Source organism: Mobula birostris, chromosome 13 (assembly GCF_030028105.1).
Source record: "Mobula birostris isolate sMobBir1 chromosome 13, sMobBir1.hap1, whole genome shotgun sequence".
NCBI lineage: Eukaryota > Metazoa > Chordata > Chondrichthyes > Myliobatiformes > Myliobatidae > Mobula > Mobula birostris.
Window position 1 is genome coordinate 69,331,034 of NC_092382.1, and position 72,089 is coordinate 69,403,122.

Sequence of the window (72,089 nt, forward strand, 5' to 3'; positions counted from 1 at the left end):
CCTGACTGAATCACTGGAATCTCCGAGTCAGGTGAGTTCTCTCCAGTTGATGCTGTCAATCCTCGGGCTGGTTCACTTGTTGCTGTTCCCTCGTCTTCAGTCGTGGTTTGCTTCCATTTGGGGTTTTTCTTCCAATAAATCTCTCACTGCAGGTCTAACTTTAACATGAAAGGTAATGAAGCACATTAACAATAAAAAGGAGAACCAAACATATCTGCTTCATGTTTCTAAGAACAAAACTCACTGAAATCTAAACGTTGAAGGCAAATATAATCATCTCAGTGAACAATCTTTTATTGTCCCTCACACGTCACAAAACGATATGGGATAAGAAGGAGCCATCAGTCAGTCATGGTAAGACATAAGACACAGGAACAGAATTAGGTGATTCGATCCATCTGGTCTGCCCCATCACTCAACCATAGCTGAGTTTTATTCCAACACCATATTCCTGCCTTCCTCCTGTAACCCTGAAGCTACTTAGCAATCATGAACATATTAATTTCTGTCATAAATATACCCAAATGGCAGCTTCAATCAATCTCTGCGGTAACAAGTTCCACAGATCAGACATATTTTCCCCAAATTTTTTTTCTCATCTGAGTTTTTAAGGGAAGCATCTTTATTCTGAGACTCTACTGTGAGATTACAGACTCTCTATCTAATGGAAACATCCTCTCCATGTCCAGTGTATCCAGGCTTTTCAGCATTCGGTGGGTTTACTTAACCATACATCCCCTCACCACCCCCACCGTCCCTCTGAACTCCATTGAGCACAGGTCCAGAACCATCAAATGCTCCTCATACATAAAGCTGATCATTGCTGAAATGCCGAGGGGTGATTGGTAAGTTCGTGGCCTAAGGTGGAAGGCGCCAATTTTAGAAAACCTAGCATTTTTCAATTATCTGAAACAGAAATACCACAAAAGTTATTAACTCCAAACTTTCTGCCTAATCACTCAAAGAGTTGAACTACACGTGCATGTAACGAGAGCTGTATAACTTTAGGCCTTCTAACTTAGGCCACGAACTTATCAATCGCCCCTCTTACAGCTCCGGCACCTAAAAAAATTGCCACTGCACCCCTGCTCCGGCCGTCCGGCAGAATAGTGCTCCTTTCCCAATGCCTTAACCCAGATTTACACAACCATGAGGAAATCTTACTCACCGCCGCCCGAACGGCACACACCGGCAACTGCGCATGCGTTTAGCGGGAGGTTCTCCGCAGCACCTCCGGTGGCCGGAGGTCTGCTCATCCCACCGGTGGCCGGAGGTCCATGCTGCGCCACCAGTTGCCGGAGGTCCATGTAGCGCCACCGGTGGCCGGAGATCATTCAGACAGACCTCCTCCGGCAGGCACTGCACAAGGAGGGCATTAAAGTGGGGGGAAGCGTTTTCCTGACCAAAGTTGGGATCCCCGGCATACGTGGCGTAAGTGGAAGCAAACCTGTCAAAAAACTCGGGACCGTCCTCGTCTTTCCGAGGTTTACAATTCAATACTCTGATGAGATCCATTGGTTGGGACAAGGCCCTTCTCAGGGTGTCTCCAATGCGTTGGATCTGGTCCGGGCCCTGGGGGAAAGCGGCACTAAAAGCCGCCCAATCTGCATGGCCCCCTTGGGCCTAACGCCATTTCTCCTGTTCCACAGGATTAAGGTCCATGTAACAGAGGCAATAAAGGTCCTGGGGAGCAGCCTGATAGATTCGGATTACGCGTAATAGGTGATCTATGAACCCTTCGGGATCGGTCTTTTTGTCGGGGGCCCCTTGCATTATCATGGCCATTTCCCGAGGCTTCCAAGGAGTGTATACCTCAATAGTTGGTCCCTGATTATGCTGGCCTGCCTGGGGATTAGGCACAGTCCTAAATGGGAACTGTCAGGTCAACGGAGGCCAGTCATTCTCGGACTCATGATCAAAATTAGAGTTGGGGTCTGGATCATCAGGGTCCTGGGGATCTAGGGTGGGACCATGGCCCAACAGTCCGTCAGTTGGGCGAGCCACCGCGTTGCGCTTCGGCTGGGGCTTTGGGACTGGAAGCTGTGTGGTCCGCCAGTGAGTTCGGGTAGCAATATAGTCCGAAAATTGTGGGGTACCTGATCTGCCATCAGTAATAGTCCTGGGAAGTATGGAGGATGCCGGGACGGGGGCCGTCACGGGGGCTGATGTGGGGGTAGGAGAATAGGGGGTGGTTTCGAGACCTGACCTGAAGGATTTGGTAAACCAGGTGGGGGAGGGAGTGGGATTCCTGCAGGGGCTGAAGGAACTGTTACATCCTCATTGTCGGTTTCTTCGACGGTGTCAAATAAAATCAGCAGTCCTGACATATCCAAAGGTGCATCTTTCCCGGTTGATTTAATTTGTTGTTTATCAAATAATTCACATAAGGCCTTTAAAACCACATATGGTCGGACCTGGCCCTGATCATCGGTAATAGGGATGTTTCGTTTTTTGGCATTTTCTTCCCAGGATGTCTGTCTGGAACGCTCATTTAATCTGTCCGCTACTTTTACCCACATTGTAATCAAATCTTTCCATTATTGAGAGCAATTTTGCTTCCAGACTTCAGTCTCTGTTTTTTTGCATTTGTCCAGGTCCCAAGTTCCCCCCAACGGCCAATTTCCACCCCCACCACCAATCTTTTATTTAAGCGCGCACTAAGACGTCTTAGGTTCTTTTCTAGCTCCGGATTTTCCTTACACATCTTTCCGAGTGGCGTGGTAATGTCCCCCTTATTCACAGTCTGACCCATGTTTATCACTTTACTCCCGAATCCACTTCAAGGTCCTGACCTTCGCGTGGGGGATTTCCCCTCTTGACAACCGGTCTAAGGCTGGATGCAGTTTCAGTGAAATATCACCCGTCCCTCCCCGAATCTTTTACTGCAGTACTCGTGTGCGAGGCGACCCCAACTCAGTCACTCGTAGAAAAGCGAGATTTCCACTAGTTCACAAGTGTACCTAAAACGTTGCTACAGCATCCGGATGGACTGCAGGGGAGAGCCACTTCCCCTGTGTTTGGCCAAACGTCTGCTCTGCCCTGTGCTGATCAATTTAATCTACACGCCCCGTCCTCTCCTACGCCAATTAGAATGGTTACCAGCTTCAAAATGTAATAGGATATTGCCACGAACCCGCTGACCAATTTGCTGTAACACACTCAAAGAAAAATGTAATAGGTCACTACCAATGATCCGCTGCCCAATTTATTAGCACCGGCAGGCTTTAATACTCATAATACTTCATCGGGGATTGTAACCCCTCATTGAGGTCCTGGACCTCCAAAACAAATCGTGCGCGTCGGCCCCTGGTCTCGGAGTCCCGGACTCCCTGTTTCTCAGACACTATTTCACTGCGTCTCGGCCCCTGGCCTCGGAGTCCCCGACTCTCCGTTTCTCAGACACTATTTCACTGCGTGTCGGCCCCTGGCCCGGAGTCCCCGACTCCCTGTTTCTCAGATACTATTTCACTGCGTGTCGGCCCCTGGTCTCGGAGTCCCCGACTCTCCGTTTCTCAGACACTATTTCACTGCGTGTCGGCCCCTGGTCTCGGAGTCCCGGGCTCCCCGTTTCTCAGACACTATTTCTCATACAGATTCTCATACAGAAATCCATCAACGTTAAAACCACTTCCCCTCGTGGCCTCTACCGACTGTGGTCCGTGGAGTCCGCTGAGCAGCTCAGCAGGAACCCTGAGGGGAACAAGCAGCCAAAGGAGACCGTGAGAGGACCGGGGGAAAGTCACCCCGTGGGCCCGCCCGTCTCAGCGGCGTCCAGTGGATCGCTAGTTCACTAACACCAGGGCCGCTGGAGGCTCCCGTTGGGACTCCTGGCTGGCTCGCCAAGTTGTCCTTATCAATTCACCATTCACTCAGAGACCACGATCAATTCTTTATTCAACCTGATCCGAGCAGAGGTAACCACCATACGCTTCTACAGCGTCTGGCAGTCAGCTCTGCCCAGCACGAGTACAAGGTTACATTTATATCCAAAAGAAAGGTTTCAGTTAGCAGCTGTTTCCCCTGTCCACGCTTATGACGGTTTAGTGGTCAGCAATTTCATCAGGGTCACAACAGCTTCAGGTGCAGAGGTACAGGTCAGTCAGCGCTTCTGTTCTGAGAGATGAGCATGCAGTTGCAACATCCTAACCGTGCCCGGTTCTGTTGTCTAGTTCCCGCCCCTGCTATATTTTCCAGGTCACATACACCATTTAACCCTTCCTATCCCGTACTCCAACCCCCTTTTCACTTACACAAAGAAGGTTGAAAAGTTTGTCTGGACCGAGCCTTGTCAGGATGCATTTGATCGATTGAAAGTTATTATTTGCGATTAGGCCAATCAATGTAGGGTCGTCAGTGAATTTAATTAGCAGATTGGAGCTGTGGGTGGCTACACAAGTCATGGGTGCACAGAGAGTAAAGGAGGGGCCAAGGAGACAACCCTGTGGGGTATGTGTGCTGAGGGTCAGAGAGACAGAGGTGAGGGAGTCCACTCTTACCACCTGCCGGCGATCTGACAGGAAGTCCAGGATCCAGCTGCACAAGGCAGGGTGAGGGCCGAGGTCTCTGAGCTTCTTGTCGATACTTCACGCCTTCGTATGGCTACTGCTCTGTCCATGACTTCAAGGAACTGCAGAGTACTTTGGAGAGCGGAGAACATCAGAGAAACAAGCCTCCCCTCCATGGACTCTTCCTACACTTCCTGTGTGTCGGAAAAGCAGGCCGGGTACTCAAAGATCCTCACAACCCGGACATTCTTGCTGCAAACCCGCTCTCCCATCGGGGAAGAGATACAAAAGCCTTAAAGCGCGTACCACCAGGCTCAAGGACGGCTTCCTGTCTGCGGTTATAAGCCAAATGAATGATAAAATGGGCTCGACCTCACAATGTAACTCGATGTGACCCTGCACCATATGTCTATCTGCACTGCACTTTCTCTGCAGCCATAATGCTTTGTTACAGTTATTGTTTTGTCGTATATCAGATCAATGTACTGTAGTAATGTATTGATCTGTGTGGATGGTACGTCAGGCAAGAATTTCACTGTAGCTCAGTACGTGATGATAATAAACAAATTCCCATTTTAATTGTGTGGAAATATTAGACAGACTGAGCTTCTGCTCTGGAACCACAGAAGGAAACTGAACTGTTGTAATTTCTGAGGAATGCAGATAAATGGAAAAGGCTTCAATCTCGCTTTACGATCTGCGGTGACTGGGATCAGGTGACCGGTGTGGGTCTCCCATATCAATATCAGAATCAGGTTTAATAGCACCAGCATATATCATGAAATTCATTGTCTCTGCAGCAGCAATAGAACCTAATTCATAACAATAGATTTTAACAATTGTGATTTAAAATAAGAACATACATATTAAATAGTTAAATTATGTAAGTAGTACAACATAAAAATAAACTATTTTAATTGTGTGGAACTATTTGACTGACTGGGTTGTTGCATTGCAAATTCTGGAGTGAAGCTTAACTAAACTACACATTTATGAGAAGCTCAGATAAATAGATAAATGAGCTAAATTCTCACATAAATGGGTCATAGATCCAGAAACATTGGCTGCACTTCAGCAGGTAAAAACAGTGGAATGAAACATGCTGAAAATATTGCAGATAAAAACATATTGCCCACCCACAACGAGAGGACGTGAGAGATCCGGATCTCACTGCCTTGTCTGAATGGGCAGAAGATGAAGCTACACGGACACGTTGAGCAGTGACCGGCAGATGCTGCAGATCTGCGGGGAAATGTGAACAGGAAACGGGATCAGGTGACGGGTGGAGGGTCTCCCACCTGAACAGGTGACTCTGCTCCTCACCCCTCACCCGCTGCCCGACCCATCCGCCACATTTCCCACATTATTGCATAGTTACATATCCCTCCATATCTTCCCTGTCCCTTTCCCTCCACCTCCAGGTCACAGAGTTATGGGGTCGATTCCCATTCCGATCAAACACACTTTTCAGACACAAACTGGAAATGTGCAGGTTTCATTTAAATCAGTCTGTGTTTATAAACACTAATTTCTATTCACATTCCTCCGGCCTCACTGGACAGGAACACTGAAACATCAAGTGAGAAACAGCAGGAGGTGGCCAACAATTATGCAACATCATTGCATCGCCTCTGATCTGGGCCAACAATTATGTGTCGGGTGGCACCTAATTAATTAGCATGTTTATTTCAGCTTTTTTCTTAAAGGTGTGCTGTGTGCCTCCCGGCTACCGCTGCATTCTCCGCGAATCACTATCTATCCGCGGTCTGGGGGTTGGGGTGGTGGGACACTGGGGTGTCGTCTGTTTCCATCAGGCAGGCAGCTCATCTTCTCCTATGTCTGCCCACCTCGATGTCGAAGGTCGAGGTTCGTTGTCTGCTGTGGCTGATGTGGAAGGCTTGCTTGGCTGCTGAGCCTCGCACCTTTTTAGATCATACAGTTCTTTGTAAGCACTCAAATCATCCTGCAAATATCCCCTAAACCGACGTACCCTTTCAAAATTAAAGTCGTACTTTATCATTGCAGCGAAAATCTCACGCAGTTGCTTCACGTTTATTTCACTAATGAATTCGGTTTTGATTGTGATCCTTCCCTCTTCCAATTGCATCAGCTCTTCATCTATCAGTTCTTGGTCATGGGATGCCAAAACCTCTTCAACATCATCTTCGTCAGCTTCCACAAGCCAAACTCATGTTGTCCTTACTTCGTTCACCATGATCAAAACGCTTAATTATGTCTAATTTTACCTAAGTATAACACCCTTACGAGCTCTTTCAGGCTTTTCCAATACCTTAGAACTCATCTCGCTAACGGCTGCTCAATGCAACGTATTTAAGCAATGCCAGCGAGAATGCCGTTCCGAATCCGGAGGGAGAGCGGCCGCTCGGGGCGCACGCTGCCTTTTATGGCTCGCTGATTTTTTCGTGTACTGATTTTTCTGTAACAGTGAAAACACCGTCTGTTAGCGAAAACAGGGAGCTAATGTAGGTCTTTTGTAACAGTGAGGTTTCATAAAGTGAACGTTTGAAAAGTGGGGTACACCTGTACAGGACAGGATGGTTAACAAAAGGAAAAAAAAAACAAAAGTAAATGAAGTACAAACAAACAAGGCAGTAAGTGCAGAAAATGCCAAGAAAAACCAGAAACAATCCAACACATTTCAGAATCCTGCAGCAGTTTAACTCAATGTGTTAACTTACAAAGGTACAATCAAGTGGCAAATATCATTCACCAAAATCTTGCTTTAAAATTCAAACTCATGAATGCCCTCCATCACTTCATAAAGGCACCATAAATTCAAGCCTGATCCAGTTTTATAGTCAAAATCTTACAAATTATTTGGTAATCAATACATTATTACAGATAGGATAATCCATAATAACCATCTGGATATAATATTACAGGATAAACAAGCAGGAACAACTCCCTCAATAAATAAAACCATTCCCAACACACATACTCCTCGACCAGTGGAGCACCTCACCACAGGCATTGTTTGTGTCATCAGATAGACAACCAAAAGATTTTCTCTGTCAATCAGTTTCCAAATGTTGCTACTCTGTCATTCGTTGCCATGCCCCGCTGCTGATTCCCTTCTCCTCGACTTCTTCAGTCTGCAGAAAGTTCAACGGAATCCTCTTCACCCACAGAGTGGTGACTGTTTTGAACTCATCACCACAGGGAGAGTGAGAGATGAACAACAGGGGAGGATTGAAAAGGACTGTTGTGGAACTGAATCACTGGCAGGGTCCAGCCGGCCTGAGTTGACTCTCTACTGTACACTAGCTGTGTTATAAATTCACTAAGTACCATAGACAGAGTTTAAAATAGAACTGATTTATTTGTCTCTTATCCAGAATATTAAACTCCAGTCCCATTAAAGGTGAATAGGCTGCAGAAGAAACTCCTCCCATGCCCAGTGACCAGGGTGCAGAACTGGGTGTGGTGAGCAGCAGCAATAATTGCAGAGTTCAGCACCGACAGTCACTCTCGAAATTGCAATCAGCAACGGTGATGGACAAATATCCAGCATGCAGCTTATTGAAACTTTCTCCCCAGTGTGAACCCGGTAGTGCGTCACAAGCTGTAAGGTTTCACAGCTAATGTAACGATCTCTCTGTAACGTTTCACTGCTGAGGTAATGGTTTCTCTGTAGCAGCAATGTTTAGGTTACAACTAGAGATAACAGGGTTTTGGAGTACAGGGTTATCCAATGACAGAAGTGTTCTTTCTTGTGAGTCTGGAAGAGAGATTTTCATGGTCTTTTGTCAGGGAGAGATGAGAAGACACGAATGGAGAGAGTGGGCCCTTTTATCTTTTTTTGTTTACTTCACTAACCACATAGTCAAAGTAAGAATTATAAAGCTCAATCACTTAATCACATATTGTTTACTGTTTGTTATTTTGGGGTACTGATTTGTAACAGGGAACACATCACACAGCATCCACCAAAACAAGATTTCTTAAGTTTGGCCAGGCTGAGGGACTATCAGCCCCTATATTAAGCAGCTAGCCGAAGCGGGGGTTATATAAGGTTAGATGACTAAGTGAATCGCTTCCCACAGTCAGAGCAGGTGAACGGCCTCTCCCCAGTGTGAACTCAATGATACACATTTGGTTGATTTGGCTAGGAGAATCTCCTCCCAAAGTCTGAGCAGGAGATCGGCCTCTATCCAGTGTGAACTCGCTGATGTCTCTGTAGTTGACATGACCGAGTGAATCCCTTCCCACATACTGAGCAGGTGAACGGCCTCTCCCCAGTGTGAACTCGCTGATGTACCTTCAGATGAGATGACATAGTAAATCCCTTCCCACAGTCTGAGCAGGTGAACGGCCTCTCCCCAGTATGAAATCGCTGATGTATCTTCAGTTGAGATGACAAAATGAATCCCTTCCCACAGTCTGAGCAGGTGAATGGCCATTCCCCTGTGTGGGCTGACTGGTGTGTCACGAGGTGAGATGACCGATTGAATCCCTTGCCACAGACTGAGCAGGTGAACTGCCACTTCCCAGTGTGAACTGACTGGTGTCTCTGTAGGGAGGATAATTCAGTGAATCCTTTCCCACAGACTGAGCAGGTGAATGGCCACGCCCCGGTATGAACTAACTGGTGTCTTAGTAGGTGAGGTGACAAAGTGAATGTCTTCCCACAGACTGAGCAAGTGAACGGCCTCTCTCCAGTGTGAACGTGCTGATGTACCTTCAGTTGAGATGAGGAAGTAAATCCCTTTCCGCAGTCTAAGCAAGTGAATGGCCTCTCTCCAGTGTGAAGTCTCTGATGTACCTTCAATTTAGATGACCGCGTGAATCCCTTTCCACAGTCTGAGCAGGTGAACGGCCGCTCCCTAGTGTGAACTCGCTGATGTACCTTCAGTTTAGATGCTGAAATGAATCCCTTCCCACAGTCTGAGCAGGTGAACGGCCACTCCCCGGTGTGAACTCTCTGGTGTCCCATTAGGTCAGATGACTGAGTGTAACTCTTCCCACAGTCTGAGCAGGTGAACGGCCTCTCCCCTGTATGAACTCGCTGATGTACCTTCAGTTTAGATGACGAAATGAATCCCTTCCCACAGTCTGAGCAGGTGAATGGCCACTCTCTGGTGTGAACTGACTGGTGTCTCAGCAGTTGAAATGACAAACTGAATCCCTTCCCACAGTCTGAGCAGGTGAACGGCCTCTCCCCAGTGTGAACTCGCTGATGTACCTTCAGTTGAGATGACGAACTGAATCCCTTCCCACAGTCTGAGCAGGTGAATGGCCTCTCCCCAGTGTGAACTCGCTGATGTACCTTCAGTTTAGAAGAGTAAGTGAATCCCTTCCCACAGTCCGCGCAGGTGAACAGCCGATCCCCAGTGTGAACTCGTTGGTGAGCCATTAGGTCAGATAACCAAGTGAATCCTTCCCCACAAATTCAGCAGATGACCCGCCTCTGCCCAGTGTGAACTGACTGGTGCATCCACAGGTGGGAAGACCGATTGAATCCCTTCTCACCCACAGAACAGGTGAATGGCCTTGCCCAGTGTGAAATTGCTGATGCACCTTCAGTTGAGATGACCGAGTGAATCCATTCCTGCTGTCTGAGCAGATGAATGGGTTCACCCCTGTGTAAAATGACGGGCGTGCCAGTTGGTCAGATGATCAAGTGAATCCCTCCCCACAGTCTGAGCAGGAAGGATGATCGAATGAATCCCTTGCTCCACTTCTTAAATATCTGGACAGAGACAGCAAAACTGGCGTGTTGTGTTCAAGATTCCCGTAGACAAATTCCTCGTCGTTTTTAACCTGTAAAAAGATTTACAAAATCCATCAATAGGTGAAGGACAACATTTCAGATGAGATCACTTGAGTTGTCAAGGTGTGATCTGGCATCACACTGTTACAGTGAATTTCAACCCAATTTGGAGAGAGAAATCATCTTCTAACTGGGCACAGTGCTGGTATATGGAATGACCATCAAATTCTCTGATGCTCTTTCTGTCTCTATGAGAATGGGGCATTTCTGCCATCTCCAGTCTGTGACCTGGCTCAGTTTGACTCTCTCCATTGGTATTATTCCCTGTTCCCACTGAGCTGCATGGGTGCCTGGCCCCACAGTAACTGAAACACTCTCACACAAATAGCCTTTGTTGACGTACAGCTGGGATTTTCTTTTATGTTCTGTTAATTTAAAGTGCCACAGTTTTAACACCATGTAAATGACTCCGACTCAGATGTATGGTTGGTCTGCACAGCTGTTAAAAGGAATTAGAGTGAATATTAGTATTATTTTAGGTTCTTGTCACAGTCATAGAAAAGTCCAACACAGAAAGAGACCCTTCGGCCTATCAAGTTTGTGCTGAACTATTTAAACTTTCTACTCACATATCCCTACCATCCAGGTACCTACATAAACCTCTTAAATGATGAAATTGAGCTTGCATTCACCAATTGTACGGGCTGTTCATTCCACATGCGGATGTTCGTCTGTGTGAAGAAGTTTCCCATCATGTTCCCCTTAAAATTTCACCTTTCACACTTAATCCATGGCCTCTGGTTGTAGTCTCATCCAATCTCAGTGGAAAAAGCCAGCTTGCATTTACCCCATCTATAATCCTCATAATTTTGGTACACCTCCATCAAACCTCCCCTCAATCATTTATATTCCAAGGAACAAATATCAGCAACAAACATCTTGTTCTGGATGCTTTTGAGGGGGATGACCTGACAGGGGATGCCCATGGTGACCGGGGTCTCTGGCACTGAGCTTGGCGCTGTTGTGCAGGAGAGAAAGAGGGAGAAGAGAAATGCAGTAGTCGTAGGGGATTCCATAGTCAGGGGAACAGACAGGAGATTCTGTGAGCCTGATAGAGATACCCGCATGGTGCGTTGCCTCCCAGGTGCCAGGGTACGGGATGTCTCGGATTGGGTCCTGAATATTCTGAAGGGGGAGGGTGAGCAGCCAGTAGTCTTGGTACATGTTGGTACCAATGACATAGATAGGACAAAGGAGGAGGTCCTGAAGAGAGATTTCCAGGAGTTAGGAAGGAAGCTGAGAAGCAGGACCTTCAGGGTAGTAATCTCGGGATTGCTACCTGTGCCACGAGCTAGCGAGGGCAAGAATAGTAGGATCAGGCAGATGAATGCGTGGCTGAGAGACTGGTGCAGGGGGCAGGGCTTCAGATTCTTGGATCACTGGGATCTCTTCTGGGGGAAGTATGACCTGTTCAAAAAGGACAGGTTACACCTGAACCCGAAGGGGACCAATATCCTGGTGGGAAAGTTTAACAGAGCTGTCAGGGAGGGTTTAAACTAATTTGGCAGGGGGATGGGAACCGGAATGACAGAGCGGAGGAAGGGGAAAACAGAAATAAATCTAAGATAGTGAGCAGTAAAGATGTCAGGAAAGACAGGCAGGTGATGGAGCAAATTTGTAGCCATTGGGATGAGTTGCAGTGCAATAAAGTTGCAGTGAAATCAAAGCAAAAAGTATCAAATACTGGTCTTAAGGTGTTGTACTTAAATGCACGCAGCATAAGGAACAAGGTGGATGATCTTGTCGTACAGGTACAGATTGGCAGGTATGATATTGTGGCCATCACTGAGACGTGGCTAAAGGATGCATGTCTCTGGGAGCTGAACGTCCAAGGATACACGGTGTATCGGAAGGATAGGAAGGTAGGCAAAGGGGGAGGCGTGGCTTTATTGGTAAGAAATGATATTAAATCATTAGAGAGAGGTGATATAGGATCGGAAGGTGCAGAGTCTTTATGGGTTGAGCTAAGAAATCGCAGGGGTAAAAGGACCCTGATGGCAGTTATTTATAGGCCTCCAAACAGCTGCAGGGATGTGGACTACAAATTACAACTGGAAATAGAAAAGGCTTGTCAGAAGGGCAGTGTTATGATAATTGTGGGGGATTTTAACATGCGAGTGGATTGGGAAAATCAGGTCAGCACTGGATCTCAAGAGAGAGAATTTGTACAATGTCTGCGAGATGGCTTCTTAGAAGAGCTTGTTGTTCAGCCCACTAGGGGATCGGCTGTACTGGATTGGGTATTGTGTAATGAACCGAAGGTGATTAGAGAGATTGAGGTGAAGGAACCCTTAGGAGACAGTGATCATAACATGATTGAGTTCACTGTGAAATTTGAAAAAGAGAAGCCAAAATCTGATGTGTCGGTATTTCAGTGGAGTAAAGGAAATTACAGTGACATGAGAGAGGAACTGGCCAAAGTTGACTGGAAAGGGACACTGGCGGGAAAGACAGCAGAGCAGCAGTGGCTGGAGTTTATGCGAGAAGTGAGGAAGGTGCAAGACAGGTATATTCCAAAAAAGAAGAAATTTTCGACTGGTAAAAGGATGCAACTATGGTTGTCAAGAGAAGTCAAAGCCAAAGTTAAAGCAAAGGAGAGGGCATACAAGGAAGCAAAAATTAGTGGGAAGACAAAGGATTGGGAAGATTTTAAAACCTTACAAAAGGAAACCAAGAAGGTCATTAAGAGGGAAAAGATTAACTATGAAAGGAAGCTAGCAAATAATATCAAAGAGGATATTAAAAGCTTTTTTAAGTATATAAAGAGTAAAAGATAGGTGAGAGTACATATAGGACCGATAGAAAATAATGCTGGAGAAATTGTAATGGGAGATAAGGAGATGGCAGAGGAACTGAACGAGTATTTTGCATCTGTCTTCACTGAGGAAGACATCAGCATTATACCGGACACTCAAGGGTGGCAGGGAAGAGAAGTGTGCGCAGTCTCAATTACGACAGAGAAAGTACTCAGGAAGCTGAATAGTCTAAAGGTAGATAAATCTCCCAGACCAGATGGAATGCACCCTCGTGTTCTGAAGGAAGTAGAAACATAGAAAATAGGTGCAGGAGTAGGCCATTCAGCCCTTCGAGCCTGCACCGCCATTCAGTATGATCATGGCTGATCATCCAACTCAGAACCCTGTACCAGCCTTCCCTCCATAGCCACTGATCCCTTTAGCCACAAGGGCTATATCTAACTCTCTCTTAAATATAGCCAATGAACTGGCCTCAACTCTTTCCTGTGGCAGAGAATTCCACAGATTCACCACTCTCTGTGTGAAGAAGTTTTTCCTAATCTCTGTCCTAAAAGGCTTCCCCTTCATCTTCAAACTGTGACCCCTCGTTCTGGACTTCCCCAACATCGGGAACAATCTTCCTGCATCTCGCCTGTCCAATCCCTTCAGGATTTTATATGCTTCAATCAGATCCCCCCTCAATCTTCTAAATTCCAACGAGTATAAGCCTAGTTCATCCAGTCTTTCTTCATATGAAAGTCCTGCCATCCCAGGAATCAATCTGGTGAACCTTCTCTGTACTCCCTCTATGGCAAGGATGTCTTTCCTCAGATTAGGGGACCAAAACTGCACACAATACTCCAGGTGTGGTCTCACCAAGGCCTTGTACAACTGCAGTAGTACCTCCCTGCTCCTGTACTTGAATCCTCTTGCTATGAATGCCAGCATACCATTTGCCTTTTTCACCGCCTGCTGTACCTGCATGCCCACTTTCAATGACTGGTATATAATGACACCCAGGTCTCGTTGCACCTCCCCTTTTCCTAATCGGCTACCATTCAGATAATAATCTGTCTTCCTGTTTTTGCCACCAAAGTGGATAACTTCACATTTATCCACATTAAATTGCATCTGCCATGAATTTGCCCACTCACCTAACCTATCCAAGTCACCCTGCATCCTCTTAACATCCTCCTCACAGCTAACACCGCGCAGCTTCATGTCATCCGCAAACTTGGAGATGCTGCATTTAATTCCCTCATCCAAGTCATTAATATATATTGTAAACAACTGGGGTCCCAGCACTGAGCCTTGCGGTACCCCACTAGTCACTGCCTGCCATTCTGAAATGGTCCCGTTTATTCTCACTCTTTGCTTCCTGTCTGCCAACCAATTCTCTATCCACATCAATACCTTACCCCCAATACCGTGTGCTTTAAGTTTGCACACTAATCTCCTGTGTGGGACCTTGTCAAAAGCCTTTTGAAAATCCAAATATACCACATCCACTGGTTCTCCCCTATCCACTCTACTAGTTACATCCTCAAAAAATTCTATGAGATTCGTCAGACATGATTTTCCTTTCACAAATCCATGCTGACTTTGTCCGATGATTTCACCGCTTTCCAAATGTGCTGTTATCACATCTTTGATAACTGACTCTAGCAGTTTCCCCATCACTGATGTTAGGCTAACTGGTCTATAATTCCCTGGTTTCTCTCTCCCTCCTTTTTTAAAAAATGGGGTTACATTAGCCACCCTCCAATCCTCAGGAACTAGTCCAGAATCTAAAGCGTTTTGAAAAATTATCACTGATGCATCCACTATTTCTTAGGCTACTTCCTTAAGCACTCTGGGATGCAGAGCATCTGGCCCTGGGGATTTATCTGCCTTTAATCCCTTCAATTTACCTAACACCACTTCCCTACTAACATGTATTTCGCTCAGTTCCTCCATCTCACTGGACCCTCTGTCCCCTACTATTTCTGGAAGATTATTTATGTCCTTCTAAGTGAAGACAGAACCAAAGTAATTATTCAATTGGTCTGCCATGTCCTTGCTCCCCATAATCAATTCACCTGTTTCTGTCTGTAGGGGACCTACATTTGTCTTAACCAATCTTTTTCTTTTCACATATCTATAAAAGCTTTTACAGTGATTTTTTATGTTCCCTGCCAGTTTTCTCTCATAACCTTTTTTCCCCTTCCTAATTAAGCCCTTTGTCCTCCTCTGCTGAACTCTGAATTTCTCCCAGTCCTCAGGTGAGCCACTTTTTCTGGCTAATTTGTATGCTTCTTCTTTGGAATTGATACTATCCCTAATTTCTCTTGTCAGCCACGGGTGCACTACCTTCCTTGATTTATTCTTTTGCCAAACTGGGATGAACAATTGTTGTAGTTCATCCATGCTATCTTTAAATGCTTGCCATTGCATATCCACCGTCAATCCTTTAAGTGTCAGTTGCCAGTCTATCTTAGCTAATTCACGTCTCATACCTTCAAAGTTACCCTTCTTTAGGTTCAGAACCTTTGTTTAGCTGTGGAGATTGCGGAGGCATTAGCGATGATCTTTCAAAAGTCGATAGATTCTGGCATGGCTCCGGAGGACTGAAAGATTGCAATGTCACTCCGCTATTTAAGAAGGGGGCAAGAAAGCAAAAAGGAAATTATAGACCTGCTCGCTTGACATCGGTGGTTGGGAAGTTGTTGGAGTCGATTGTCAAGGATGAGGTTACAGAGTACCTGGAGGCATATGACAAGATAGGCAGAACTCAGCATGGATTCCTTAAAGGAAAATCCTGCCTGACACACCTTTTACAATTTTTTGAGGAAATTACCAGTAGGCTGGACAATGGAGATGCAGTGGATGTTGTATATTTGGATTTTCAGAAGGCCTTTGACAAGGTGCCACACAAGAGTCTACTTAACAAGATAAGAGCCCATGGAATTACCGGAAAGTTACATATGTGGATAGAGCGTTGGCTGATTGGCAGGAAACAGAGAGTGGGAATAAAGGGAACCTATTCTGGTTGGCTGCCGGTAACCAGTGTTGTTCCACAGGGGTCCGTGTTGGGACCGCTTCTTTTTACATTGTACATCAACGATTTGGATTATGAAACAGACGGCTTTGTGGCTAAGTTTGCTGACGATACGAAGATAGGTGGAGGGGCCAGTAGTGCTGAGGAAACGGAGAGTCTGCAGAGAGACTTGGATAGATTGGAAGAATGGGCAGAGAAGTGGCAAATGAAGTACAATGTTGGAAAGTGTATGGTTATGCACTTTGGCAGAAAAAATAAACGGGCAGACTATTATTTAAATGGGGAAAGAATTCAAAGTTCTGAGATGCAACGGGACTTGGGAGTCCTTGTACAGGATTCCCTTAAAGTTAACCTCCAGGTTGAGTCGGTGGTGAAGAAGGTGAATGCAATGTTGGCATTCATTTCTAGAGGAATAGAGTATAGGAGCAAGGATGTGATGTTGAGGCTCTATAAGGCGCTGGTGAGACCTCACTTGGAGTACTGTGGGCAGTTTTGGTCTCCTTATTTAAGAAGGAATGTGCTGACGTTGGAGAGTGTACAGAGAAGATTCACCAGAATGATTCCGGGAATGAGAGGGTTAACATATGAGGAACGTTTGTCCGCTCTTGGACTGTATTCCTAGGAGTTTAGAAGAATGAGGGGAGACCTCATAGAAACATTTTGAATGTTGAAAGGCATGGACAGAGTGGATGTGGCAAAGTTGTTTCCCATGATGGGGGAGTCTAGTACGAGAGGGCATGACTTAAGGATTGAAGGGCGCTCATTCAGAACAGAAATGCAAAGAAATTTTTTTAGTCAGAGGGTGGTGAATCTATGCAATTTGTTGCCACGGGCAGCAGTGGAGGCCAAGTCATTGGGTGTATTTAAGGCAGAGATTGATAGGTATCTGAGTAGCCAGGGCATCAAAGGTTATGGTGAGAAGGTGGGGGAGTAGAACTAAATGGGAGAATGGATCAGCTCATGATAAAATGGAGGAGCAGACTCGATGGGCCGAATGGCCAACTTCTGCTCCTTTGTCTTATGGTCTTATGGACTTATGGAATATAGTCCTGACCCGTTCATTCTTTCCTTATAACCCAATTCCTCCAGACGTGACAACATCCTCGTGAATTTTCTCTGAACTCTTTCCACTTCTTTTACATCTTTCCTGTAGGTTGGTGACTAAAACTGTACACAATACTCCAAATCAGGCCTCACCAATATCTTGTACAATGTTAATATGACATCCATCTCCTGTACTAGAATGGTTGGGGGGTGGGAATCAAATTAAAGAGGCTAGGCGTGAGGAGGTTAGTTCACTACAGGGGGATGGGAACCAGTGCAGAGAGGCAGAGGGGTGTAAAGTGAGGGTAGAAACAAAAAGTACTAAGGAGAAAAGTAAAAGTGGCAGGCCTACAAATCCAGGGCAAGCATTAAAAAGGGCTACTTTTCAGCATAATTGTATAAGGGCTAAGAGAGTTGTAAAAGAGCGCCTGAAGGCTTTGTGTGTCAATGCAAGGAGCATTCGTAATAAGGTGGATGAATTGAAAGTGCAGATTGTTATTAATGATTATGATATAGTTGGGATCACAGAGGCATGGCTCCAGGGTGACCAGGGATGGGAGCTCAACGTTCAGGGATATTCAATATTCAGGAGGGATAGACATGAAGGAAGGGGAGGTGGGGTGGCGTTGCTGGTTAAAGAAGAGATTAACGCAATAGAAAGGAAGGACATAAGCCGGGAAGATGTGGAATCGATATGGGTAGAGCTGCGTAACACTAAAGGGCAGAAGACACTGGTGGGAGTTGTGTACAGGCCACCTAACAGTAGTAGTGAGGTCGGAGATGGTATTAAACAGGAAATTAGAAATGTGTGCAATAAAGGAACAGCAGTTATAATGGGTGACTTCAATCTACATGTAGATTGGGTGAACCAAATTGGTAAAGGTGCTGAGGAAGAGGATTTCTTGGAATGTATGAGGGATGGTTTTTTGAACCAACATGTCGAGGAACCAACTAGAGAGCAGGCTATTCTGGACTGGGTTTTGAGCAATGAGGAAGGGTTAATTAGCAATCTTGTTGTGAGAGGCCCCTTGGGTAAGAGTGACCATAATATGGTGGAATTCTTCATTAAGATGGAGAGTGACATAGTTAATTCAGAAACAAAGGTTCTGAACTTAAAGAGGGGTAACTTTGAAGGTATGAGACGTGAATTAGCTAAGATAGACTGGCAAATGACACTTATAGGATTGACGGTGGATATGCAATGGCAAGCATTTAAAGGTTGCATGGATGAACTGCAACAAATGTTCATCCCAGTTTGGCAAAAGAATAAATCAAGGAAGGTAGTGCACCCATGGCTGACAAGAGAAATTAGGGATAGTATCAATTCCAAAGAAGCAGCATACAAATTAGCCAGAGAAAGTGGCTCACCTGAGGACTGGGAGAAATTCAGAGTTCAGCAGAGGAGGACAAAGGGCTTAATTAGGAAGGGGAAAAAAGATTATAAGAGAAAACTGGCAGGCAACATAAAAACGGACTGTAAAAGCTTTTATGGATATGTAAAAAGGAAAAGACTGGTAAAGACAAATGTAGGTCCCCTGCAGACAGAAACAGGTGAATTGATTATGGGGAGCAAGGACATGGCAGACCAATTGAATAATTACTTTGGTTCTCTCTTCACTAAGGAGGACATAAATAATCTTCCAGAAATAGTAGGGGACAGAGGGTCCAGTGAGATGGAGGAACTGAGCGAAATACATGTTAGTAGGGAAGTGGTGTTAGGTAAATTGAAGAGATTGAAGGCAGATAAATCCCCAGGGCCAGATGGTCTGCATCCCAGGGTGCTTAAGGAAGTAGCCCAAGAAATAGTGGATGCATTAGTGATAATTTTTCAAAACTCGTTAGATTCTGGACTAGTTCCTGAGGATTGGAGGGTGGCTAATGTAACTCCACTTTTTAAAAAAGGAGGGAGAGAGAAACCGGGGAATTATAGACCGGTTAGCCTAACGTCGGTGGTGGGGAAACTGCTGGAGTCAGTTATCAAGGATGTGATAACAGCACATTTGGAAAGCGGTGAAATGATCGGACAAAGTCAGCATGGATTTGTGAAAGGAAAATCATGTCTGACGAATCTCATAGAATTTTTTGAGGATGTAACTAGTAGAGTGGATAGGGGAGAACCAGTGGATGTGGTATATTTGGATTTTCATAAGGCTTTTGACAAGGTCCCACACAGGAGATTAGTGTGCAAACTTAAAGCACATGGTATTGGGGGTAAGGTATTGGTGTGGGTGGAGAGTTGGTTAGCAGACAGGAAGCAAAGAGTGGGAATAAACGGGACCTTTTCAGAATGGCAGGCGGTGACTAGTGGGGTACCGCAAGGCTCAGTGCTGGGACCCCAGTTGTTTACAATATATATTAATGACTTGGATGAGGGAATTAAATGCAGCATCTCCAAGTTTGCAGATGACACGAAGCTGGGTGGCAGTGTTAGCTGTGAGGAGGATGCTGAGAGGATGCAGGGTGACTTGGATAGGTTGGGTGAGTGGGCAAATTCATGGCAGATGCAATTTAATGTGGATAAATGTGAAGTTGTCCACTTTGGTGGCAAAAATAGGAAAACAGATTATTATCTGAATGGTGGCCGATTAGGAAAAGGGGAGGTGCAACGAGATCTGGGTATCATTACACACCAGTCATTGAAAGTGGGCATGCAGGTACAGCAGGCGGTGAAAAAGGCGAATGGTATGCTGGCATTTATAGCAAGAGGATTTGAGTATAGGAGCAGGGAGGTACTACTGCAGTTGTACAAGGCCTTGGTGAGACCACACCTGGAGTATTGTGTGCAGTTTTGGTCCCCTATTCTGAGGAAAGACATCCTTGCCATAGAGGGAGTACAGAGAAGGTTCACCAGATTGATTCCTGGGATGGCAGGACTTTCATATGAAGAAAGACTGGATGAACTGGGCTTGTACTCGTTGGAATTTAGAAGATTGAGGGGGGGATCTGATTGAAGCATATAAGATCCTAAAGGGATTGGACAGGCTAGATGCAGGAAGATTGTTCTCGATGTTGGGGAAGTCCAGAACGAGGGGTCACAGTTTGAGGATAGAGGGGAAGCCTTTTAGGACTGAGATTAGGAAAAACTTCTTCACACAGAGAGTGGTGAATCTGTGGAATTCTCTGCCACAGGAAAGAGTTGAGGCCAGTTCATTGGCTATATTTAAGAGGGAGTTAGATATGGCCCTTGTGGCTACAGGGGTCAGGGGGTATGGAGGGAAGGCTGAGGCGGTGTTCTGAGTTGGATGATCAGCCATGATCATAAATAATGGCGGTGCAGGCTCGAAGGGCCGAATGGCCTACTCCTGCACCTATTTTCTATGTTTCTACTCAGTACTTTGATTTGTGAAGGCCAATGTGCCAAAATCGTTATTTCCATCCTGATTTATCTCTGACGCCACTTTCAGTGAATTATGGACCTGAATTCCCAGATCCCTTTCTTCTGCAGCACTCCTCAGAGCCCTACCAGTCACTGTGTAAGACCTTGTTCCTACCAACATGCAACACTTCACACTTGTCCGCATTAAATTCCTTTTTCCGTTTCGCAACCCATTTTTTCAGCAGGTCCAGATCACACTGCAAGCCATGAGAGTATTTCTTGCTGTCCACTACACCACAAATATTGGTGTCATCCACAAATTTGCTGATCCAGTTAACCATGTTATCATCCAGATATCTGAAATAGATGACAAACAACAACAGATCCAGCACTGATCTCTGTGGCACACCACTAGTCACAGGCCTCCCGTCAGAGAGGCAACCATCTGCTACCACACTCTGGCTTCTCCCAAAGACAGCGTCTCATTCAATTTACTATCTCATCTTGAATGCTGAGTGACTGAACCTTCTTGACCAACCTCCCATATGAGACTTTGTCAAGTGTCTTGCTAAAGTCCATGTAGACAACATCTACTGCCTTGCCTTCATCCACTTTCCTGATAACATCCTCGTGAGGCTCGATAAATTTGGTTAGACATGACCTAGCATGCACAAACCCATGCTACCTATCCTTAATCAGTCCACATCTATCTAAATAATTGTATATCTGGTTCCTGCACATACGTTCCAATAACTTTTCCCCTACTGATGTCAAGCTCACCAATGTATAAATTCTTAGTTTGTTTTCAGAGCCTTTCTTGAACAGTGGAACAACATTGGCTGTCCTCCAATCCTCCGGTACCTCACCTGTCACTGAGGATGATTTAAATATTTGTGCTTGGGCCCTGACAATTTCTGCACTTGTCTTCCGCAGGGTCCCAGGGAACAACTTGTCAGGCCCTGGTGATTTATCCACGGTAATTTTCCTTAAGACAGCAAACACCTCCACCTCTGTAATCTGTACAGGGTCCATGAAGTTGATGCTGCTTTGCCTCACTTCTATAGACCCTGTGACCATCCCCTGAGTAAATGCAGATGCAAAAATACTATTTAAAATTGCCCCCATCTATTTTGTCTCCTCATATAGATTACCATTCTGATCGTCCAGAGTGGGCATGTTTCTGTACTGACCTTCTCCATGTTTCTATGACAGAGAAGCTGGCCAAACTTGATTGGAAGGGAAACTGGTAGGAATGACAGAAACTCCAGCCATTGCTGCTCTGGGAGCAATTCCGGAGCTGAGTGATAGATACATCCCAAAGAACTGGAAGCATTGTAAAGGCAGGAGGACACAACTGTGGCTGAAATGAAAAGCCAAAGCCAACGTAGAAACCAAAGAGAGGGCAAATATTAGAATAAAAAACATTGGGACGCTTTCAGAAACAAACTGAAGACAACGAAAAAGAAATGTCAGATGAGCTCAGGGCATGGAATTATGATATTGTAGTCGCTAATGATTCTTGGTTGCACCCAACAGCCTGATGCATTCAGAGAAACAAAATAGCCAGGGCCTCAATATCTCAGGAAAGCAAAGGTTCCCTGCACCAATTACCTTTCAACTTTTAGTTTGACGGGCACATACAAGCTCTACACCCTCGAAACTTCATTTCTGAAGAACTCCCACTTACCAAGTAATCCTTTGCCAGAAACATCCTGTCCCAGTTCACACTTGTCAGATCCTTTCTGATGCCATCAAAATTGACCTTTCTCCAAGTTAGAATCTCAACTTGTGGTCCAGACCTCTCTTTTTCCATATTTATTTGGAATCTCATGGTATTATGATCACTAGATACAAAGTCTTCCCATACACTAATTTCTGTCACTAGCGCTGGATCATTTCCTGATAGCTTATTGCACACTTCTATGTCGGGAATTCTACTGGTTGAGAGCACATTTGACAAACTCTACCCCATCTAGTCCTTTTACAGTATGGAAGTCCCAGCCAATATATGGAAAGTTAAAATCACTTGGTATATCAATCTTTGTTTCTGGCATAGTCTTTGTAACTTTATTTCTCTCAATCCCTCAGACTGTTGGGGCAACCAAGTCCCAGTAATGGTAACAATATCATAATTCAATGCACTGAGCTCATCTGGCTTCCTGCATTTGATATACACAGCTCAGCACATTCGAAGCACCATGCTCAATCTTTTGATTGCTGACTTTGAAGTTTGACCAACATCTGACTGGTGTCAAGAAAACAACCACTTCCTCGATGTCACAGGAACAAAGAAGCTGGTTGTGGATTACGGAAGGAATGGAGACAGGCTAACCCCTATTGACATCAATGGATCTGGAATTGAGAGGGTGAACAGCTTTAAGTTCCTTGGCATACACATCTTCAAGGATCTCACACGGTCTGTACCGGCTGTGTGGGGAAAAAGGCACAACAGTGCCACTTTCACCTCAGACGATTGAAGGAGTTTGGAATGTGCCCCCAAGTGCGAAGAACTTTCTACAGGGACACAATTGAGAGCATCCTGACTGGCTGCATCACTGCCTGCTATGGGAATTGTACCTCCCTCAATCACAGGACTCTGGTGCGGACCGACTGCAAATCGCCATATAATGTCAACCCCAGCTAATGCTGGTGTTTCTCCTGTTTAAGTGGTGGTGAGGAAGGGACTGATCCCGGGGTCTGTGTAAATCGAGGGCCGATTGCATTGGGAAAGGGCTGGGACCGAGCCGGACAGTTGGGGGCTCCGGGCTCTCCAGCCTTGCATCCCTGGTTTTAGTTTTGTACCTGAGTCAGGTTTGCAGGATCATTTTGTTGTGGGTCCCCAAGCTGGGAGGGTGGATGGGGATGAAGCGGACCTGTCTGTGTGTCGGTGTGGGGCGAATGGTAAGAAGGGTGTGGGGCCACTGTGGGTTATCGGATGCAACATGACCTGGGTGGATGGGCATGGGGTAAATTAAGTTGTCAAAGAGGGTGGATCTGGTCCACTGGGTCAGACAGCTCAGCTCGCCTGGCCCTTCAGGAGGCCACAGTTCTCTTCATCTTAATTACTGACAAAACTTCCTGTTAACATTGACCTTGTCACAGATCCCCAGGGTCTGCAAACAGATGATTGGTAGGAAGCAGAGGGTTATGATGAGAGGCTGTTTCTTGGACTCGAGTCCCATGCTTAGTGTTGTTCCCTGGGGTTACGCCCGTTGCTACTTGTCATCTACGTCAATAATTTGGTTGATAGAGTACAGGGTATGGGTAGAGAGTTTGCAGCAAGTTCAACAATTACTTTTTTCAAAGATGGTCAGTATAAACACTCCCCTCTCTTTCACTCAGAGCTGACCAAAATCTACTTCAGAGGATGCAAGATCTTGAACTGAGTAATCAGTGAGGGAACTGGAGTGGTTTTAAAGGGCTGGGCTGCTGACAGCACATTACCAGACCTGGAGTGATTGCAACTGGGTCTGACAGAGGCATAAATGGTTCATCTGGGCACATTCAGTCTCACTCCAACTATTTCTTACCTTCCTTTGTACAGGTATGCAATGTCTAAAGGACCAGTGTTTGAGTAAATGAGACTCACCAAACTTTCTCCTGACTGAATCACTGGATTCTCCGAGTCAGATGGGTTCTCTCCAGTTGATGCTCTCAATCCTCGGGCTGGTTCACTTGTTGCTGTTCCCTCGTCTTCAGTCGTAGTTTGCTTCCAGTTGGGGTTTTTCTTCCAATAAATCTCTCACTGCAGGTCTAACTTTAACATGAAAGATAATGAAGCACATTAACAATAAAAAGGGAAACCAAAAATTTCTGCTTAATGTTCCCTCACAGCCTAGTATCGGAGAGTGAAGACATTACCAGTGTTATTCGAACCCAAAGGATTGGGTAAAGTTAATATTCAGCCATTTGGGAGTGATCGAACTTTTTGTATCTTCTTTTGGGAAACTGTGGCATGCACGTTCGAGTTAAACCCCTGCAAGGTCGGGAAAGTTTGTGCAGTGACCACCCTCCAGCCAAAAGGTCAGTTTCTTTAAGACACTTTATTTCTTTGTGATTTTGTCTGACAAGGCATCTCTCTGCTGTGGTTGACAGATTTGTCATTTCTTCGAAGGAATTGTTGTTTCGGGGAAGTCTCTCCCTAATGATTGTATAAATCACTTGGACTTTTGAATTTACTGCTTTAAGACTGTGCTTCAATGAGAACTGATTCTAAGTTTGACTGTTTGTTAGATATTGCCGCATAACTGCTAACTTCCAGTTATGTTCGTCGTTTGTTTACTTTTCTATGTTTTTGAGCAGAGGTTAATAAATTTTGTTGTTTGTTTATAAAGCCTGACTCATTTTCATATCTATTGCTGCTGGTTCATAACAATACTGTACATAAAGCTGATTATTCCTGAAATTATTCTTATAAACCTTGTTATCAACAACGGTACTGAACACATTCCCAGGAATAACAAATCGGTACCAGAATAATTTATAGAGAAAAGTTGTGCTTTCTTTACTGTTCTACTATCACAAAACGAGCCATTTCCATTCCCAGATTAAAACAGGTCCATTTCAGGAAATATCAACCATTCCAGGGTGAATGTAATGAAAAGACACTGGAATTTCCAGAAACACACAGCTGGTGAGGAATAGGTGTGGGGAGAGGAACAAACTTTACAATTCAGGTTAATAACGTTTCGTCAGAATGACTTCAAGCATTTTCATTTTTTAGTGCAGATCTCCAGCAATTTCAGATTCTGCTTGATTTCCCCACCGAGTGACAGACAAGTGACAGTGGAGGGGGGGGCGGTGTGGGTGGGATTTCCAAATACAGTTTGAACACCAAACTCAAGGGTCCAGTTCTACTGTTGTAAACACGGAACAGCCCATTTACTCACAGCTTCTCCCTGTGAGGATGGAATGGGAACTCATCCTCTCCTCAGATTAGCAGTCAGTGCTTCCAAAGGAACGCCAGAAACAAGCATCTGATCCCAGAACAGAAATACTCGCTCAGCACCTCATAAGCCCAAGCAGCTCGATTCCCGGGTCCATTTTACCTGGATCAAAAACTGTGATATCCCAGGACCCAACCTCACAGAGTCACACAGCTGAATCTGCCACTCACCGACCCTGAGAGTCTCACACATCGTCCCCACATCTCACACTGGGTAGTGCAATCCGGGATTTCCCCACAACCAATGTCCAGCTGCTCGAAATTTCTGCTTCATTGCAGAAGGACGACCATCCAGCCCCATCTGTAGAAGCACTAACCAAAGTCAAAACCAAAACACCAACAGTTCCATATGCCTGGAATGTAGATCACAGGATTATAGCCCAAGCACCAACTCTCCCAGTACTCTTTGCTGCCAGTAAAATGCTACAGTGTGTCAGCCAGTCACAGTTCACAACTAGCACCTCCACACCAATGCACAACAGAACTGGAACCTGATGACCCTCTGGCATTCCAGCTAACAAAAACTGATTCTGGAAATAACTCAGTGAGGCCAAAAGTGTAAATGAACACTTCACAATGAAGACAAGGTTAGAAGAAAGATTGCTGATATATAACATTGAGGAGGTGGGATACAGGGTTGGCCGAGGTTGCCCAGATGGTTGGTATACATCACTGAAGTGGGGTTAGGAAAGTGGGCAGAGGTTGAACAAGATGGGCAGGAATGAGCAGATGGAACCAGGTGGGAGAAGGGATCAAGGACAATCACTGATGATCCTCCAACAATACACAGATATTGAATTAATCACACATACTACTGTATAAAAGATCCTAAAATGACAAAGTTAGAATAAACAATAAGAATTTTGGCATATGCTCTTTGACCCTCACCAAATTTTTATCAACACACCATAGAAAGTTTCCCACCCGGACTCTTCACACTTTGTATGGTAACTACTCTGCCTGTGACTGCGAGGAACTGCAGGGACCTTTGGATACAGATCAGCACATCACAGAAACCATTCTCCTCCCTGGACTTCCCAGTCCCTCAGTAAAGCAGGCAGTGAAATCAAACATCCCCACAGCCTGGGACGTTCTCCTTTCTCACCCACCCCAGTCGGGGAGAAGACACAACAGCCATAAAGCTCAAGGACAAATGAGAGGAGCCTCAGGAAGCCAGGCGAGTTAGGGGAAGTTAACGGGACTCAGGGGCCAACATCAGATTTCCCCAACACAACATGGAGGAAGCATTACCACCAATCCAGGGACTGTGGGCACACACCACATGATCTTGTGTCACAAAGCAGAGGGCAGGGCAGATCTGAGGCACACAGCCTCACGTGAGCTGTTGGCGGGACTCCCATTTCAATTCTGCGGAAATAGACAGCCTGGGCTCCTGGTTTGGATTGTTCAATGCAGATTAAGTGAAGTCGACACATTTCTGACGAGCCCAGATAACTGGGTACTAAATGAGTAATTGGCCCTCAGTTCAGGGTTCACGGCCAACATTAGATCCACTTCAGCACCACCCAGCCGGAGACTGTGAGCATGCGCGAAGAGCTTGTTATATCTGCAGTTAAATGCCAGGGGCAAATGGGATCATGTGACTGGTGGGGTCTCCCATCACCCCAGGCAGAGCACTCCAGCTACCCACTATTCATGTGGAAAGAAACAAACTTGCCGCTCACATCTCTTCTCGCCTTAAATGTGTTAGACATTTCAACCTCCGGGAAAAACATACCATCTGTCTATTCCACTCGTAATGTTATAAACGTCCATCCAGTCTCACCCCAGCCTGCGCCGCCCTGGAGAAAACAACACAAGTTTGTCCAACCTCTCGTTATAGCTCATGCCCTCTAATCTAGACAATATCCTGGCAAACCTCTTTTACACTCTCTACTATTATTCTGACATTTCACATTCTTAAAATAAAGTACTGATCCTAACTGACATAAGACTGGGAATGTTTTCTTGGATTAAATGTCAGGAATTGTGTAAAACTGAGTATTTGGCTATGGTGTATGTAAACTTCTGACTTCAACAGTAGCCATTAATATGAAAAAGAAAATTTGCTAGCATATCAAACAGAAAAAATGGCAAATTTTCTGTTCTCATTGATCAATCAACAAGCCTGAGCATTAAGACCACCCGAATAGTTTATTTGAAACGTGATAAGGAAGGTGATCCCCATTTTATGTTTTTAGATCTAATTGAACTGCCTGATCAGAAAGGTGCAACTATTGTTAAGCATCTTCTGAATTGTCTCAAGAACCATGGGTTTGATGACTCTTACTTGAAACAGAACCTTGTAGCATTTGCTAGTGATCGGGAGAACATAATGCCTGGTGTCAAATCTGGTGTTGCTACAATTCTCAAGGAACATTACCTTGATGTGACAAATTGGCACGGTCTTAATAACATATTAGAACTTGCAGTAGGTGATTCAGTGAGAGAAGTTCACGGAATAAATCATTTTCAATCATTTATGGACAAATTATATTCTGTTTACAGTAGATCACCTCTAAATCAAAAGGAACTGTCTGAATGTGCCTCTCAACTGGAACAACAAATTTGCAAAATAGGCCGTGTTCTGGGCACCAGGTGTGTGGCTAGCTCATTTCGAACAGTTTCAGCAGTGTGACAAAATTATGAAGCACTGTGTTTTCACTTTGAAAAAGCAATGAAGAATGAAACAGGATCTGTGAGTGACAGAAAAACCTATGAAGGTCTGTTGGAAAGATTCTTCAGGACAGTTTCTATTGGACTGAGCTCTAACGTATGACACGTTGCATGAACTTGGTTTACTGTCAGAGTGTTTACAGAAACACACTACTACGACTGTTTATGCAGACAAACTGACCCAATGGATCAGAAGATCACTGCATGGACTGAAAGACCAACCTGGTACAAAAACTCTAGAAGCTCAAGAGGCAGTTGAAAAGGGGAAGTTTGGAGAAATTACCTTAACAAGCAACAACAAAATTGTCTCCATTAATTATCGACAGTTTCTTACTCGTCTTATAAACAGTTTGTAGCACCTTATGTTCACGGCAACATCTTTGAAAGGTTCTCAAACTTCTAAACCTCAAAGTATGTATTAATTCCCAGCCAAATGAAATGTGTGTCCTTGATAAAGATAACTGGCCTGCTGAAATACTGCTTAATATTTTTTTTTCAAGGCAAGTCGTATCTTTTTGTCATTTCAACCATAAACTGGGGGTACAGTACACAGTAAAAACGAGACAATGTTTCTCCAGGACCCTGGTGCTACATAAAACAACACAAAACTACACTAGACTATGTGAGACTGCACAAGGCTACCCTAGACTACGTAAAAACATTAAAAAACTGCACTAGACTACAGCCCTGCACAGGACAACATAAAGTGTGCAAAAACAGTGCAGGGCAGTACAATAATTTATAAACAAGACAATAGGCACAGTAGCGGACAAATAACAATATAATAATAAATGATGTGAATGTCAGTCTAGACTCTGGGTATTGAGGAGTCTGATGGCTTGGGGGAAGAAGCTGTTACGCAGTCTTGTCGTGTGAGCCCGGATGCTTCGGTACTTTCTGTCTGATGGAGAATGATGGAGAAGCTGCAATATCATCTCTCTGTAAGAGATTTAAGCTTTCTTCTTCCTCTGTAATAAATGCCTTCAGAGATTATGTGGAGGATCGTGGACGCCGCATCCCCCAAGATTTACGTCCATTACTGAGCTGTTCACAAGTTATTCCTATTAGTACTGCTGAGTGTGAGAGAGGATTCAGTCACATCAACTTGATAATAACAACAACACACTCAAGGACTCTCATAGATCATGTATCATCACTTATGTTTGTTAAACTACACAGACCTCCTCTAGTTCAGTGGAATCCTGAGCCGTATGTCACAACATGGCTGCAGTACCACAGATCAGATCAGCAGATGATACCAGGACAAGAGTTGCTTCAGACCCCCGAACACATATTACGCCCGACTCTTTGTGGAAATTATTGTGAAACTTCTCATTGGTGGTGTTTGGTAAGTAGGTAATTACTTTTAAATTGGTAAAATACATGATTAGTGCCTTTTTCTTTACTCGCTTGATAATTGTATTTTACGATAAATTAGTGAGTGCAACTCAGTAATACTTTGTCATATTATTAAATTATTATATGTTTTATTGTACCAGTTACACACTGAAATGTACTGATAGGCTATACTATTGTTAATGTTTTAACTATCACTATATTTCTGTGTAGCTCTGGAATTGATATATTTCTTTCATCTTGGTTTACCATTATACCAGCGCCAAAGAAGAAGAATGTGGGCTGCCTTAAGGACTATTGCCCGGTAGCACTTACATCGACAGTGATGAAATGCTTTGGGAGGTTGGTTATGACTGAAATGAACTCCCGCCTCAGCAAGGACCTGGACCCACTGCAATTTGCCTGTCGTCACAATAGGTCAACGGCAGATGCAATCTCCATGGCTCTTCACACGGTTTTAGACCACCTGGACAACACAAGCAGCTATGTCAGGCTGCTGTTCATCGACTACAGCTCCGCATTTAATACCATCATTCCCACTATCCTAATTGAGAAGTTGCAGAACCTGGGCCTCTGTAATTGTATTCTCATCTTCCTAACCAGAAGAACATAGTCTGTGCAGATTGGTAATAACATATCCTCTTCGCTGACGATCAACACTGGCGCACCTCAGGGGTGTGTGCTTAGCCCACCGCTCTACTCTCTGGATACACATGACTGTGTGGCTGGGCACAGCTCAAACACCATTTACAAATTTACCCACAATACAACCATTGTTGGTCGAATCTCAGGTGGTGACGAGGGGGCGTACAGGAGTGAGATATGCCAGCTAGTGGAATGGTGCCACAGCAACAACCTGGCACTCAATGTCAGTAAGACGAAAGAGCTGATTGTGGACTTCAGGAAGAGTAAGACGGGGGAACACGTACCTATCATCATAGAGTGATCATAAGTGGAGAGAGTGAGTAGCTTTAAATTCCTGGGCATCAAGATCCCTGAGGATCTAACCTGGTCCCAGCATATTGAAGTTGCTGGTGAACGCAGCAGGCCTGGCAGCATCTCTAGGACGAGGTACAGTTGACGTTTCAGGCCGAGACCCTTCGTCAGGACTCGGCCTGAAACGTCGACTGTACCTCTTCCTAGAGATACTGCCTGGTCTGCTGCATTCACCAGCAACTTTGATGTGTGTTGCTTGAATTTCCAGCATCTGCAGAATTCCTGTTGGTTGTCCCAGCATATTGACGTAGTCATAAAGAAGGTAAGATAGCAGCTATACTTAATTAGGAGTTTGAAGCGATTTGACATGACAACAAACAAGCTCAAAATCTTCTATAGCTGCACTGTGGGGAGCATTCGGACAGGCTGCATCACTGTCTGGTACGGAGGGGCTACTGCACAGAACCGTGAGGAGCTGCAGAAGGTTGTAAATCCAGTCAGCTCCATCTTGGGTACTAGCCTACAAAGTATCCAGGACATGTTCAGGGAGCGGTGTCTCAGAAAGGCAGCGTCCATTATTAAGGGCCTCCAGCACCCAGGGCATGCCCTTTTCTCACTGTTACCATCAGGTAGGAGACACAGAAGCCTGAAGGCACACACTCAGCGATTCAGGAACAGCTTCTTCCCTTCTGCCATCCGATTCCTGAATGGACTTTGAAAGCTTTGGACACTACCTCACTTTTTAATAACATCATTTCTGTTTTTACACATTTTTAACAATCTATTCATTATGCATAATGATTTAGTTTTCTATTTATTTATTATCTATGCCAGAATATGTATTTATGTACGGCATTCAACTGCTGTTGCTGTCGAACAAATTTCACGTCAATTGCCTGTGATAATAAATCTGATTTTGACATAATAAGATATATATATATATACCACACTCAATTTGTTTACCTATTCATTACTCGAATGGGGCAAGGAGGTTGTCCAGTACATGAAATCAGCAGGTACACAAACTGGGTGTGACATATATACAGAGAGGATCTAGGAAATGGCAAGGATTTTGTCAGCTCCGGCACCTAAAACAATTAGCACTGCACCCCTGCTGAAAGGACATCCCACTTTCTAACAACCGCCCCCTTTCAGGCCTAGGGTCCCACATCTTTCCGACCACTCACCCCACACCCACAGTCCACCCGTAACCTCTACCCACACACAGACAGATCCCCTTCACCCCAAACCCCCTCCCAGCCTGGGAACCACAACTGACTGATCCCACAGCCCGGGCTCGGGCGCAAAGCTAAAACCGGGGCTGCGGGACCGGACAGCCCGGAGCCTGCAGCCGTCCGGCAGAACTCGGTCCCGGCCCTTTCCAACTGCAGCAAACCCCCGATTTACACAAACTCCATTACTCACCTCCCCGACAGCAGAACCGCCGGCGACAACTGTGCTGGGCACCGGGCCGACGTTCAGCAGGATATTCGCCGCAGCACCACCCGTGGACGGAGGTCTGCACATCGCCCCCGGTGGTCGGAGGTCAATGCAGCGCCACCGGTGGCCGGAGGTCCATGCAGCGCCACCAGTGGCCGGAGGTCAATGCAGCGCCTCCAGTGGCCGGAGGTCCGTGCAGCGCCTCCAGTGGCCGGAGGCGGGAGGGACAACGGAGAGGTAAATCACAAACACGACAAAGTCTGCAGATGCTGGAAATCCAGAGCAACACCAACAAAATGCTGGCGGAACTCAGCAGGCCGGGCAGCAACTATCGAAAAGAGTTAACAGTCGACGTTTCCAGTTGAACTGAGGACTGAGATGGAATGAGGGACATATCTGAATAAAATCGGTGCGGGCGAGGAAATGTCGAGCTGGAAGGTGATAGGTGAAGCCAGGTAGGTGGGAAAGCTCAAGAGCAGAAGAAAATAGAATCTAATAGGAGAGGAGAGTGGAGAATAGGAGAAAGGGATGGAGCAGTGGATCCAGAGAGAAGTGTTCAGCAGGTGAGAGGACGTGAAAAGTCAGAGAGGAAGAGAGGGAGTGGGAGGGAGAGGTGAGGGGGAGATGTGTTCGGCGGAAGGAGAAATCGATATTCATGCTGTCAGGTTGGAGGGTAACCAGACGGAATATAAGGTGCTGATCCTGGACCCTGAGGGTGGCCTCATCTTGGCAGAAGAGGAGGCGATGGGTTGACACGTCGCAACGGGAATGGGAATCGGAATGAAAATGTTTATACACCGGGAAATCCCGCTCGGAGCAGATAGTTCAAAGGTTAATTAATTATCAAAGCAGATATCCATAAACAGCTCTGAGTTTTTTTTTCTTCTCCAGTGAGCCACGGAACAAAGAACATGAAAGTCGTTCAGAGAGAAACATCAAACTCCCACCCCACCCCCGCATAAAAAGGAACGGCATCCCGATCATCAACCCCCAAAACCCACCCCTCCCACAAATGGGAACAATAACATCGATCCCCCCGAAAAAACAACCCGACCCCGCACAACTGCGGAGGAGCCGGTGTCACCGGTGTAGAGGAGCCGCATCGGGAGCAGCGGACACAACGGGCGACCCCGGAAGATTCACAGGTGAAGGGTCGCCTCACCTGGAAGGATGTTTGGACAACGGGGGGAGTTCGGCCGTCCGGCCCTTTCACTGTGACCCCCGAACTCCACATCAAATCCGTACAAACGAATCTGGGTGAACTTTAATGACCAATAAATATAATTCCTCTCTTTGATCAGCTGTCTGAATGATCCCCTGACTCTGAGAGGAAGGGGTGTCTATGGTCCACATTGTCAGGGTGTTGAGTTTACCAGGAGACAGAGACTGCAGGGACGGGAGGTTTTCTGGTCACTAATACACTGTGTGTGGACCCCGCTGGCAATTCTGGTGTTGTGACCCGAATCGAGACAAACACCACGCTGCCCACTCCACCAACAACACGGCACAGCCGGACACATAACAGGGGACTTTACATCTCACAACACTGGATTCAGTGATGAAACCCGTGATTAATGTTGTTGTCCCACTGATATCATAAGAAATGTCCATTCAGGTGCTTTTAAATACGAGCGCCCCCCCACAGGTGACGTCACACAGGCTCAACGACATGCCTGACGTCACACATGGGCCCCCCACACCGGGATCTGCCCTCACGTGCGCGGTGTCTTACGTCACCCACGCGCTGGTGAGCTCGAGCTTTATCGGTTTAACGGCTGCGCTACTAATCACGTGACCAGCCCCTTCCTCACCGCCGTCAACAGAGGATTCAGGAGCTGCGCTATTCCCATTGGTGCACAGCGATGTCAATCACTGGTTACAACCAGTTGCCGAGGTGGACCGGCCGAGAGGGCGTTACCCCCGGTGATACGTGTCCCGTCAGTCACGATCTCTCCGTCAGCGCGGAACAAACTTCCAAGTAAATGTCCGCTTTTTGATTTATTTCCATTTCCCTCCCGTAGTCCTGTAAATCGGGCACCGTCGTATTGTTGGGAAAGGGCCGGGCCCGAGCTCTGCCGGACGGCTGGAGCAGGGGTGCAGTGCCAATGTTTTCGGTGCCGGAGCTGTAAGAGGGGTGATTGATAAGTTCGTGGCCCAAGTTAGAAGGCCTAAAGTTATACAGCTCTCGTTACATGCACGTGTAGTTCAACTCTTTGAGTGATTAGGCAGAAAGTTTGGAGTTAATAACTTTTGTGGTATTTCTGTTTCAGATAATTGAAAAATGATAGGTTTTCTAAAATTGACTCCTTCCACCTCAGGCCACGAACTTACCGATCACCCCTCGGCATTTCAGCAATGATCAGCTTTATGTATGAGGAGCATTTGATGGTTCTGGACCTGTGCTCAATGGAGTTCAGAGGGATATTGGGGGTGGTGGGGGGGATGTATGGTTAAGTAAACCTCCCGAATGCTGAAAAGCCTGGATACAGTGGACATGGAGAGGATGTTTCCATTAGATATTAATCTGACAGCACAGTCTCAGAATAAAGATGGTTCCTTTAAAAACTGAGATGAGAAAAAAAAAGGCAAAAATATGCCTGATCTGTGGAATTTGTTGCCGCAGAGGTTGGTTGAAGCTGCCATTTGGGTACATTTATGACAGAGATAAATATATTCATGATTGCTAAGTAGCTTCAGGGTTACAGGAGGAAGGCAGGAATATGGTGTTGGAATAAAACTCAGCCATGGTTGAGTGGTGGGGCAGACCAGATGGATCGAATCACCTAATTCTGTTCCTGTGTCTTATGTCTTACCATGACTGAATGATGGCTCCTTCTTATTCCATATCGTTTTGTGACGTGTGAGGGACAATAAAAGATTGTTCACTGAGATCATTGTATTTGCCTTCAATGTTTAAATTTCAGTGAGTTTTGTTCTTAGTAACATTAAGCAGAAATGTTTGGTTCTCCTTTTTATTGTTAATGTGCTTCTTTATCTTTCATGTTAAAGTGAGACATTAATTGGAAGAAAAACCCACAACTGGAATCAAACCACAACTGAAGACGAGGGAACAACAACAAGTGAACCAGCCTGAGGATTGAGAACATCAACTGGAGAGAATCCTTCTGACTCTGAGAAACCAGTGATTCAGTCAGGAGAAAGTTTGGTGAGTTACATTTACTCAAAGATTGGTCCTTTAGACATTACATACCTGTACAAAGGAAGGTAGGAAATAGTTGGAGTGAGACTGAATGTGCCCAGAAGAACCAGCTATGTATGCCTCTGCCAGACCCAGTTGTAATCACTCCAGGTCTGGTAATGTGTTTCCAGCAACCCAGCCCTTTAAAACCACTCCCATTCTGTGGAAGTGGAATCCGGATAAAGTCACTCAGATACCGTATAAGTACAAACTCTTTATTCCAAGCACCCGGAGCTTACTCAGTCAGTCACTCAAACAGGAACAGTCTATGACTGTCCTGCCCAATCCACTAGCTGACTAACAATTCCCCTTACACCACAGGTATGTCCATCCAGATACCCCCCACACAAGACAGGCTGGAGCCCAAAGTTATTTACTATTACAGCGCCTAATTACAAAATAGTCATAATGGCTTACACCCACAGAACAGACTGAAGCTGTCCTATCTCTATGCATGAGTGCACAAGGAGATAAGCATCCTGAAACCCTAGCTAGCTACCCTCAAGAAGAAATATGGCTCAGCATGGCTTAGCACATCTGTTGATCATCTGCAGTTTCTTTCAGAAAAACAGACTGCTATTGTTTAGTAGAGTACAGCATTGATATCAGTGGGTAAAAACAGCCTACAACAGTAATTATTACAATGATATGTACAACTATTAGGGCATAATGCAATATCATGCCCCACATATTACCGAACAGGCCTTCGAAGACCACAATTTCGACCCTTTGGTGAACCCGTGTAAATCCTGCCCTACTTTCTTGATGCTGTCAATCTCCTTGGCAGTGTGCTCGGAGAGGGATGTAATGTTAGTAGACTCATCAGGGATATAGGTGCAGCATTCTGTGTAAATAATAGCACAGGTTCCCCCTTTCTCAGCTAGGATAAAATCTGAAGCCATACGATTCTGTAGGACTGTTTGCCAGATTGCAAACATTTCAGTGGATATTTCTGTTACTTGGGCCTGTGTTTCTGTCAGGGCCCCTGCAGTATTGTGGCCAGCTCCTCAAGTGCTGTAGCCAAATTGATTACCTCTCGTGAATTCCTGGCTACTCCATAGGAGAGAAAAGCGATCATCCAAAATCGCTCAGTCTCAGCTTCTCCGCTGCTGGGCACCTGCAAGTATGGCCAGGATGCATGATTCCCAGTACAGGAAGTTCCGTTTGGTGGGGGCCTGAGATACCATCCCTCAAAACACTGACAGCCACAGTCATCTCTGACTGGACCACTGAGAGTTCCTCACTCTGGTTGAGGAGGATTACTGACATTGGAATCATAGTTTTACCATGCTGGGGAATTTCACCACAAACCCAGCAGGCCCCAAGTTCTACCTGTTTGGCACAGGTGTGACACAGAGACAGAAAGGTGTTAACATGGGTGCCCCCAGATGCTGGGGTGAGCCCTCTCAAAGTCATAAACACGAACACCACTGTTACATACCCGTAACGGTTCAAATGAAGCAGCAGCAATAAATGACATCTGGAGTCTGGTTTTGATGTTCAAACCACTATCTTTATTAGTATCTACTTATAATATAACAACTTAAGCAAGATAATCTAAAGTTAACAGTGTTATGAGTATAGATATGTGTAAATGTAACTCCCAAACCATTGAGCTCAGGGAATACCAAGCTTAAAGCTTTTAGATGGTAAAGTATGAAAGTTCAGTTCATCCACAGAATAAATGATGAGAGATATTTGTAATCCAAGGTGAATGTCGAGAGAAGGCAATTACGTCGAATTCCACGGTGGTAAAACAGGCTAACAGTTGCCGTAGATCTTATCCATTGTCGTTCCAAATCCACATTTGAATTATCACCAAACGTAGCTTATCACAGGGGTACCATCTTCAAAGGGAACTACCAACCAGGCAAGGGTGAACACACGGGTGGATACCACATGGCGGAGCAGACTCGATGGGCTGAATGGCCTACTTCTGCTCCTTTGTTTTGTGATCTTGTCTTGTGACAAGGTTTTCCTAATCCAGATCCAAAACACAAGGTATTACCGACAGTGATTTCCACAGAATATCCCTTCTCACAAGTGGTTCCCACATAACACACCCGAAACCAGCTAAGGGTTAACAAAAGTGGTAGCCACAGGATGCTCCAACAAAATCCACATTTGCAATGTAAACACGCTGTATAGTCAAATAGTTTGCTCTCTCTCTCTCAAACAGGAGCCGAGAAAGCCGACGGCTGACGTCACTCAGGCACTCTCTCCTAAAATGACAGTCCATGGCAAGAAACCGAGAGGTTAATCACACCACTATCAACCAACGCATTTTCCTTTAGTCTGAGAGAGTCCTACTACTCAGTTCCTGCAGTAACACGTTTGTAGTCTGTTCGATGTATCCACCGAGATTGCGCCTTCAGTTTCAGAGCCGTGGTAGTGCTCAATAACACCTGATATGGTCCTCTCCACCGAGGTCAGAGTTTCCCTCAATCCCAGTTCTGAATCAGAACAAAATTCCCAGGTTCTATGGTGGGATAATCACTCCTCTCTGCGGGGTAGTTCTCTTCCTTGTAAGCCTGTCGTACCTGTGAATGTAATGCTTAGAAAATTTTGGTTAGTTGGCATATATAATTCCCCATCTTTTCCCCGAGGGTATGCGTATCCAATTTTGCTGGTAGACTTTCTGGGAGCAATGTTACACAAGGTCTTGGTCCCCAGGGTGTCCTCATGGGCTGTCCATAAATGATTTCAGCTGGTGACAACCCTGTTCCCCCCTGTGGGGTAACCCTCATGTGCAATAAGACTAACGGTAGGACCTTCACCAAGTGAGTCCAGTCTCTGCTGTTAGTTTGGCCAATTTACTCTTCAGAGTGCCATTGGCAGTTTCCACTATGCCAGCGGCCCGTGGGTGTTGTACACAGTAGAATTGTTGCTTGTTAGCTAGTTCGTTACATACTCCTTTGTTTACTTTTGCCACAAAGTGTAGGCCATTGTCAGAGCTCAGCATCTCTGGCAGGCCGTACCTGGGAGATGTTTCCTGTAATAATATCTTCACAACAGTCATAACAGTATTATTAGTAGTTGGAATAGCTTCAATCCATCTACTAAACACATCTATAATAACTAAGCAGTATCGATAGCAATGTACTCTAGGCAATTCAATATAATCAACTTGTGGACATAAAATAGGTCCACCTGTCAAGGGAGTCATACCCGGTGTGCAGGGTACAGGTTACCAACCATTCCCTCCTTTTCTAGGTGTGTTCAATTATGTATATAATCGACCGATATTGGTAAAAACTGTGCAGGAACACAAACCTGTCCCACTGGGTTGATCCAAAAACCTAGATCGGGGTCTTTCTGGCACCCCACCTGGGACCACAGTTTGCGGTCCTCCTCAGAGGCGTCCCCATGAAAAGTACATACCTCCCGCATGTCTGGCAAACCCATTCTGCTTAAGTCACGGAGGGTTGCTTGACGGGAATCCAAGGAAACTACAACTACCGAGGATTCTGCTGCAATTTTTGCTGTCTTATCTGCTAAAGCATTGCCTTTAGTGACCAGGTCGGACATGCGGGTGTAGGCCGCACATTTAATAATAGCCAAAGCTTGAGGTAGCTGTAGAGCGGCATTACTAATGGGGTGGCCAGAGGAAGTCAGGAATTCCCATTTTTCCAGAGAGCCCTGTAGTCATGTGCAACTTCAAATGCATAACGGGAGTCTGTGTTAACGTTCACACTTTAGTCTGTTGCTAGGATACAGGCACGAGTCCGAGCAAACAACTGAGCCTTCTGGGCGGAGACAGCTGCTTCAAAAGAGGCCTGCTCAACTATTTCACTGTCTGTCACTATCGCATAGCCAGAATATCATTTTCCTGTTGGATCCACAAAACAACTTCCATCCTCATAAAACGTTGCCTCGGGCTTGAGGGGGTATTGCGGAATGGATGGGAAAGTCTGTCCTTCCTTCACGGTGATCCGGACAGGGGAGCAGTTGGTGCTGTCAACTTAATGGCCTGAAATTGCCCAGAGATGAGTCTTGAGTTCAGTCAATATTAAAAGAGTGTCTTCAGATGTCCCGTCTTCACCTCCGACTCCTTCCAGTATCGGAGTTGGCCAGTGGCCAAGTCTTGCCAGTCTCGCTCGGTGCTGGAGGCTTGTTTCGTCAAGGTGTTGGCAAGGAACCCTAAGTTCTTTGGCTTGAACCCAGGGCAAACCCTAATGGTGGTATGGGGAACCACCAGACCTGTCTGTGGCCAAAAGGAAATCCAGAACTTCGGCAAGTAATGCACTGCCCTCCCTTCCTTTAACCTCTCCAATCACCGTGACTGGGAACGTCTGTCCCTCGAGGGGTGCATAATATTGGCTTTCCTCAGTTGAGCACCCCGTAGGGTCATAGCACAGAGTCACATGAGAGTTGGCCGCTGGCAGAAGGGGTTCAAACGCAGTGGAGTTCAGATTAAGTTCCCACCACTGGGGGGGCGGAAACTGGGGAAGCAGTCGATTGTTCGCTAGTACCGGGGTGATACCCTTGTCCATGCATAGAATCTCAACTTCCAACGGACAGAGCAAGTCTCTCCCTGCTAGATTACACCCCTGACTGGTGGTGACTGTAAATGAAACCACACACTGGGTCTCCCTGGAATTCCACCTTCAGTGGCTGAGTATGTGAATACGTACGTTCCGTGCCTTCAGACCCAGACAGAGTGATTGTAGAATCTGATAGCTGGAATCTCTTTTCTGATACTATTTCCTGATTGAGAGTGGTTATGGTTGCCCCCATATCAATCATAAACGGAATTGGAATTCCAGCAACTTGCAATATTACATTGGGCTCTTCCCAAGGGGTGGTACTCATGTTAGGAAGCTTCCTTGCTTGTCAATTTCTGAACACGTTGTTGTCCCCACCTGTCCCTTGGTAGGTTTTTGTTCCCATTTCTGATCCCCAGATATAGCTTGCTCGCGTCCTTCTTCCGCTAACATATTCACTTTTAATATTAGTATATTAGTTCCCTTCGGGGTTGATCAGGATTTGAAAGCCGGGTCCCAATAATATGTCAAAGCTCGTCGCATTCGATTTCGGTCATTATCAATCTAATCCATGTTATTTGTTTTAATCGTGTTGGCTAACTTAGTTGGTAAGCATTGGAGCAGTAAGGCATTAAACTGGGGGAACGGATTCCCATCATTAAAGGCTTGGTCTCCTGTGAAAGTGCCGTAGCAGGCCACAAATCGCGCTCAATAGTCTTGTCCCGATTCCCCAGGCTTAGGTTTGCATTAAAGTATTTTAGTGATGTTTGAAGGTTGTTGGAGAGCCCTCTCCAAGGCTTGAATGATCCATTCTGTCTGTTCATTCTCATTAGGGTTTCCCGCCTGTAAATCCTGATAGGTTTGGTATCTCAATTCTGCCTTCCATTTCCACCCCTCATCAGCTGAGAGAATCATGCAGCAGAGACAGAATAAATCTTGTGGGGTCGCATTGTACATTTCTGTAGTACTGCGGACATACTGAGCAAACTGTGCTGGATTTTCTTTTCTATCTGGGGCCTGATTCATGATCATTATCATTTCTTGGGGCTTCCAGGGTGCAGACAGAGGAATCACTGAGGGCTGTCCCCCCTCCTGCTCGTGGTTTGGGCAGCATTCAGGTGGGCAGTTCATCACAGTCACTGTCCTCAAATAGGGTCGGTATGCCAGAGACGGTTTCAGGATCCCTTGTTTCCCTATCAGTTCGAACTTTAGACTGATGTTTCTACCCTTCTCTCCTACCTAGTGCGGCATTGGTTTGCTTACATTGTTTTTCCTGCTCTCATTTTCGGCCCCTTTCACCTATTCACGCTCTGCTTTTAGCGTCCTCCAACCTTTGGCGTTCCTACTCCAGTACATACCTCTATCCCTTTGTCACATGCATCATTCCCCCAACATGCTAATAATATACTGCTCCACTTTACATCTGCCTTTTCTTTCCATTCCCTTTTTAACAATTTCCACTTCTTTCCACCGTTTTTTTTTTCCATATCGAATTTACTGCTTGTTCTCATGAGGTAGTATCCCAGGTTCCCCCCTCCCCCCCAGTGGCCACATTTTGTCCCCAATTTCTTATTCACCACTGCACTCAACATTCGCAAATCCTTTTCCTTGTCTGGAAAACTCTCACACATACTGTGTAGGGCTGCTCCTGGCCCACTCGTGTCAATCGACTGCAATTGATCCATGTTCTCTTAGTAATTTACCCAGCACAAAGCCTCCTGCTCAATTAACAATCAGATAAATTTACCCAACACACATCAAAGTTGCTGGTGAACACAGCAGGCCAGGCAGCATCTCTAGGAAGAGGTACAGTCGACGTTTCGGGCCGAGACCCTTCGTCAGGGTCTCTATATAAAATTCACTGTACACATGTTGTCACTGGGTATAAAAATGCACAGTACAAGATTTATGTGCACACTGGTCATTACAAATTAGAGAGGACATTGGTGGGAAGGTGGAGAGACCTCCAGTATCCCTGATGCCCTCACCTACAAGATATGCATCCAGCTGCAGCTTGTAACCCTGCACGTTAAGGAGTTGGAACTTGAAATGGATGAATTCCTGATCATCCAGGAGTTGGAGGGGTTGATAAATATGACATGAAGAGAGGTGAGTTACACCCAAGGTGCAGGACACATGATACTGGGTGAGAGTCAGGAAGGAGAATGAATTTAAATAGCCATTGCAGAGTACTCTTGTTGCTAACCTGCACAACAACAGTTGGACCACTTTAGAAGCTGTTGGGGGGGATTACCTGCCAGAGGAAAGTCAAGGTGGTGATAGGGGATTCGTTAGTTAGGGGAACAGAACAAGAGGGGACTAATATCCCAGTGGTAAGGCTTGCTTGTGCTGGTGTGGGGGGAGGGGGTGATGTGGTTAAGGTAAGTTGTAGGAAGAATGGGAGCCAGAATGAGAGAACAGATAGTAGGGTGAATTGAATTGAATTGAATTGAATTGACTTTATCACATACATCCCTCATATACATGAGGAGTAGAAATCTTTATGTTACGTCTCCGTCTAAATATAGTAATTTATAATATATAGTTTGTACATAGGACAGTCCATGTAACATGAAATTGCAATTGTATCAGCATGACTTAATCAGTCTGATGGCCAGGTGGAAGATGATATCCTGGATCCTGTTTGTCCTTTGCTGTGGTACCGTTTCCTGGATGATAGCAGCAGGAACAGTTTTTGGTTGTGGTGAATTGGGTCTCTCAATATCCTTTCGGCCCTTTTTACACACCTATTTCTGTAAATGTCCTGAATAGTGGGAAGTTCACATCTACAAATGTGCTGGGATGTCTGCACCACTCTCTGCAGGTTCCGGCGATTCAGGGAAGTACAGTTCCCATACCAGGCAGTGATGCAGCCGGTCAGGATGCTCTCAATTGTGTCCCTGTAGAAAGCTCTTAGGATTTGGGGTCCCATCCCAAACTTCTTCAACCATCTGATGTGAAAGTGGTGCTGTTGTGCTCTTTTCACAACACAGCCGGTATGTACAGACCATGTGAGATCCTTGGTGATATTTATGCCGAGGAATTTAAACCTGTTCACCCTCTCAACCCCAGATCGATTGATGTCAATAGGGGTTAGCCTGTCTCCATTCCTCCTGTCATCCACAATCAGCTCCTTTGTTTTTGTGACAATGAGAGAGAGTTTGTTTTCTTGACACCAGTCAGATGTTGTTCAGACCTCACATAGAGTCAGCAATCAAATGATTGAGTGTGGTGCGATGAATGTGCTGAGCTGTGTATATCACAATGCAGGAAGCATCGTAGGAAAGCCAGATGAGCTCAGGCAGGGAATTATGATGTTGTAGCCATTATTGGGACTTGGTTGCACTCAACAGTCTGAGGGATTTAGAGGAACAAAGTTGTAGAGAGATCGCAGACCATGCCAAGAAACAAAAGTTGATTCAGTAAGTGATTTTAACTTTCCATATATTGACTGGGACTCCCATACTGTAAAAGGGGGAAGAGTTTGTCAAATGTGCTCTTGATCAGTACGTAGAATTCCTGACATTGAAGTGTGCAATAAGCTGTTAGGAAATGACCCAGGGCTGGTGACAGAAATTAGTGATCTTTATTCTTTTTTAATCTTTTTATTAATTTTCAAGTTCATAAACATAATAACAATAGTGATACAAAGATTGGAATTACCTTATTGTTATTAAACATATACAAAAAATACTACAAATAGTCCAAGTGTAATAGACTTCCAAACTCTCGATATAGTTAATCATGAAGAAAATAGAAATGAGAAGAAAATGATATTGCAAAAAAACCCAAAAAACAAAAAAAAAAGAAATAGAACTAATTGCTAAACCCTAAAAAAAGCAAACAGAACAAAACAAGGTTGAACCAATATATTAGATCGAATACATTCATTAATGTCGTCAACTACGCTCCTCTATTCACATATTCTAAGTTAATAAAAAGGATTCAGAAAAGGTCAAACTACATCATATGAAAATGTTGAATAAATGGCTTCCAAGTCTCTTCAAATTTAACCGAAGGATCAAACATAGAAACATAGAAAATAGGTGCAGGAGTAGGCCATTCGGCCCTTCGAGCCTGCACCGCCATTTATTATGATCATGGCTGATCATCCAACTCAGAACACCGCCCCAGCCTTCCCTCCATACCCCCTGACCCCCGTAGCCACAAGGGCCATATCTAACTCCCTCTTAAATATAGCCAATGAACTGGCCTCAACTGTTTCCTGTGGCAGAGAATCCACAGATTCACCACTCTCTGTGTGAAGAAGTTTTTCCTAATCTCGGTCCTAAAAGGCTTCCCCTCTATCCTCAAACTGTGACCCCTCGTTCTGGACTTCCCCAACATCGGGAACAATCTTCCTGCATCTAGCCTGTCCAATCCCTTTAGGATTTTATACGTTTCAATCAGATCCCCCCTCAATCTTCTAAATTCCAACGAGTACAAGCCCAGTTCATCCAGTCTTTCTTCATATGAAAGTCTTGCCATCTCAGGAATCAATCTGGTGAACCTTCTCTGTACTCCCTCTATGGCAAGAGTGTCTTTCCTCAGATTAGGGGACCAAAACTGCACACAATACTCCAGGTGTGGTCTCACCAAGGCCTTGTACAACTGCAGTAGTACCTCCCTGCTCCTGTACTCAAATCCTTTCGCTATAAATGCCAGCATACCATTCGCCTTTTTCACCGCCTGCTGTACCTGCATGCCCACTTTCAATGACTGGTGTATAATGACACCCAGGTCTCGTTGCACCTCCCCTTTTCCTAATCGGCCACCATTCAGATAATAATCTGTTTTCCTATTTTTGCCACCAAAGTGGATAACTTCACATTTATCCACATTAAATTGCATCTGCCATGAATTTGCCCACTCACCCAACCTATCCAACTCACCCTGCATCCTCTTAGCATCCTCCTCACAGCTAACACTGCCACCCAGCTTCGTGTCATCTGCAAACTTGGAGATGCTGCATTTAATTCCCTCATCCAAGTCATTAATATATATTGTAAACAACTGGGGTCCCAGCACTGAGCCTTGCGGTACCCCACTAGTCACCGCCTGCCATTCTGAAAAGGTCCCGTTTATTCCCACTCTTTGCTTCCTGTCTGCTAACCAACTCTCCACCCACACCAATACCTTACCCCCAATACCGTGTGCTATAAGTTTGCACACTAATCTCCTGTGTGGGACCTTGTCAAAAGCCTTCTGAAAATCCAAATATACCACATCCACTGGTTCTCCCCTATCCACGCTACTAGTTACATCCTCAAAAAATTCTATGAGATTCGTCAGACATGATTTTCCTTTCACAAATCCATGCTGACTTTGTCCGATCATTTCACCGCTTTCCAAATGTGCTGTTATCACATCCTTGATAACTGACTCCAGCAATTTTTCCACCACCGACGTTTGGCTAACCGGTCTATAATTCCCCGGTTTCCCTCTCCCTCCTTTTTTAAAAAGTGGAGTTACATTAGCCACCCTCCAATCCTCAGGAACTAGTCCAGAATCTAACGAGTTTTGAAAAATTATCACTAATGCATCCACTATTTCTTGGGCTACTTCCTTAAGCACCCTGGGATGCAGACCATCTGGCCCTGGGGATTTATCTGCCTTCAATCCCTTCAATTTACCTAACACCACTTCCCTACTAACATGTATTTCGCTCAGTTCCTCCATCTCACTGGACCCTCTGTCCCCTACTATTTCTGGAAGATTATTTATGTCCTCCTTAGTGAAGACAGAACCAAAGTAATTATTCAATTGGTCTGCCATGTCCTTGCTCCCCATAATCAACTCACCTGTTTCTGTCTGCAGGGGACCTACATTTGTCTTTACCAGTCTTTTCCTTTTTACATATCTATAAAAGCTTTTACAGTCCATTTTTATGTTGCCTGCCAGTTTTCTCTCATAATCTTTTTTCCCCTTCCTAATTAAGCCCTTTGTCCTCCTCTGCTGAACTCTGAATTTCTCCCAGTCCTCCATGCAACCTTTAAATGCTTGCCATTGCATATCCACCGTCAATCCTTTAAGTGTCATTTGCCAGTCTATCTTAGCTAATTCACGTCTCATACCTTCAAAGTTACCCCTCTTTAAGTTCAGAACCTTTGTTTCTGAATTAACTATTTCACTCTCCATCTTAATGAAGAATTCCACCATATTATGGTCACTCTTACCCAAGGGGCCTCTCACGACAAGATTGCTAATTAACCCTTCCTCATTGCTCAAAACCCAGTCCAGAATAGTCTGCTCTCTAGTCAGTTCCTCGACATGTTGGTTCAAAAAACCATCCCGCATGCATTCCAAGAAATCCTCTTCCTCAGCACCTTTACCAATTTGGTTCACCGAATCTACATGTAGATTGAAGTCACCCATTATAACTGCTGTTCCTTTATTGCACACATTTCTAATTTCCTGTTGAATACCATCTCCGACCTCACTACTACTGTTAGGTGGCCTGTACACAACTCCCACCACCGTCTTCTGCTCCTTAGTGTTACGCAGCTCTACCCATATCGATTCCACATCTTCCCGGCTTACGTCCTTCCTTTCTATTGTGTTAATCTCTTCTTGAACCAGCAACACCACCCCACCTCCCCTTCCTTCATGTCTATCCCTCCTGAATATCGAATATCCCTGAATGTTGAGCTCCCATCCCTGGTCACCCTGGAGCCATGTCTCTGTGATCCCAACTATATCATAATCATTAATAACAATCTGCACTTTCAATTCATCCACCTTATTATGAATGCTCCTTGCATTGACACACAAAGCCTTCAGGCGCTCTTTTACAACTCTCTTAGCCCTTATACAATTATGCTGAAAAGTGGCCCTTTTTAATGCTTGCCCTGGATTTGTCGGCCTGCCACTCTTACTTTTCTCCATAGTACTTTTTGTTTCTACCCTCACTTTACACCCCTCTGCCTCTCTGCACTGGTTCCCATCCCCCTGTAGTGAACTAACCTCCTCACGCCTAGCCTCTTTAATTTGATTCCCACCCCCCAACCATTCTAGTTTAAAGTCACCTCAGTAGCCCCCGCTAATCTCCCTGCCAGGATATTGGTCCCCCTAGGATTCAAGTGCAACCCGTCCTTTTTATACAGGTCACGCCTGCGCCAAAAGAGGTCCCAATGATCCAAAAACTTGAATCCCTGCCCCCTGCTCCAATCCCTCAGCCACGCATTTATCCTCCACCTCATCGCATTCCTACTCTCACTGTCGCGTGGCACAGGCAGTAATCCCGAGATTACTACCTTTGCGGTCCTTTTTCTCAACTCCCTTCCTAGCTCCCTATATTCTCCTTTCAGGACCTCATCCCTTTTCCTACCTATGTCATTGGTACCTATATGTACCACGACCTCTGGCTCCTCACCCTCCCACTTCAGGATATCTTGGACACGATCAGAAATATCCCGGACCCTGGCACCAGGGAGGCAAACTACCATCCGGGTCTCTGGACTGCGTCCACAGAATCGCCTATCTGACCCCCTTACTATCGAGTCCCCTATCACAACTGCCCTCCTCTTCCTTGCCCTACCCTTCTGAGCTACAGGGCCGGACTCTGTGCCGGAGGCACGGCCACTGTCACTTCTCCTGGGTAAGCTGTCCCCCCCAACAGTTCTCAAACAGGAGTACCTGTTGTTAAGGGGCACAGCCACCGGGGTACTCCGTATTACCTGACCTTTCCCCTTCCCCCTCCTAACCGTGACCCACTTGTCTGCCTCCCGTGGCCCTGGCGTGACCACCTGCCTGCAACTCCTCTCTATCACCTCCTCACTCTCCCTGACCAGACGAAGGTCATCGAGCTGCAGCTCCAGTTCCGTAACGCGGTCCCTTAGGAGCTGCATCTCGATACACTTGGCGCAGATGTAGACGTCCGGGAGGCTTGTAGTCTCCAGGGCCTCCCACATCCGACACCGAGAACAGCAAACTGCCCTCACACTCATACTGCCCCTCTCCTCAAATAACAACAGAAAATGAATGCCAAACCTCCCTCGCCTCGCCTGTTTCCGCCTAAGCCCGTTGAGCCGAAGCCCTTAAGTCTTCACTCTGCTCCCGGCTCACTCCGCCGCTCGCAAACTCCGCTGCCCGCTCTATGAGGCTCTGTTCCTTTTAAATCTGCCACGCTGCACAGCCCAACGTCACACGCCTGCGCAGTCCCGCCTCTCAGAATGCTGTTGGAGAAAAAAAAATAACGAAAATTTCAAAAATGTCTTTCTCGGCACTCCCACTCAGACTCTCAGACTCCTTCTTCGAATCAAACCCGAAGCAGGATGTCTGCCCTTTTAAATCTGCCACGCTGCACTGCCTGACGTCACACGCCTGCGCAGTCCCGCCTCTCAGAATGCCGTTGGAGAAAAAAAAATAACGAAAATTTCAAAAATGTCTTTCTCGGCACTCCCACTCAGACTCTCAGACTCCTTCTTCGAATCGTGACACTTCTGATTTTTTCTAAATTTAAACATGATATAGTTTGGGAAAACCATTGAAATGTAGTAGGGGGAGGTTGGTTTCTTTCCAATTTAATAAAATGGATCTTCTGACCATTAATGTAACAAGTGGGATTATCCGACAAGCTGAAGAGGATAAAGATCTATGTTCCGTCATTGGCAAACCAAAACTTGCCATAATTGGATGGAGTTGTAAATCAAAACGCAAAACTGTTAAAATAATATCAAAAATATCTTTCCAGAATTTTTCCAAGAGGGGCGAGATCAGAACATATAAGTCAAAGAAGCCACCTCAAAGTGACATCTGTCACAAATAGGATTTATATGGGAGTAAAAACAGGAATTAGTGACCATAATGCCATGAGATTCAAAGTAAATATGAGAAAAGAGAGGTCTGGACAATGGGTTGAGATTCTAAATATGAGAAAGGTCAATTTTGATGGTATCAGAAAGGATCTGACAAGTGTGGTTTGGGACAGGCCGTTTTCTGGCAAAGGAGTACTTGGTAAGTGGGAGGCCTTCAGAAGTGAAGTTTCAAGGGTGTAGAGTTTGTATGTGCCTGTCAAAATAAAAGTGGAAAGGCAACTGGTGCAGGGAACTGTGGTTTTCAAGAGAAATTGAGACCCTGGATATTTTGTTCCTCTAAATGCCTCACACTGTTGGGTGCTACCAAGACTCATTAATGACTCCAATATCATAATTCCACCCCAGACTCATCTGACTTTTTTTTTAGTCGTCTTCTGTTGGTTTCTAAAAGCTTCTCAATAGTTTTTGCTCATTATTTGCCCTCTCTTTGGCTTTTTATGTTGGCTTTGGCTTCTCATTTCAGCCATGGTTGTGTCCTCCTGCCTTTCTAATTCTTCCACTTCCACTTCTTTGGGATGTATCAATCACTCAGCTCCCGAATTGCTCCCAGAAACTCCAGCCATTGCTGCTCCATTGTCACTCCTACCTTTTCCCTTCCAAACAAGTTTGGCCAGCTTCTCTGTCACAGAAACATGGAGTAGTTCAGTACAGAAACAGGCTATTTGGCCTATCTAGTCAATGCTGAAAAAACATTTAAGCTGTCTAATGCAACTACCTGCACCAGGACGATTGCCCTCCGTACCCCTACCATCCAGGCTCCCATCCGAACTTCTGTTAAATGGTGAAACTGAGCACATATTCACCACTTGTGTTGGCATCTCAATCCACACTCTCACGACCATTTCAGTAAAGAGATTTTCCACATGTTCCCATTAAATTTTCACCTTCCCCACGTACCCATGACGTCTGGTTGTCATCCCACCCAACTTTGGTGGAAAAAGCTGCTTGCATTTACCATATCTATACCCTCATAATTTTGAATACTTCCAACAAATCCTCAAAGCGATGTATAATTTCCTTGTTTATGTTTAGAGCCTTTTTCAGGTATACAAGATGATGAGGGGCATTGATCGTGTGGACAGCCATAGGTTTTTTTTCCAAAGGCTGAAATGGCTAACACGAGGGGGCATAGTTTTAAGGTGCTGGAAATAAATACCAAGGGGATGTCAGGCTAAGTTTTTTACACAGAGTGCTGGGTGCGTGGAATGCACTGCCAGCTATTTGTGTGAGAGTGTTTCAGTTACTGTGGGGCCAGGAGCCCATGCAGCTCAGTGGGAACAGGGAATAATACCAATGGAGAGAGTCAAACTGAGCCAGGTCACAGATTGGAGATGGCAGAAATGCCCCATTCTTATACAGACAGGAAGAGCATCAGAGAATTTGATGGTCATTCCAGATACCAGCACTGTGCCCAGTTAGAAAATAATTTCTCTCTCCAACTTGGGTTGAACTTCACTGTAACAGTGTGATGTCAGATCACACCTCGGCAACTAAAGTGATCTCATCTGAAACGTTGTCATACATCCATTGATGGATTTTGTAAATCTTTTTACAGGTTAAAAATGACAAGGAATTTGTCTACGGGAATCTCGAACACAACACACCAGTTTTGCTGTCTCTGTCCAAATAATTAAGAAGTGGAGCAAGGGATTCACTCGAACATCCTTCCTGCTCAGACTGTGGGAAGGGATTCACTCGATCATCTGACCGACTGACACGCCCGTCATTTTACACGGGGAGAGGCCATTCCCCTGGTCAGACAGTGGTAATGGATTAGTCGGTCATTTCAACTGAAGGTACATCAGCAAGTTCACACTGGGCAAGGCCATTCACCAGTTCTGTGGGTGAGAAGGGATTCAGTTGGTTTTCCCACCTGTGGACACACCAGTCAGTTCACACTGGGCAGAGGCTGGTCATCAGCTGAACTTCTGGGAAAGGATTCACATGATCATCTGACTTAATGGCTCACCAGCGAATTCACACCGGGGAGCGGCCGTTCACCTGCTCAGACTGTGGGAAGGGATTCACTCAGTCATCCGAACTACTGGTACACAAGTCAGTTCACACTGGGGAGAAGCCATTCAACTGCTCAGACTGTGGGAAGGGATTCACTTGCTCATCTAAACTAAAGGTACATCAGCGAATTCACACTGGTGAGAGGCCATTCATCTGCTCAGAATGCGGGACAGGATTCACTCAGTCATCGACCCTAATGGCACACCAGCAAGTTCACACCTTGGAGCGGCCATTCACCTGCTCGGACTGTGGGAGGGGATTCACTTGTTCATCTCAACTGAAGGTACATCACCGAGTTCACACTAGGGAGCGGCTGTTCACCTGCTCGGACTGTGGGAAGGGATTCACTTGGTCATCTCAACTGAAGGTACATCAGCGAGTTCACACTGGAGAGAGGCCGTTCACCTGCTGGGACTGTGGGAGAGAATTCACTTGCTTATCTACACTGAAGGTACATCAGCGAGTTCACACTGGGGAGAGACCCTTTACCTGCTCAGACTGCGGGAAGGGATTCACTCGGTCATCCCACCTCTTGAGACACCAGTCAGTTCACACTGGGGAGCGGCCGTTCACCTGCCCAGACTGTGGGAAGGGATTCACTGCGTCATCTCAACTGAAGGTACATCAGAGAGTTCACACTGGAGAGAGGCCATTCACCTGCTCAGTCTGTGGGAAGGGGTTCACTTGCTCATCCCAACTGAAGGTACATCAGCGAGTTCACACTGGGGAGAGACCGTTCACCTGCTCAGACTGTGGGAAAGGGTTCACTTCATCATCTGATCTTAAGGTACATCAACGTGTTCACACTGGGGAGAGGCCATTCACCTGCTCAGTCTGTCGGAAGGGATTCACTTCATCATCTCAACTGAAGGTACATCAGCGAGTTCACTCCGGTGAGAGGCCGTTCACCTGCTCAGACTGTGGACAGGGATTCACTCAGTCATCTGACCTACTGGTACACAAGTCAGTTCACACTGGAGAGAGACCGTTCACCTGCTCAGACTGTGGGAAGGGATTCACTCGGTCATCTGACCTGCTGGTACACAAGTCAGTTCACACTGGGGAGAGCCCGTTCACCTGCTCAGACTGTGGGAAGGGATTTACTCGGTCATCTAAACTGAAGGAACATCAGCGGGTTCACACTGGGGAGAGGCCGTTCACCTGCTCAGTGTGTGGGAAGGGGTTCACTTCGCTATCCACCCTAATGACACACCAGCGAGTTCACACCAGGGAGCGGCCGTTCACCTGCTTGGACTGTGGGAAGGGATTCACTGTGTCATCTAATCTGAAGGTACATCAGCGAATTCACACTGGGGAGAGGTCGTTCACCTGCTCAGTCTGTGGGAAGGGATTCACTTGGTCATCTCAACTACAGAGACACCAGTCAGTTCACACTGGAGAGAGGCCAATCACCTGCTGAGACATTGGGAAGAGATTCTCTCAGCCAAATCAACCAAATGTGCATCACTGAGTTCACACTGGGGAGAGGATGTTCACCTGCTGTGAATGTGGGAAGGGATTCACTCAGTCATCTATCCTTATGTAAATCTTGCTTTGGCTAGCAGCTTAATATAGGGGCTGATAGCCCCCCAGCACAGCCAAACTTAAGAAATTTCGCTTGGGTGGATGCTGCATGATGTGTCCACTGTTACAAATCAGTACCCCGAAATAACAAACGGTACATAATATGTGATTAAATGATTGAAATTTTTAACTCTTACTTTGACTGAGGCTGAGAAACTGGTGTAGGGGGCAGGGTTTCAGATTTCAGGATCATTGGGATCTCTTCTGGGGCAGGTGGGACCTGTACAAGAGAGACGGGTTACACCTGAACTACAAGGGGACCGGTGTCCTTGCGGGGAGGTTTTTAGTGCTGTTGGGGAGGGTTTAAACTAGATTTGTAAGGCAATGGGAACCAAAGTTCATGCAGAGTCACAAATAGAAGAGTTGTGTGTGGTGGTAATAATCTTCTGAGGTGTGTCTATTTCAATCGAGGAGTATTGTGGGGAAGGCAGACGAGCTGAGGGCATGGATTGACGCATGGAATTACGACATTATAGCCATTAGTGAGACTTGGCTGCAGGAGGGTCAGGACTGGCAGCTTAATGTTCCAGGGTTCCAATGTTTCAGACGTGATAGAGGCAGAGGAATGAAGGGTGGCAGGTTGGCATTGCTAGTCAGGGAAAATGTTACAGCAGAACTCAGGCAGAACAGATTAGGAGGCTTGTCTACCGAGGCCATGGAGCTGAGAAACAGGAAAGGTATGACCACATTAATGGGGTTATATTATAGACCACCCAATAGTCAGCGAGAATTAGAGGAGCATATCTGCAGAGAGATAGCAGACAACTGCAGGAAACATAAAGTAGTGATAGTAGGGGATTTTAATTTTCTACATATTGATTGGGTCTCCCATGCTGTTTAAGGTCTAGATGGTTAGAGTTTGTAAAATGTGTTCAGGAAAGTTTCCTGAATCAATATATAGAGGTACCAACTAGAGAGGATGCAATATTAGATCTCCTATTAGGAAACGAGTTAGGACAGGTGACGGAAGTGTGTATAGGGGAACACCTTGGTTCCAGTGATCATAACACCATTAGTTTCAACTTGATCATGGATAAAAATAGATCTGGTCCTCGGGTTGAGGTTCTAAACTGGAATAAGGCCAAATTTGAAGAAATGAGAAAGGATCTAAAAAGTGTGGATTGGGACAGGTTGTTCCTGTATTGGTAAGTGGGAGGCCTTCAAAGGTGAAATTTTGAGAGTGCAGAGTTTGTATGTTCCTGTCAAGATTAAAGGTAAAGTGCATAAGAATAAGGAACCTTGGTTCTCAAGGGATATTGGAACTCTGATAAAGATGAAGATGGAGATGTATGACATGTATAGGAAACAGGGAGCGAATAAGATGCTTGAGAAGTATTAAAAGTGCAAAAAAAATACTTAAGAAAGAAATCAGGAGGGCTAAAAGAAGACATGAGGTTGCTTTGGCAGTCAAGGTGAAGGATAATCCAAAGAGCTTTGACAGGTATATTAAGAGCAAAAGGATTTTAAGGGATAAAATTGGTCCTCTTGATGATCAGAGTGGTTGGCTATGTATGGAACCAAAAAAAATGGGGGAGATCTTAAATGGTTTTTTTGTGTCTGTATTTAAGAAGGAAACTGGCATGGAGTCTATGGAAATAAGGCAAACAAGTAATGAGGTCATGGAAACTATACAGATTGAAGAGGTGGAGCTGCTTGCTATCTTGAGGCAAATTGGAGTCAATAAATCCCCAGGACCTGGCAGGGTATTCCCTCGGAACTTGAAGGAGACTAGTGTTGAAATTACAGGGGATCTGGCAGATATATTTAAAATTTCGATATCTATGGGTGAGGTGCCAGAGGATTGGAGGATAGCTCACGTTGTTCTGTTGTTTAAAAAGGATCTAAAAGTAATCTGGGAAATTATTGGCTGGTAAGTTTGATGTCGGTAGTAGGTAAATTATTTGAAGTAGTACTAAGAGACTGGATCTACAAGTATTTGGATAGTTAGGGACTTATTAGGGGGAGTCAACATGGCTTTGTGCATGATAGGTCATGTTTGACCAATCTATTAGAGTTTTTTGAGGAGGTTACCAGGAAAGTGGATGGAGGGAAGGCAGTGGATGTTGTCTGCATGGACTTCAGTAAGGCCTTTGACGAGGTCCCGCATGGGAGGTTAGTTAGGAAGATCCAGTTCCTAGCTATACATGGAGAGGTAGTAAATTGGATTAGACATTGGGTCAATGGAAGAAGCCAGAGAGTGGTAGTAGAGAATTGCTTCTCCGAGTGGAGGCTTGTGACGAGTGGTGTGCCACAGGGATCAGTGCTGGGTCCATTGTTATTTGTCATCTATATCAATGATCTGGATGAAAATGTGGTAAAAGGAAATTGGATCAAATTTGCTGATGATACAAAGATTGGAGGTGTAGTGGACAGTGAGGAAGGTTTTCAAAGCTTTCAGAGGGATTTGGACCAGCTGGGAAAATGGGCTGAAAAATGGCAGATGGAGTTTAATACAGACCAGTGTGAGGTATTGCACGTTGGAAGGACAAACCAAGGTAGAACATACAGGGTTAATGGTAGGGTACTGAGGAGTGCAGTAGAACAGAGGGATCTGGGAATACAGATACAAAATTCCCTAAAACTGACGTCACAGGTAGATAGGGTCGTAAAGCAGCTTTTGGTACATCGGCCTTTATAAATCAAAGTATTGAGTATAAGAGTTGGAATGTTATGGTGGGGTTGCATAACGCATTGGTGAGGCCGAATCTGGAGTATTGTGTTCAGTTTTGGTCACCAAATTATTAATATCAAGGCTATTAATAAGGTTGAAAGAGTGCAGAGAAGGTTTACAAGGATGTTGCCGGGACTTGAGAAACTCAGTTACAGAGAAAGGTTGAATAGGTTAGGACATTATTCCCTGGAGCGTAGAAGAAAGAGTGGAGATTTAATAGAGGTATATAAAATTATGATGGGTATAGATACAGTGAATACAAGCAGGCTTTTTCCACTGAGGCTAGGGGAGAAAAAAAAAACAGAGGACGTGGGTTAAGGATGAAGGGGGAAAAGTTTAAAGGGAATACGGGAGGGGGAAGTTCTTCACACAGAGAGTGATGGGAGTTTGGAATGAGCTGCCGGATGAAGTGATAAATGCGGGCTCACTTTTAACATTTAAGAAAAACTTGGACAGGTACATGGGTGAGAGGTGGTCCGGGTGCGGGTTAATGGGATTAGGCAGAAAAATGTTAAATGTTAAATGTTAAATGAACTCCCGCCTCAGCAAGGACCTGGACCCACTGCAATTTGCCTGTCGTCACAATAGGTCAACGGCAGACGCAATCTCCATGGCTCTTCACACGGCTTTAGACCACCTGGACAACACAAGCATCTTTGTCAGGCTGCTGTTCATCGACTACAGCTCCGCATTTAATACCATCACTCCCACAATCCTAATTGAGAAGTTGCAGAACCTGGGCCTCTGTAATTGTATTCTCATCTTCCTAACCAGAAGAACACAGTCTGTGCGGATTGGTAATAACATATCCTCTTCGCTGATGATCAACACTGGCGCACCTCAGGGGTGTGTGCTTAGCCCACCGCTCTACTCTCTGTATACACATGACTGTGTGGCTAGGCATAGCTCAAACACCATTTACAAATTTACCGACAATACAACCATTGTTGGTCGAATCTCAGGTGGTGACGAGGGGGCGTACAGGAGTGAGATATGCCAGCTAGTGGAATGGTGCCACAGCAACAACCTGGCACTCAATGTCAGTAAGACGAAAGCGCTGATTGTGGACTTCAGGAAGAGTAAGACGGGGGAACACGTACCAATCATCATAAGAGTGATCATAAGTGGAGAGAGTGAGTAGCTTTAAATTCCTGGGCATCAAGATCCCTGAGGATCTAACGTGGTCCCAGCATATCGATGTAGTCATAAAGAAGGTAAGACAGCAGCTATACTTTATTAGGAGTTTGAAGCGATTTGGCATGACAACAAACAAGCTCAAAATCCTCTATAGCTGCACTGTGGGGAGCATTTGGACAGGCTGCATCACTGTCTGGTATGGAGGGGCTACTGCACAGGACCGTGAGAAGCTGCAGAAGGTTGTAAATCTAGTCAGCTCCATCTTGGGTACCAGCCTACAAAGTATCCAGGACATCTTATGGAAACGGTGTCTCAGAAAGGCAGCATCCATTATAAAGGACCTCCAGCACCCAGGACATGCCCTTTTCTCACTGTTACCATCAGGTAGGAGACACAGAAGCCTGAAGGCACACACTCAGCGATTCAGGAACAGCTTCTTCCCCTCTGCCATCCGACTCCTGAATGGACTTTGAAAGCTTTGGACACTACCTCACTTTTTAATATACATCATTTCTGTTTTTACACATTTTTAACAATCTATTCATTATGCATAATGATTTACTTTTTTATTTATTATGTTTTAATTTATTTCTTATCTATGCCAGAATATGTATCGCATTGAACTCCTGTTGCTAAGTCAACAAATTTCACGTCAATTGACTGTGATAATAAACCTGATTCTGACATTATAAGAAGCCCTATATGTATATATATACACCACACTCAATTTGTTTACCTGTTCATTACTCGAATGGGGCAAGGACGTTGTCCAGTACATGAAATCAGCAGGTACACAAACTGGGTGTGACATATATACAGAGAGGATCTAGGAAATGGCAAGTATTTTGTCAGCTCCGGCACCTAAAACAATTAGCACTGCACCCCTGCTGAAAGGACATCCCACTTTCTAACAACCGCCCCCTTTCAGGCCTAGGGTCCCACATCTTTCCGACCACTCACCCCCACACCCACAGTCCACCCGTAACCTCTACCCACACACAGACAGATCCCCTTCACCCCAAACCCCCTCCCAGCCTGGGAACCACAACTGACTGATCCCACAGCCCGGGCTCGGGCGCAAAGCTAAAACCGGGGCTGCGGGACCGGACAGCCCGGAGCCTGCAGCCGTCCGGCAGAACTCGGTCCCGGCCCTTTCCAACTGCAGCAAACCCCCGATTTACACAAACTCCATTACTCACCTCCCCGATAGCAGAACCGCCGGCGACAACTGTGATGGGCACCGGGCCGACGCTCAGCAGGATATTCGCCGCAGCACCACCCGTGGACGGAGGTCAATGCAGCGCCCCCGGTGGCCGGAGGTCAATGCGGCGCCGCCAGTGGCCGGAGGTCCGTGCAGCGCCATCAGTGGCCGGAGGCGGGAGGGACAACGGAGATGTAAATCACAAACACGACAAAGTCTGCTGATGCTGGAAATCCAGAGCAACACAAACAAAATGCTGTCGGAACTCAGCAGGCCGGGCAGCTCCTATCGAAAAGAGTTAACAGTCGACGTTTCCAGTTGAACTGAGGACTGAGATGGAATGAGGGAAATATCTGAATAAAATCGGGGCGGGCGAGGAAATGTCGAGCTGGAAGGTGATAGGTGAAGCCAGGTAGGTGGGAAAGCTCAAGAGCAGAAGAAAATAGAATCTAATAGGAGAGGAGAGTGGAGAATAGGAGAAAGGGATGGAGCAGTGCATCCAGAGAGAAGTGTTCAGCAGGTGAGAGGACGTGAAAAGTCAGAGAGGGAGTGGGAGGGAGAGGTGAGGGGGAGATTTGTTCATCGGAAGGAGAAATCGATATTCATGCCATCAGTTTGGAGGGTAACCAGGCGGAATATAAGGCGCTCATCCTGGACCCTGAGGGTGGCCTCATCTTGGCAGAAGAGGAGGCGATGGGTTGACACGTCGCAACCGGAATGGGAATCGGAATGAAAATGTTTGGACACCGGGAAGTCCCGCTCGGAGCAGATAGTTCAAAGGTTAATTAATTATCAAAGCAGATATCCATAAACAGCTCTGAGTTTTTTTTTCTTCTCCAGTGAGCCACGGAACAAAGAACATGAAAGTCGTTCAGAGAGAAACATCAAACTCCCACCCCACCCCCGCATAAAAAGGAACAGCATCCCGATCATCAACCCCCAAAACCCACCCCTCCCACAAATGGGAAAAATAACATCGATCCCCCCGAAAAAACAACCCGACCCCGCACAACTGCGGAGGAGCCGGTGTCACCGGTGTAGAGGAGCCGCATCGGGAGCAGCGGACACAACGGGCGACCCCGGGAGATTCACAGGTGAAGGGTCGCCTCACCCGGAAGGATGTTTGGACAACGGAGAGAGTTCGGCCGTCCGGCCCTTTCACTGTGACCCCCGAACTCCACATCAAATCCGTCCAAACGAATCTGGGTGAACTTTAATGACCAATAAATATAATTCCTCTCTTTGATCAGCTGTCTGAATGATTCCCTGACTCTGAGAGGAAGGGGTGTCTATGATCCACATTGTCAGGGTGTTGAGTTTACCAGGAGACAAAGACTGCAGGGACGGGAGGTTTTCTGGTCACTAATACACTGTGTGTGGACCCCGCTGGCAATTCTGGTGTTGTGACCCGAATCGAGACAAACACCACGCTGCCCACTCCACCAACAACACGGCACAGCCGGGCACATAACAGGGACTTTACATCTCACAACACTGGATTCAGTGATGAAACCCGAGATTAATGTTGTTGTCCAGCTGAAATCATAAGAAATGTCCATGAAAGTGTTTTTAAATAGAAGCGCTCGCCCACAAGTGACGTCACACACGCGCACCCACGCGCCTGACGTCACACATGGGCTCCCCACACCGGCATCTGCCCTCACGTGGGCGGTGTCTTACGTCACCCACGCGCTGGAGAGCTCGAGCTTTATCGGTTTAACGGCTGGGCTACTAATCACGTGACGAGCCCCTTCCCCACCGCTGTCAACAGAGGATTCAGGAGCTGCGCTATTCCCATTGGTGCGAACGGATGTCAATCATTGGTTACAACCAGTCGCGGAGGCGGACCGGCCGAGAGGGCGTTACCCCCACTCACACCGTCTCTCGCACAAGTGTCAAACTCCTCATCAAAGCGGAACAAATCCCAAAGTAAATGTCCGCTTTCTGATTTATTTCCATTTCCCTCCGAGGGAAGTTGGGGCGTTTGTGAAGCGTCTCCTGCGGCCGGAGTCTGATGTATCGCTGAGAGGTAGGAGGAGACCGCTCGGCCCGTCGGTTTGATGCCGGTTCCCCGGGGAGGGAGAGGATGAAGACGGTGAGAGAGGGGGCGGACAGGATGTTTGTCCCGGTGGGGACAGGAGGGGCTCATCTGTGGAAATGTCTGAGCCCACGGTGGTGGCGATTCACCACATTGGGGGGCAAACACCGGCAGACTGTTGCCCTGCAAGCGGGGCCAATGGTCCGGGCAAAGTGACAATTATTTGTGTTTTGTTGAGACTGTACCGGGAATATGGTGTAAAATCCCGCTCCCCACACTAACACGGGTTATACAGACCAAAGAACAAACTGCCGGAGGAACTCAGTGGGTCGGGCAGCATCTGTGGAGGGAAATGGACCGTCAACATTTCGGGCCGAGAGCCTCCCTCTGGACTGAGAGTGGACGGGAAATAGTCAGAGAAAAGAGGTGAGGGGTGGGGATGGGGCAAGAGCTGGGGAGTGAGAGGTGGATCCAGGTGAGGGGGAGGTGGGAAGGTGGAAATAGTGACAGGGGTGGGAGGTGAGTGGTTGGGGCAACACGGGGCTGCAGAAGATGGAAATTAATTCCATAGAGGATTAACAAAGAGGTTAGAGAGTATTTGTTATAGAGAGTGCAATGAAGATTCACCAGACTGATCCCTGGAGTGGTGGGTCATCATATGAAGAAAGATCAAATGTGATAACCCTTTCATTTAGAGAATCGAGGACTGAGAGGTGAACACATTGAAATGCACAACATCATTACCAGTTGAACCAGGGATCCCAGTCTCTGAAAAAGGGGGTGGACTGTCCGGGACTGAGATGAGGGGAAATGTCTCCACTCCGAAGGTGGTGAATGTCTGTAAATCCCCACCACAGAGGGCGGTGAAGACTCAGTGATCGTCCTCACATAAAACAGAGGCCGGCAGATGTGTGGAGACTGAAGGGATCGAGGAAATGAGGATCGGACAGAAACATGTGGCTGAGATGGGAGAGCAGCAGCCATCTTGTTGATGGTTAGAGGGGCTGAATGGCCACCTCTTGCTGTTTCTCACTTGGTGTTTCAGTGTCCTGTCCAGTGAGGCCGGAGGAATGTGAATAGAAATTAGTGTTTATAAACACAGACTGATTTAAATGAAACCTGCACATTTCCAGTTTGTGTCTGAAAAGTTTGTCGGATCGGGATGGGAATCGACCCCGTAACTCTGTGACCTGGAGGTGGAGGGAAAGGGACAGGGAAGATATGGAGGGATATGTAACTATGCAATAATGTGGGAAATGCGGCGGATGGGTCGGGCAGCGGGTGAGGGGTGAGGAGCAGAGTCACCGGTTCAGGGGGGAGACCCTCCACCCATCACCTGATCCCGTTTCCTGTTCACATTTCCCCGCAGATCTGCAGCATCTGCCGGTCACTGCTCTACGTGTCCGTGTAGCTTCATCTTCTGCCCATTCAGACAAGGCAGTGAGATCCGGATCTGTCACGTCCTCTCGTCGTGGGTGGGCAATATGTTTTTATCTGCAATATTTTCAGCATGTTTCATTCCACTGTTTTAACCTGCTGAAGTGCAGCCAATGTTTCTGTGTGTATGACCCATTTATGTGAGAATTTAGCCTTTTCTATTTATCTGAGCTTCTCATAAATGTGTAGTTTAGTTAAGCTTCACTCCAGAATTTGCAATGCAACAACCCAGTCAGTCAAATAGTTCCACACAATTAAAATAGTTTATTTTTATGTTGTACTACTTACATAATTTAACTGTTTAATATGTATGTTCTTATTTTAAATCACAATTGTTAAAATCTATTGTTATGAATTCGGTTCTATTGCTGCTGCAGAGACAATGAATTTCATGATATATGCCGGTGCTATTAAACCTGATTTTGATATTGATATGGGAGACCCACACCGGTCACCTGATCCCAGTCACCGCAGATCGTAAAGCGAGATTGAAGCCTTTTCCATTTATCTGCATTCCTCAGAAATGACAACAATTAAGTTTCCTTCTGTGGTTCCAGAGCAGAAGCTCAGTCTGTCTAATATTTCCACACAATTAAAATGGGAATTTGTTTATTATCATCACGTACTGAGCTACAGTGAAATTCTTGCCTGACGTACCATCCACACAGATCACTACATTACTACAGTACATTGAGCTGATATACGACAAAACAATAACTGTAACAAAGCATTATGGCTGCAGAGAAAGTGCAGTGCAGATAGACATATGGTGCAGGGTCACATCGAGTTACATTGTGAGGTCGAGCCCATTTTATCATTCATTTGGCTTATAACCGCAGACAGGAAGCCGTCCTTGAGCCTGGTGGTACGCGCTTTAAGGCTTTTGTATCTCTTTCCCGATGGGGGAGCGGGTTGGCAGCAAGAATGTCCGGGTTGTGAGGATCTTTGAGTACATGGCCGGCTTTTCCGACGCAGGGGAAGTGTAGGAAGAGTCCATGGAGGGGAGGCTTGTTTATCTGATGTTCCCATGAGAGACCAAAGTTCTCTGCAGTTCCTTGCAGTCATGGGCAGAGCAGTAGCCATGCGAAGGCGTGAAGTATCGACAAGAAACTCAGAGACCTCGGCCTTCACCCTGCCTTGTGTAGCTGGATCCTGGACTTCCTGTCAGATCGCTGGCAGGTGGTAAGAGTGGGCTCCCTCACCTCTGTCTCTCTGACCCTCAGCACACATACCCCACAGGGTTGTCTCCTTGCCCCCTCCTTTACTCTCTGTGCACCCATGACTTGTGTCGCAACCCACAGTGCCAATCTGCTAATTAAATTCACTGACGACCCTACATTGATTGGCCTAATCTCAAATAATAACTTTCAATCGATCAAATGCATCCTGACAAGGCTCGGTCCAGACAAACTTTTCAACCTTCTTTGTGTAAGTGAAAAGGGGGTTGGAGTATGGGATAGGAAGGGTTAAATGGTGTATGTGACCTGGAAAATATAGCAGGGGCGGGAACTAGACAACAGAACCGGGCACGGTTAGGGTGTTGCAACTGCATGCTCATCTCTCAGAACAGAAGCGCTGACTGACCTGTACCTCTGCACCTGAAGCTGTTGTGACCCTGATGAAATTGCTGACCACTAAACCGTCATAAGCGTGGACAGGGGAAACAGCTGCTAACTGAAACCTTTCTTTTGGATATAAATGTAACCTTGTACTCGTGCTGGGCAGAGCTGACTGCCAGACGCTGTAGAAGCGTATGGTGGTTACCTCTGCTCGGATCAGGTTGAATAAAGAATTGATCGTGGTCTCTGAGTGAATAGTGAATTGATAAGGACAACTTGGCGAGCCAGCCAGGAGTCCCAACGGGAGCCTCCAGCGGCCCTGGTGTTAGTGAACTAGCGATCCACTGGACGCCGCTGAGACGGGCGGGCCCACGGGGTGACTTTCCCCCGGTCCTCTCACGGTCTCCTTTGGTTGCTTGTTCCCCTCAGGGTTCCTGCTGAGCTGCTCAGCGGACTCCACGGACCACAGTCGGTAGAGGCCACGAGGGGAAGTGGTTTTAACGTTGACGGATTTCTGTATGAGAATCTGTATGAGAAATAGTGTCTGAGAAACAGGGAGTCGGGAACTCCGAGATCAGGGGCCGACACGCAGTGAAACAGTGTCTGAGAAACAGGGAGTCCAGGACTCCGAGACCAGGGGCCGACACGCAGTGAAATAGTGTCTGAGAAACGGGGAGTCCGGGACTCCGAGACCAGGGGCCGACACGCAGTGAAATAGTGTCTGAGAAACAGAGACTCCAGGACTCCGGGCCAGGGGCCGACACGCAGTGAAATAGTGTCTGAGAAACAGGGAGTCCGGGACTCCGAGACCAGGGGCCGACACGCAGTGAAACAGTGTCTGAGAAACAGGGAGTCCGGGACTCCGAGACCAGGGGCCGACACGCAGTGAAACAGTGTCTGAGAAACAGAGACTCCAGGACTCCGGGCCAGGGGCCGACACGCAGTGAAATAGTGTCTGAGAAACAGGGAGTCCGGGACCAGGGCCGACACGCAGTGAAATAGTGTCTGAGAAACAGGGAGTCGGGACTCCGAGACCAGGGGCCGACACGCAGTGAAATAGTGTCTGAGAAACAGGGAGTCCGGGACTCCGAGACCAGGGGCCGACACGCAGTGAAATAGTGTCTGAGAAACAGGGAGTCGGGGACTCCGAGACCAGGGGCCGACACGTAGTGAAATAGTGTCTGAGAAACAGGGAGTCGGGACTCCGAGACCAGGGGCCGACACGCAGTGAAATAGTGTCTGAGAAACAGGGAGTCGGGGACTCCGAGACCAGGGGCCGACACGCAGTGAAATAGTGTCTGAGAAACAGGGAGTCCGGGACTCCGAGACCAGGGGCTGACACGCAGTGAAATAGTGTCTGAGAAACAGGGAGTCCTGGACTCCGAGACCAGGGGCCGTCACGCAGTGAAACAGTGTCTGAGAAACGGGGAGTCCGGGACTCGGAGACCAGGGGCCGACACGCAGTGAAATAGTGTCTGAGAAACAGGGAGTCGGGGAGTCCAGGACTCCGAGACCAGGGGCCAACACGCAGTGAAATAGTGTCTGAGAAACAGGGAGTCCCGGACTCCGAGACCAGGGGCCGACACGCAGTGAAATAGTGTCTGAGAAACAGGGAGTCGGGACTCCGAGACCAGGGGCCGACACGCAGTGAAATAGTGTCTGAGAAACAGGGAGTCCGGGACTCCGAGACCAGGGGCCGACACGCAGTGAAATAGTGTCTGAGAAACAGGGAGTCGGGGACTCCGAGACCAGGGACGACACGTAGTGAAATAGTGTCTGAGAAACAGGGAGTCGGGACTCCGAGACCAGGGGCCGACACGCAGTGAAATAGTGTCTGAGAAACAGGGAGTCGGGGACTCCGAGACCAGGGGCCGACACGCAGTGAAATAGTGTCTGAGAAACAGGGAATCCGGGACTCCGAGACCAGGGGCCGACACGCAGTGAAATAGTGTCTGAGAAACAGGGAGTCGGGACTCCGAGACCAGGGGCCGACACGCAGTGAAACAGTGTCTGAGAAACGGGGAGTCCGGGACTCCGAGACCAGGGGCCGACACGCAGTGAAATAGTGTCTGAGAAACAGGGAGTCGGGACTCCGAGCCCAGGGGCCGACACGCAGTGAAATAGTGTCTGAGAAACGGGGAGTCCGGGACTCCGAGACCAGGGGCCGACACGCAGTGAAATAGTGTCTGAGAAACGGGGAGTCCGGGACTCCGAGACCAGGGGCCGACACGCAGTGAAATAGTGTCTGAGAAACAGGGAGTCGGGGACTCCGAGACCAGGGGCCAACACGCAGTGAAATAGTGTCTGAGAAACAGGGAGTCCGGGACTCCGAGCCCAGGGGCCGACACGCAGTGAAATAGTGTCTGAGAAACAGGGAGTCCCGGACTCCGAGACCAGGGGCCGACACGCAGTGAAATAGTGTCTGAGAAACAGGGAGTCCGGGACTCCGAGGCCAGGGGCGATTTGTTTTGGAGGTCCAGGACCTCAATGAGGGGTTACAATCCCCGACGAAGTATTGTAAGTATTAAAGCCTGCCGGTGCTAATAAATTGGGCAGCGGATCATTGGTAGTGACCTATTACATTTTTCTTTGAGTGTGTTACACCAAATTGGTCAGCGGGTTAGTGGCAATATCCTATTACATTTTGAAGCTGGTAACCATTCTGATTGGCGTAGGAGGGGACGGGGCGTGTAGATTAAATTGATCAGCACAGGGCAGAGCAGACGTTTGGCCAAACACAGGGGAAGTGGCTCTCCCCTGCAGTCCATCCGGATGCTGTAGCAACATTTTAGGTACACTTGTGAACTAGTGGAAATCTCGCTTTTCTACGAGTGACTGAGTTGGGGTCGCCTCGCTCACGAGTACTGCAGTAAAAGATTCGGGGAGGGACGGGTGATATTTCACTGAAACTGCATCCAGCCTTAGACCGGTTGTCAAGAGGGGAAATCTCCCACGCGAAGGTCAGGACCTTGAAGTGGATTCGGGAGTAAAGTGATAAACATGGGTCAGACTGTGGATAAGGGGGACATTACCACGCCACTCGGAAAGATGTGTAAGGAAAATCCGGAGCTAGAAAAGAACCTAAGACGTCTTAGTGCGCGCTTAAATAAAAGATTGGTGGTGGGGGTGGAAATTGGCCGTTGGGGGGAACTTGGGACATGGACAAATGCAGAAAAACAGAGACTGAAGTCTAGAAGCAAAATTGCTCTCAATAATGGAAAGATTTGATTACAATGTGGGTAAAAGTAGCGGACAGATTAAATGAGCGTTCCAGACAGACATCCTGGGAAGAAAATGCCAAAAAACGAAACATCCCTATTACCGATGATCAGGGCCAGGTCCGACCATATGTGGTTGTAAAGGCCTTATGTGAATTATTTGATAAACAACAAATTAAATCAACCGGGAAAGATGCACCTTTGGATATGTCAGGACTGCGGATTTCATTTGACACCGTCGAAGAAACCGACAATGAGGATGTAACAGTTCCTTCAGCCCCTGCAGGAATCCCACTCCCTCCCCCACCTGGTTTACCAAATCCTTCAGGTCAGGTCTCGAAACCACCCCCTATTCTCCTACCCCCACATCAGCCCCCGTGACGGCCCCCGTCCCGGCATCCTCCGTACTTCCCAGGACTATTACTGATGGCAGATCAGGTACCCCACAATTTTCGGACTATATTGCTACCCGAACTCACTGGCGGACCACACAGCTTCCAGTCCCAAAGCCCCGGCCGAAGCGCAACGCGGTGGCTCGCCCAACTGACGGACTGTTGGGCCATGGTCCCACCCGAGATCCCCAGGACCCTGATGATCCAGACCCCAACTCTAATTTTGATCATGAGTCCGAGAATGACTGGCCTCCGTGACCCGACAGTTCCCATTTAGGACTGTGCCTAATCCCCAGGCAGGCCAGCATAATCAGGGACCAACTATTGAGGTACACACTCCTTGGAAGCCTCGGGAAATGGCCATGATAATGCAAGGGGCCCCGGACAAAAAGACCGATCCCGAAGGGTTCATAGATCACCTACTACGCGTAATCCGAATCTATCAGGCTACTCCCCAGGACCTTTATTGCCTCTGTTACATGGACCTTAATCCTGTGGAACAGGAGAAATGGCGTTAGGCCCAAGGGGGCCATGCAGATTGGGCGGCTTTTAGTGCCGCTTTCCCCCAGGGCCCGGACCAGATCCAACGCATTGGAGACACCCTGAGAAGGGCCTTGTCCCAACCAATGGATCTCATCAGAGCATTGAATTGTAAACCTCGGAAAGACGAGGACGGTCCCGAGTTTTTTGACAGGTTTGCTTCCATTTACGCCACGTATGCCGGGGATCCCAACTTTGGTCAGGGAAACGCTTCCCCCCACTTTAATGCCCTCCTTATGCAGTGCCTGCCGGAGGAGGTCTGTCTGAATGATCTCCGGCCACCGGTGGCTGCTGCTGGGACCTCCGGCCACCGGTGGCGCTGCATGGACCTCCGGCAACTGGTGGCGCGGCATGGACCTCCGGCCACCGGTGGCGCTGCATGGACCTCCGGCCACTGGTGGGATGAGCAGACCTCCGGCCACCGGAAGTGCTGCGGAGAACCTCCCGCTAAACGCATGCGCAGTTGCCGGTGTGTGCCGTTCGGGCGGCGGTGAGTAAGATTTCCTCATGGTTGTGTAAATCTGGGTTAGGGCATTGGGAAAGGAGCACTATTCTGCCGGACGGCCGGAGCAGGGGTGCAGGCAATTTTTTTAGGTGCCGGAGCTGTAAGAGGGGCGATTGATAAGTTCGTGGCCTAAGTTAGAAGGCCTAAAGTTATACAGCTCTCGTTACATGCACGTGTAGTTCAACTCTTTGAGTGATTATGCAGAAAGTTTGGAGTTAATAACTTTTGCGGTATTTCTGTTTCAGATAATTGAAAAATGGTAGTTTTTCTGAAATTGGCTCCTTCCACCTCAGGTCACGAACTTACCAATCACCACATGGCATTTCAGCAATGATCAGCTTTATGTATGAGGAGCATTTGATGGTTCTGGACCTGTGGTCAATGGAGTTCAGAGGGACGGTGGGGGTGGTGGGGGGGGATGTATGGTTAAGTAAACCTACCGAATGCTGAAAAGCCTGGATACACTGGACATGGAGAGGATGTTTCCATTATACAGAGAGTCTGTAATCTCACAGCAGAGTCTCAGGATAAAGATGCTTCCCTTAAAAACTGAGATGAGAAAAAAAATTTAGCAAAAATATGTCTGATCTGTGGAATTTGTTGCTGCAGAGGTTGGTTGAAGCTGCCATTTGGGTATATTTATGACAGAAATTAATATGTTCATGATTGCTAAGTAGCTTCAGTGTTACAGGAGGAAGGCAGGAATATGGTGTTGGAATAAAACTCTGCCATGGTTGAGTGATGGGGCAGACCAGATGGATTGAATCACCAAATTCTGTTCCTGTGTCTTATGTCTCACCATGACTGAATGATGGCTCCTTCTTATCCCATATCGTTTTGTGAAGTGTGAGGGACAATAAAAGATTGTTCACTGAGATCATTGTATTTGCCTTCAATGTTTAAATTTCAGTGAGTTTTGTTCTTAGAAACATGAAGCAGATATATTTGGTTCTCCTTTTTATTGTTAATGTGCTTCATTACCTTTCATGTTAAAGTTAGACCTGCGGTGAGAGATTTATTGGAAGAAAAACCCCAATAAGAAGCAAACCACGACTGAAGACAAGAGAACAGCAACAAGTGAACCAGCCTGAGGATTGAGAGCATCAACTGGAGAGAACCCATCTTACTCGGAGATTCCAGTGATTCAGTCAGGAGAAAGTTTGGTGAGTCTCATTTGCTCAAACACTAGTCCTTTAGACATTACATATCTGTACAAGAGTAGGTAGGAAGCAGTTGGAGTGAGACTGAATGTGCCCAGAAGAACCAGTTATGCCTCTGTCAGACCCAGTTGCAATCACTCCAGGTCTGGTAATGTGCTTCCAGCAGCCCAGCCCTTTAAAACCACTCCTATTCTGTGGAAGTCGAATCCGGATAAAGTCACTCAGAGACCGTTTAAGTACAAACTCTTTATTCCAAGCACCTGGGGCTGACTCAGTCTAGGACTGTTCCTGCCCAATCCACCAACTGAGTATCAATTCCCCTTGCACCAGAGATATATCTGTCCAGATACCCCCCACACAAGACAGGCTGGAGCCAAAGTTATTTACTACATGACAGCCCCTAAAGACAAATTACAAAATAGTCATAATGGCTTTCACACACAGAACAGACTGAAGCTGTCCTATATCTACACATGAGTGCACAGGGAGATAAGCATCCTGAAACCCCAGCTAGCTACCCTGAAGAAGAAATATGGCTCAGCATGGCTTAGCACATCTGTTGATCATCAGCAGTTTCTTTCAGAAAAACAGGCTGCTATTGTTTAACGAAGTGTTAACCCTTTTACATACCTTATCACTCCCTCCTTTTCATCATTACATCATCAACAAAGCAGTAATATATTACAGAGAAAGCAGCTGAGTACAGCACAGACTTATCAGTGGGTAAAAACAGCAGACATCAGTAACTCTAACAATGATATGTACAACTATTAGGCCATAATGCAATATAATGCCCCACATATTACCGAACAGACCTTCAAAGACCACCATTTCGACCCTTCAATGAACCCGTGTAAATCCTGCCGTACTTTCTTGATGCTGTCAATCTCCTTGGCAGTGTGCTCGGAGAGGGATGTAATGTTAGTAGAGTCATCAGGGATATAGGTGCAGCATTCTGTGTCAATAATAGCACAGGTTCCCCCTTTATCAGCTAGGATAAAATCTAAAGCCTTACGATTCTGTGGGACTGTTTGCCAGATTGCAATCATTTCAGTGGATATTTCTGTTACTTGGGCCTGTGTTTCTGTCAGGGCCCCTGCAGTATCGTGGCCAGCTCCTCAAGTGCTGTAGCCAAATTGATTATCTCTCGTGAATTCCTGGCTACTCCATCGGAGAGAAAAGCGATCATCCAAAATCGCTCAGTCTCAGCTTCTCCGCTGCTGGGCACCTGCAAATATGGCCAGGATGCATGATTCCCAGTACAGGAAGTTCCGTTTGGTGGGGGCCTGAGATACCATCCCTCAAGAGACTGACAACCACAGTCATCTCTGACTGGACCACAGTTCCTCACCTCACTTCCCTGGGTGTTATTTGAGAAAGCCCAGGCTGAGAGTTCCTCACTCTGGCTGAGTGGGATTACTGTTACGTAACCGGCAACAATGAATATTTACCGAGACAGGTTTTATAAAAACAACCAAACATTTATTAAACACGTATAAACGATAAGGAGGTAAAGACAAAGGAAAACTTTAACTGGAGGTTAACAGGTACGCAGTTGTTCACCAGCTCGCCACTCGACTCTGGTTCTTAAAGTGTTAAATGCTGAAAACAGTTCTTAAAGCGATACAGTCAGGTACAGTTCTTAAAGTGATAACTTCGAAAGTCCAACAGTTTTACACATTCAATTGGGAGAGACTTCTCTGGAGAACGATTTCTTCACCGACGCACCTTTACTGCCGGTTCTGTCCACAGGATTCCCGATGCCGAAATTAAACAGTTTAAATCAACTGACCTCAAATTCCTTTTAGAGAGAGAGAGCGTTTGTGCATGAACTCATTGCGCTATTGCAAGAGTTATCTCAATGCAGGTTCTCTCCAACGAAGACTCAATAAGGTCGATTCTTTATTAAACTGCCAACCAATGCCGACTTCTCTCGATCCTTCACTTAGATGAATTCTTCACTCTCCCTTCAAAACTGTCGGAATTGAGTAAATTGGCACTTCCAGCCACAAATTCCCAGCTCAAATACAATATCTTGTAAGAGAACACACCTTCTGTTTTAAAAATGAAACTGCGTCACAAAAACAAACACGTAACAGAAACGGAGACACAACACATTCTACCTGGAAATCCACAAACTCAAAAACCCACTGCGTCACCTGAGTCAACCCTTATTTCGTCACGGGGCACATGTCATCACCTGACCTCACATCGGCGGGAAAATCACATCAGGTGACCTCCAAAAGACCATTACCGCATTCTCACAAAAAACACAGATCTCCTTAAGCATGTAACATTACTGACATTGGAATCATAGTTTTACCATGCTGGGGAATTTCGGCACAAACCCAGCAGGTCCCTAGTTCTACCTGTTTGGCATAGGTGTGACAGAAAGGTGTTAACATGGGGGCCCCCGGATGCTGGGGTGAGCCCTCTCAAAGACATAAACACGAACACCACTATCAACCAATACATTTTCCTTTAGTCGAGAGAGTCCTTCTACTCAGTTCCTTCAGTAACACGTTTGTTGTCTGTTCGATGTATCCACCGAGATTGCCCCTTCAGTTTCACAGCCGTGGGAGTGGTCAGTAACTCCTGATATGGTCCTCTCCACCGAGGTCTGAGTTTCCCTCGATCCCAGTTCTTGATCAGGACAAAATTCCCAGGTTCTATGGTGGGATAGTCACTCCTCTCTGCGGGGTAGTTCTCTTCCTTGTAAGCATGTCATACCTGTGAATGTAATGCTTGGAGAATTTTGGTTCGTTGGCATATGTATTTCCCCATCTCTTCCCCTAGGGTATGCATATCCAATTTTGCTGGTAGACTTTCTGGGAGCAATGATACACAAGGTCTTGGTCCACAGGGTGTCCTCATGGGCCGTCCATAAATGATTTCAGCTGGTGACAACCCTGTTTTCCCCTGTGGGGTAACCCCCATGTGGATTAGGGCCAGCTTCAACCAAGTGAGTCCAGTCTCCGCTGTTAGTTTGACCAATTTACTCTTCAGAGTGCCGTTGGCTCTCTCCACTATGCCAGCGGCCTGTGGGTGGTGTACACAGTGGAATTGTTGCTTGATAGCTAGTTTGTTACAAACCCCTTTGTTTACTTTCGCCACTAAGTGTGGCCCATTGTCAGAGCTCAGCATCTCTGGCAGGCCGTACTTGGGAATTATTTCCTGTAATATACCTTCACAACAGTCATAGCAGCATTACTGGTAGTTGGAACAGCTTCAATCCATCTATTAAACAAGTCTATAATAACTATGCAGTATCTATAGCAATGCACTCTAGGCAATTCAATAAAATCAACTTGTAGACGTGAAAAAGGTTCACCTGTCAAGGGAGACGTACCCGGTGTACAGGGTACAGGTTACCAACCCTTCCCTCCTTTTTGGGGTGTGTACAATATTGCTAAAAACTGTGCAGGAACACAAACCTGTCCCACTGGGGTGATCCAAAAACCTATATCGGGGTCTTTCTGGCACCCTATCTGGGACACAGTTTGCGTTCCTCCTCAGAGGCATCCCCCTGAAAAGTACGTACCTCCCGCATGTCTAGCAAATCCATTCTGCTTAAGTCACAGAAGGTTGCTTGAAGGAAACACGAGGGAACTACAACTACCAAGGGTTCGACCGCACTTTTGGCTGTCTTATCCGCTAAAACATTGCCTGTAGTGACCCGGTCGGATATGCGGGTGTAGGCCGCACGTTTAATAATAGACAAGACTCGAGATAGCTGTAGAGCGGTGAGGAAGTTGTTTACAAAGGTGGCATTACTAATGGGGTGGTCAGAGGCAGTCAGGAATCCCCATGTTCCCAGAGGACCCCGTAGTCATAGAAACATAGAAACTAGGTGCAGGAGTAGGCCATTCGGCCCTTCAAGCCTGCACCGCCATTCAGTATGATCATGGCTGATTATCCAACTCAGAACCCTGTACCAGCCTTCCCTCCATACCCCCTGATCCCTTTAGCCACAAGGGCCATATCTAACTTCCTCTTAAATATAGCCAATGAACTGGCCTCAACTGTTTCCTGTGGCAGAGAATTCCACAGATTCACCACTCTCTGTGTGAAGAAGTTTTTCCTCATCTCGGTCCTAAAAGTCTTTTCCTTTATCCTCAAACTGTGACCCCTCGTTCTGGACTTCCCCAACATCGGGAACAATCTTCCTGCATCTAGCCTATCCAATCCTTTTAGGATTTTATACGTTTCAATAAGATCCCCCCTCAATCTTCTAAATTCCAACGAGTATAAGCCTAGTTCATCCAGTCTTTCTTCATATGAAAGTCCTGCCATCCCAGGAATCAATCTGCTGAACCTTCTTTGTACTCCCTCTATGGCAAGAATGTCTTTC

At 46.4% G+C, this 72,089-nt stretch overlaps 2 protein-coding genes across 6 annotated transcripts; one reads left to right on the forward strand and one right to left on the reverse strand.

The window, feature by feature from the left end:
* Positions 1-7,180: 7,180 nt before the first annotated feature.
* LOC140206943 (uncharacterized) lies at positions 7,181-31,849 on the reverse strand. 2 transcript variants are annotated; one of them, XM_072275242.1, is made up of 3 exons: positions 31,767-31,849; positions 24,018-24,185; positions 7,181-10,286 (listed from the first exon to the last, which is right to left on the reverse strand). In XM_072275242.1, the coding sequence occupies exon 3, from the start codon at positions 9,877-9,879 to the stop codon at positions 8,674-8,676; it is 1,206 nt and encodes a 401-aa protein (XP_072131343.1). In that variant the 5' UTR covers positions 9,880-10,286; positions 24,018-24,185; positions 31,767-31,849; the 3' UTR covers positions 7,181-8,673. The 2 variants fall into 2 exon arrangements, with proteins under 2 accessions (XP_072131343.1, XP_072131344.1); XM_072275243.1 differs by lacking the exon at positions 31,767-31,849 and adding an exon at positions 27,112-27,177.
* A 1,663-nt stretch (positions 31,850-33,512) lies between these two features.
* On the forward strand, positions 33,513-52,010 carry LOC140206941 (uncharacterized). 4 transcript variants are annotated; one of them, XM_072275239.1, is made up of 3 exons: positions 33,513-33,528; positions 34,791-34,947; positions 49,836-52,010. In XM_072275239.1, exon 3 carries the CDS (start codon positions 50,241-50,243, stop codon positions 51,714-51,716), a length of 1,476 nt encoding a protein of 491 aa, XP_072131340.1. In that variant the 5' UTR covers positions 33,513-33,528; positions 34,791-34,947; positions 49,836-50,240; the 3' UTR covers positions 51,717-52,010. The 4 variants fall into 4 exon arrangements, with proteins under 4 accessions (XP_072131340.1, XP_072131339.1, XP_072131341.1 ...); XM_072275238.1 differs by lacking the exon at positions 33,513-33,528 and adding an exon at positions 33,678-33,759; XM_072275240.1 differs by lacking the exon at positions 33,513-33,528 and adding an exon at positions 34,689-34,704.
* Positions 52,011-72,089: the final 20,079 nt, after the last annotated feature.

Excerpts from the sequence above, each read along its gene's own strand:
- LOC140206941 (XM_072275239.1), top strand. The coding sequence starts at position 50,241 with ATGGCTCACCAGCGAATTCACACCGGGGAGCGGCCGTTCACCTGCTCA.
- LOC140206943 (XM_072275242.1), bottom strand. The coding sequence starts at position 9,879 with ATGGCTCACCAACGAGTTCACACTGGGGATCGGCTGTTCACCTGCGCG.